Here is a 60,948-nt window from a genome sequence, read left to right as displayed (position 1 = left end):
AAAATTGATGACGTCATCCAGATGAGCCTCCGTTGATTTTCAATACGATCTCATCTGGCTGACGTCACGATTTTACATAGCAACGCGAAACCCGTAATATTTTGATAAAAAACCACGCGATCGAGGCAACCTTATAGTTCCCTTTTTTACGAACCTTGGGGATATCTTCTTATACGTATTTTTAAAAATCAGTACAAAAGCTTGCGTAGATACATATTTAAAGAGATGGTTATTTATGTTGTAAAAGGTACATTATACATTTTAGTTTAGTGTCTTGCAGGAGTCCATACCTCTACTTGGAATGCTTATTCTGGCGTATAACTCTGACGGCTTTAGCCCCGCCTACGAGAGAAAATACGCTCTCTGCGCGCGCTCCCCTCTCACGTTGTTGTTTGCTAATTTAACATAGTGACGTCAAAAACACCGTCAGCCACATCGAGACGAAAATCTGCCGCGATAAGCATTCCAAGTAGAGGTATGGATTCCTGGTTATGATTGTATAGTAGAAAAATGGAAAAATATCTTCGATCAGAGATGGTTAATCTTCCCCATTTGCCATAGGCGTAAAGTATTTTCTCAACAAATCGAAGGCGCGAATGAGATGAAATTAGAAAGTAGGTTGATAACTCAGATTTAACCGGAACTGGAAACCACGAAGGGAAGTTGAGAACTGTCATGCGAGGCTCTTTTTATGACATAAACCATAATCACTTTACCAGCTATACGTTAACATACGCATTTTGTTCAGTTTCCTTTAGAACTAAATATTTTCCCGATTTCAACGAAATCAAAACGGATGAAGGCACTGAGTCATAGTTAAGATTTTTATTATCAAAGACAAACTCTGTTTAGCGTCTTCAAAAAGTACTAAACGTCTTGAAAATTTGACGTTTTTAACGCTCTCTTGAATAATTTGAAATCCGGTCGTAAATATTAAGTTTGGAAGAATTTTTCCTAACTTTAAAGAATTGTAAGTAGCTGGGAATTTGTTTAACTTCATTTTGGGAAATTTTCAATTGCTTTCTTGTAATACTAAGTCTTCTTTCTTGAAAAAAACTCCTTTGACTTAAAATCTTCGTGAAATTATCCTTAAAATGCAGTTGAATTTCTCCATCACGCCATCAAATCGTCCAAATTATGCGCCAGAACCTTTTATGTCATAAATAGGGCCATGTGCTTTGCGTTTAAGATGTATTTTTTCTCTCTGCCGTATCATATTTGAAGACTGAACCAAAAAAAATAGGTCTGGCAAGCGGAAGCGAGTTAATCCACCGTGGTTTCAAGCTCCTCCGGACCTCGAACTAGCTCCCAAATGGGTTTTATTTACGATACCGGGCGTCAAATTGAGAAGGAAGTGTGAAACCCAAGTGGATAGAATCACCCCCGAAAAAAAAAACAAATGTTGTAATCTTAAACCACCGAAGCCCAGGGTTTTATTATTTGGCAATGGCTATATTTTTTAACGATTTTTCCAGCCGCGATGGGCCCAAGATCAACCCCCTTGAACCCCCTCTCGCAACCCAAAAGTTCAATTAGGCAGAACAACAAGAAGATTTTTTTTGTGTGGGATGTAGAATGCAGTTATACCATAAGTTTATAATATACTAGCTCCCTATAAGTTAGAATCGTACATAGGCCGTGCGTTAACGGCGATTTCTGCCAAGACGTCGAAGTAACCGCGTGTCGCCATCTGATGGCGAAAAATTCAAATATGAGCGTGCCTGTGAAATCCGGTTTCGCTGTTCTACGTTTCAGAAACGCATTATTTCGATATAAATTTATTTTGGTAATTCTTATGAAAAATAACAATACTTCAGTATTTAGGTAACTGAAAATTAATTTTTAGGGGTTTCTTTTAGTCCGTTTTCTAAATATGACAACGACTGTCGCCAAAATTTAGTAAATCTCAGAATAATTTGACATAATGCGTTTTATACGTTTATATTTGGCTAAACCTCGTGGCAGAAACGCATTATGTGGTATAATAATACCAAGAATGTATTTATTTATACTCAGGGAGAATGAATATGTCGAGATTATTTTTAGCGTTTCTCCAATTCCACCCGTTGGGGCCCCCGGTATGCTCCTCCGCTTTAATAAAATCAAATAATACTGCAAATCTCATTGGTTCTTAAAAATTACGTTTTTCGACGCGATTAACGCTGCAGCGAGGACGCAAAAAATAAGACCGCCTCCTTTCCCCCCCCCCCCCCCTTAGCGTGTCCGTCGATAGTCTCGACATATTCATTCTCCCTGAGTATAAATAAATACATTCTTGATAATACTGAATGAATTAGAGCAGACGAAATTATACGAAATGAAGACTCTAATTATCGGTTAATAACGACATAATAGGTGTTTTTTCGCCTGTCCGGGGACAAAAAGTGTAAACTTTTTAGCCTAAGACTTTTTATTCGCCTGTTCTCGGGGTAAAATTTACCCTGCCCCGAATTTTGTTCGCTTGTTCCAGAGCTCGAAGGTTACACTTTTTACTCCTCCTCGAAAGGAGGTGTAGAGGAAGTAATCTAGCTTTGTCGTCTGCTTAAATTTCGTTTCAGGAAAACATGACGGGCAAGCTTTTTATAAATAACCTTTAACCTTTAACTACTTTCTTCTTACTCCAACTCGTTTTTTTCGTCAAGACAGAATTGAAGTAAAATGACGTCATATGGCTACACTTTTTAACCTGCTCAAAAAACCCAGAACAGGCGGGGAAAAACACCTAATGCGTTTCTGCAAATTTCCGACGGTACTTAATGCGTTTCTGCGGAGTATTTTCGAAACTTTTCGATTTCAATGCGTTATTGTATCTCGGAAAAAAAAACGGACTTCAAATTTAAAATCAGCGCCCTAAAATTAGTACGTGGAGCATTCAAACTCAAAAAGTCAAAAATGGTCGATAATGCGTTTCTGAAACGTAGGGCAGTTCGTTCGTTTCAACATGGCCCAAGAATCTAAGGGGACTTACAATTACGATAAATTTCAGGCTTTTCGCTTTTGCTTTTTTGACGCGATTTTATTTCAAAATAAGCGTATATCAAATCCATTTAGATATCTGCTTCTCGTGACAAAAAAGCCGATAGCGAAGCTTCTCGTGGTTAGTTTTGAGGCGAAAGCATAATTTTTTAAAGAAAAATTCGTGATTGAAAACGGGGCTTTACTGTTCAGGCTTTAAAAAGAACGGGTTATTAAAAATACTGGAAATAGGAAAATCACGGTTAATTTTAGTTTAATGTGGACAAACTAAGCGTTGCTAAAGTCGATTTCCGGCGTACTTTCGTAGAGAAGCTGGAGCATTCACGTTCAATTTTGGCAAAATGGCGCCGTTGTTGTCTGCTAAATGATTAGGCTTAGTAAGTTTTCGACCTTTTATTTTTGAAATTGGTTCTTTAACAGTTTAAGTAGTGGTAATTAACCATTGGGTTAAGTCAAAATAACCAGTAAGCCGCGTATGGCTGAGGTTTTTTTTTATCAAATTCACTGTAAACCATTTCATTTCTTAACTTAAAAAATTTCATGAACTAATTAGCCTAAGAATGGCTTAATAATTTATTCTTGATCCATGTACACAGATATATTGCTATCTATGAATTCATAGAAATATAGTATTCAATATTTAGAGCGGAACATGTACTTGCTTAACAATATCGTACCATAAATGTGACACTTCCTATTCTTCACATGCAAAAGTTTTACTGAAAGCTAATCACAAGACAGACTGCATTACGGGCTTCGTCGCAGATTTGCGTCCGCTTGCTAACGCGGCACACGTAACCTTTGAAAGCCCCTCGCTAGGGGGATATTTTCTTCTTGTGATGACGTAACTCTCAGTAAAATATTAGTGACAAATCTATAGAATAATATTATAGACTTATAGTTTTCTGTATATAAATATTTGAATTAAAAATAATGGCCTATGCCCCACAGGAATTTTTTCCGATCACCGCCGCTGAATACTTATGGTTATTAAGTTACTTAAGGATACACCAATTTCTCAGTAACACTACACCAATTTCTCAGTAACACTACGCTACTAACACTTTTCAACTAAACAATGCATTTATATTGAAATATTCTGCGTCGCAATAACACGACAATTGTTTACACGAGGGCAAACAATTTGACTTCCTACAATGGAATTATTCGCATTTTATTATCCTTTGCTGCAACTTAGGTTTAGCCCTTCAAAATTATTAATCTGCTATTCCAATAATAGCAAAAGTGACATTGTAATTATGTAACTTTGGATAATTGCAATATTTGATATTAAGCAGACGACGGGTCAAATGTTTCTAAGTGACGTTACGGAATAGCGTAATTTAATTGGTTGAACTTCAAATAGTTTTTTATCTCTAACAAATTAAAATACGAAATACTGAATATGTATTTAAAATAAAATACGAAATACTGAATATGTATTTAAAATAAAATACGAAATACTGAATATGTATTTAAAATAAAATACGAAATACTGAATATGTATTTAAAATAAAATACGAAATACTGAATATGTATTTAAAATAAAATACGAAATACTGAATATGTATTTAAAATAAAATACGAAATACTGAATATGTATTTAAAATAAAATACGAAATACTGAATATGTATTTAAAATAAAATACGAAATACTGAATATGTATTTAATATTCAAGTATTTAAAATAAAATACGAAATAGTGAATATGTATTTAATATTCAAGTATTTAAAATAAAATACGAAATACTGAATATGTATTTAAAATAAAATACGAAATACTGAATATGTATTTAAAATAAAATACGAAATACTGAATATGTATTTAAAATAAAATACGAAATACTGAATATGTATTTAAAATAAAATACGAAATACTGAATATGTATTTAAAATAAAATACGAAATACTGAATATGTATTTAATATTCAAGTATTTAAAATAAAATACGAAATACTGAATATGTATTTAATATTCAAGTATTTAAAATAAAATACGAAATACTGAATATGTATTTAAAATAAAATACGAAATACTGAATATGTATTTAAAATAAAATACGAAATACTGAATATGTATTTAAAATAAAATACGAAATACTGAATATGTATTTAAAATAAAATACGAAATACTGAATATGTATTTAAAATAAAATACGAAATACTGAATATGTATTTAATATTCAAGTATTTAAAATAAAATACGAAATACTGAATATGTATTTAAAATAAAATACGAAATACTGAATATGTATTTAAAATAAAATACGAAATACTGAATATGTATTTAATATTCAAGTATTTAAAATAAAATACGAAATACTGAATATGTATTTAATATTCAAGTATTTAAAATAAAATACGAAATACTGAATATGTATTTAATATTCAAGTATTTAAAATAAAATACGAAATACTGAATATGTATTTAATATTCAAGTATTTAAAATAAAATACGAAATACTGAATATGTATTTAATATTCAAGTATTTAAAATAAAATACGAAATACTGAATATGTATTTAATATTCAAGTATTTAAAATAAAATACGAAATACTGAATATGTATTTAATCTTCAAGTATTTAAAATAAAATACGAAATACTGAATATGTATTTAATATTCAAGTATTTAAAATAAAATACGAAATACTGAATATGTATTTAATATTCAAGTATTTAAAATAAAATACGAAATACTGAATATGTATTTAATCTTCAAGTATTTAAAATAAAATACGAAATACTGAATATGTATTTAATCTTCAAGTATTTAAAATAAAATACGAAATACTGAATATGTATTTAATATTCAAGTATTTAAAATAAAATACGAAATACTGAATATGTATTTAAAATAAAATACGAAATACTGAATATGTATTTAAAATAAAATACGAAATACTGAATATGTATTTAAAATAAAATACGAAATACTGAATATGTATTTAAAATAAAATACGAAATACTGAATATGTATTTAAAATAAAATACGAAATACTGAATATGTATTTAAAATAAAATACGAAATACTGAATATGTATTTAAAATAAAATACGAAATACTGAATATGTATTTAAAATAAAATACGAAATACTGAATATGTATTTAATATTCAAGTATTTAAAATAAAATACGAAATACTGAATATGTATTTAATATTCAAGTATTTAAAATAAAATACGAAATACTGAATATGTATTTAATATTCAAGTATTTAAAATAAAATACGAAATACTGAATATGTATTTAATATTCAAGTATTTAAAATAAAATACGAAATACTGAATATGTATTTAATATTCAAGTATTTAAAATAAAATACGAAATACTGAATATGTATTTAATATTCAAGTATTTAAAATAAAATACGAAATACTGAATATGTATTTAAAATACAAGTATTTTAAATACTTTATTTCATTGAAGCGTCTATTCCACCTAGTTATAAATAAATATATTGTTGGCTAGAATATTATAGCTACCACGGGACAAGAAATAAAATGCCTCCAAAATGTCCGCCATGACCAAAAAACTACAAAGTACTGTAAGCATTTGAGGACAACGGTTCACTGTCTCATCGTTTGAGGTTAAAACTAAAATGCAGCTTTTGAATAAACATCTATCTTGAATCACTGATTTAGTGACTTTCTATGACTATAGCCATTCTTTAAATCTATCGTACCCTGGTTTTTCTAAAATGTCCCCGCGTTCCTTATTCTGGCCCTTGTCAAATTCAATCTGTCCCCGTGGCCCCTCCCCCTGTGTGCCATTGAAAACGTCAATAACAAACTCCCAGTACTCGTTATCAATTACAATTAATCCATTGTTGTCGCGTTTAGACTTCGTAGACTCCTATTCAATACGTCTATTTTTTCCCTCCATTTACATCGCGTACACAAAACATTCCGCTAAGTAAGTTCCTCTTAAAGACGAGGGTTGCGGGCGTGGGAGACGTCGGCATCCAAAGACGCTCTGAATGAATGTCAGTTTTCCGACTCTGTTCTGTTTCAAAAGACCGCGGCCAAAGACGAGTGTGCGGGGCCAAAAAACAGATAGTAGGGGAAGTCTGATTTCAATTACCCCTCTGTGAGACCTAATAGTCGTGTCTCAACACCGCGAAACTTTCTTTAAAAGAGGCTTCGAACTTAAAAGATAAACGCGTCCAAATGTTCCCCATCCTAAGCCTTAGTCTTTCACAGTTCAATTGAACCGAGGCTTAGGGTGCCTCAGTCTCGAATTTCATTAGAAAACAGTTGGAAGGGGTTTTTTTCCCGAGCCTGCCTTAGCTAGGGGCACCGAACAATTTTGGGGCCTCAGCTTGTTAGTTTCGGTTTCATTTTGCGTGGGAACGGTCGTACAAAGGCTTAATTTACAGCGTTACATCTGTTAGTTTTTGCGCGTGTAATTTTTTTTCTACAGGGTCTTCTTTATTTTGATCCGGTAGCATCTCTTAATGAAGATTGATATCATTTAAATCTCAGTAGTTTGGTGACTCCGTCTTATTCAATTCACAGGGGTCGCCGCTATTAATTAGGGTCAGTTATTACCCCATGTTTTCCACGTAATTACAGGGTAGGACCAAATATCCTCCCTCTTTTGCTCGTATAAACATTTCTATTAATGAATGTTTTGACATGGATTTTCTGGGAGTTCCTTAAGCCTTTGTCGGTTCTTAAGCTTGTTCTAACTGATGTGGTGGTCAGTTAAATCTTGGATAAATAATAGTAGTTCCTACCTGGATATATCACTAGCGTTCCGCGTGCATTTCCTAAGTTTTTGTTACGGGTTTTGCCTTGTAGAAGGCTAGGTGTTACGGGAGTTTCGGAAATACTCCGTTAACTTCGCCGAAGCGGCGCTGCTACCGCAAAAGCCATTTGCTTGTCAGGTTTTTTCCAAGTGATACATCCAGGTAGGAACTACTATTATTAATCCAAGGTTAAATCTATGTCAGGCGAATAAAGCGTTTTATGGTAAAAAGAGTACACTTTTAGTCCGAGAACAGGCGAAAATAAACCACCTTTTTATATTCCCACAGCCAGCAATCTGATTCATAGTCCTAAGAAACCGATCTTAACCAATCTGCTATAGTTCATCCATGGATTAAATAAGGTTATTTAATCCATGGTTCATCACACCAGATTCAGAATCCGACTTATACGTTTAGAATATATTTTAACTTTGTGGAAAACAAATTAAAATAAACAGAATTCAAAATTTTAAAATTAATTTAATAGTCGGTTAAGATAACTGACAGGTATCTGAAATCCTCTCACCTGTCTGTCGGTTTAAAATGAATTCAGATTTGATTCGGGCTTAAACTATCTGATCTTAATTTTGACCACTATCATCAACTGATCTGATTTGCATTTTGTCCACTATCAACTGATCTGATTTGCATTTTGTCCACTATCAACTGATCTGATTTGCATTTTGTCCACTATCAACTGATCTGATTTGCATTTTGACACCTATCAACTGATCTGATTTGCATTTTGACCACTATCAACTGATCTGATTTGCATTTTGACCACTATCAACTGATCTGATTTGCATTTTGACCACTATCAACTGATCTGATTTGCATTTTGACAACTATCAACTGATCTGATTTGCATTTTGACCACTATCAACTGATCTGATTTGCATTTTGTCCACTATCAACTGATCTGATTTGCATTTTGACCACTATCAACTGATCTGATTTGCATTTTGACCACTATCAACTGATCTGATTTGCATTTTGACCACTATCAACTGATCTGATTTGCATTTTGACCACTATCAACTGATCTGATTTGCATTTTGACAACTATCAACTGATCTGATAATATCTGAGCGTAAATACGAATAAACTGATATCTGAACTTTAATCTAATCTTAAACCTCGGTTCACATAACGCAACTGTTATCTGAGAATCAGTTTGAAATGAAATCACTTAAGCCAATCAGGAGACAGGCGTTTGTCGTTGACTCGATCCACGAAACGTTTCGGAGATTGAGCATTTTAACTGGCCAAGAAAACTACTTGTAATTCTTAGAAAAATACCGGTACAAAAAAAATTTCATAAAATAATGTATTTGTTGTTAATATTTTTCCCACTTTCGTTCAATCGAAAAGATGAATTTTAAAATTTAACTATATAAATTTAGCTCTAAGCCAAGTTTAAAAACGTTTAAACCATTTTTGAGTGGTGTCGCGTGATCAACGTCATAATATGTAAGCCCCTCCCATCCTCGCAAAATGCCTAATGCAGTTTGATATTCATGGTTGAAATGAATACATTCAAGCTAACATGAACAAGAAAACGAATCTAAGGGAAAATGACCTTGAATTATGTTTGTCTACCCACCAATAAGATTACAATATTGACAGCTCTCTCTCATGACATTTTGTGGTTTTTTTTTGCGTTGAAGGTAAAATCTCTTTAATTAGTCGGCATATAAATTTGCGATTCTAAATATCAAGGCTTATATTATGCCTATAGTTAAATCGCGCCTGTATAAATGTTCCAACCTCAGTGCTTCGGTGTTTCAGGAGAAGTTGATTTACGTGGGTTTAATCTAAGCATAAGTAACATAATAACAATAAGTATGATACTCTCTTCAAGCTGTGACTTACCGTTTTGGATGACTACATTTTGATAAAAATTGTTGGATCTTAAAATTCATTTTGCGCGTGAAACTACACCGCCATGTTAGGGTATAAAAGCAGGTAAATAAGCCTGCTATACCTCATGATGTAAAGGTATAGTGCCGCGCGCAAAAACCTAATTTTGACATCGGTCAATTTAAGCCTAATATCGGAGAGCACGTTCTGGCGTCGCGAGGGGCTTTGGCTTTGTTTAGAAGCCCGCGTGCGAATCACGCGTGATAAAAAAACATGAGCTCGTGGCGCCGAGAAAAACTTTTTTAATTTTTATCATTTTAGCCTAATATTCCGCCTATCTATCGGCAACCAGATATTTCGGCTTACCGGAAGTCTCGCGTATTTTAGACACTAGAGGGATCTGTGCTGAGAAAACATCTTGATTACGCAATAACTATGAAAATCAGTTTGGTTGTAAATCTCATTAATTGTCATACTTATTGTTATTACGTTACTTATGCTAGAAGCGATATTGGTTTTCTAATAAAGCGCCTGCCCCATTGTTGAAATAGAAATGTATATATAATTATTCGCAATCGACCTTTATTGACAGTGTTTTTCTTATCTAAAAAGAGCCAAGCCCAACTTTCCAAAGATAAGAAGATATCATATCGGAACTTCCTCGTTTTAAAGGGGAACGGCCAAGCTTTTAAAAATATGGCCTTATTTCCGTAACAAAAGATTAACCAGACGTTTAATTTACTAACACGTACCTTTTTTGTCTTGAAAAAATAGCTTTTGGCCCAAAAAGTTGAAACGAAAAATAACGTCAGGTTTGAATTTTCGTCGCCATCTTAGGGGCTGCCGCCAGCGCCCCTAACCCCGTATGAGCGATTTGCGAACTATCTTAACTTTTAAAATCGCGCAATTTAGGCTTAGGTCTCTTATAACTGGAACGCGCCGCGAGTGCAAAACAAATTTTTTGCGTCTTCAGCAGCGCGCGCTTTTACGTTGTTTTTCTGTCTCACCGACTCCTCAGCAATTGTCGCGGCGGAAATTTCTTTATTTTATTCAAAATCAACCACTTAATATTTTTTGATGCGGTTTTTGCCATAAATTTTAGTTTTTAATGGGCTATAGGGCTATCTAACTGGTTCCTTCTTTAATTTCAGTAACGCGCAAGATGTCTGACGATGTGGAAGAGGAATTGGTGAGCGGCCGGAACATTTGGTACCCTCGTGGCGCTACCGTTTTCGCCGCCGTTTGCAGTCTGGTGTTCATAGTAGTGGGTCTTACCGGCAACTTGATCACCATGTTGGCTTTGGCCCGTTGCGCCAAGCTGCGTAACGCCACCACCGCCTTCGTCATCTCCCTGTGCACGGCGGACTTGCTGTTTTGCGCCATCAACTTACCATTGACAGCGTCCAGGTACATTCACGAGGAATGGTTGCTCGGGGACACCCTCTGCGAACTGTTTCCTTTCTTCTTCTACGGGAATGTGGCCGCTTCCTTGATGTCCATGACCGCCATTACCATTAACAGGTTAGGCTAGCTGCTTTTTCAGTCTCTACCGTGGGTACGTCAAGTTGATAAGGTTTCTTGCAAGAAATGTAAGATTTCTTGTGATCTCGTGAAGTTAGAGCGATTGACGTCAGAGATCTTGCAAGATTAGTAAGAACACTTTCTAGGTAGTTTTAAATAAGAATTAAAGATGGCGTCGAATGGCGGTGAATTATTTAACATAGACCTTAAAGACGATGATACGGGAATAATTTATAAATTTAAAGTTCCAGCCGAAGAATTTGAGCGAATTTTGAATTTTAAACATTTCGGCGTACTATTTATGAAATAGCATTTGATGACAAGGCTTAATGATATATATATTATTACTCTAGTGTCATTAAAATTCTTAAGCCTTGGCCTTATTTTGAGCTGCAACATGCATTATCAATAGCACTCTTGTTTGACCTAAATGTTTTACGAATAAATTCGTTAATAATTTCGATACTATTGAAATAAAAAGTATTTCAACGAAAGAATTAAACAACTCTTTACGTTTTCGTTGATTTTCATTCGTCAGCCGCCATTTTGTTTGGGACTTCGCGATCTTTTCAACTTGACGCAAAAATAGCGAAATCTTATAATAAGAATTTTTCTTGCTGGACTGTTTCTTATAATAAGGAAAATATCTTATCCACTTGATGTACCCCTACACGTTTTTTACTAATCTTAGGATCCATTTTTAGATACATCCTAATTAACCATTACCACTTGTACGACCGAATCTACCGGCGTCGTTACATCGCTCTGATGATCGCCTTGTACTGGGCTTTCAGTTTCTGTATTATGATTCCGCCCTTGTTGGGTGTCTGGGGAAAACTGGGATATCATCCTGGTACTTTCTCCTGCACCATTTTGGATCTGAACGGAAAATCACCCAAGAAGTTTCTCTTCGTTCTGGGATTCTTGTTGCCTTGCATCGTCATCATCGCCTCCTATTCGTGCATTTTCTACAAAGTGCATCGTTCCAGACGGGCCTTGGTGGCTCATTCCCCGCCAACTTCCCCAAATCCGGGCAATCTGAGCACCGGATCGGGGCTCAGAGGAGATGAATTGCGTTTAACTCGACTCATGCTGATCATCTTCTGCTCCTTCTTAATTTGTTTTCTACCATTGATGGTGGTTAACGTTTTTGATAGCAAGATCAGGTAAGCCTTGGCTTTTCTTTGGGAAAGTAGACTGGCTAAGCCTTAGTTATTTTTATTTTTACAGCTATCCAGTGATTCACGTGATCGCTTCGGTTTTTGCCTGGATGTCGTCCTGCATTAACCCTATCATCTACGCCGTCATAAACCGACAATACAGACAGGCTTACGTCAAACTGTTGTGTCCTGGTAGACGCAACACGTGCGTCACGACGACTAATAACAAGTCAAACGGTTCCTCTAAATCTGGTTCTGGTTCCTGTTGTACCGGCTCCGGAGCGTCCAAAACGATCGTTTTGGATATATTCTCGTTCGGCAAAGACAAAAATCCCGAAACTAAGACTCAGATTAACAACAAAGAGCTTCATCTTTTGGATGAAGTTGCCCTTTAAGGACCAAAGCGGAAATCATCTCTCATTCATTTCCGTGATCATCGAAATAATCATTTTAATCAATTTTTATCGTACCGTCGTACATCTCCGTTTTAAGTCATGTAAATATTTGATTCATTAATGTAATGTAATTCATCATGTCTAATTATTTGTTTTCACTAAGTACTAAGCCTTCGTAACAGAGCTTTTGAATCAATATATAACTTGAGTGATACGAAAGCGAAAGTGTATTGGTTTTTTTGGTGTTTTTATCAATTTTATTGTACTTTTTTAAATGAAAATAAATTTTTCACTACAATTCTTAATTTCCGTTGGGAATTCGTATTTATTCCGTTTGGAAATGCATTTTCAGGACAAAATAGAAGTGACTCTTCTAAATGGTAGTTCAAATTTCGCGGTAAAAAGAAAATGTTGAATAAAAATCCGTAAACGCTGCCATCTATCGGCAAAATATTTTAATGCTTTGGCAAGCTGCATAACAAAAGTTCATAGTGAGGAGTTTAACGCTTCCAAACGTAAAATTGAAACATATTAATTTACTCTGTTTTAAACAGGGTTTTCTCGTTGCATTAGCAAAAGTTAGGTAAATTAATTTTAATGAATTGATTATGGCGGTTGATTCTACTCAGGAATGGGATTCTGACCGTTTGGACGAAGGAGCTGTCAGTGAGTGCTTAAGCCTTGATTTCAAAGAAGTGGGCGGGTCTTTTCCTTTAAGCCCTTTGGCCCTTACTGAAAGCATGTTTGGCACCCTTTTTTTTTAAGAAATCGTCGGTGAAGTACAACTTAGAAAATATGGAAAATTTATGGAAGAATATGGTACCCAATTGCAAGGAATTGAGCAAGCTCTCGATGATGCTATCAGCGGTAACTGGGATATTACGTTGAATCCTATCGCTCTCCAAGTACTTCTTTGCAAATGGTTTTTAATATGTTGTGGAGACTAAGATAGATCAAAATTACAGTTTCTACCATACGAGAGAAGCGCAGTCGTTGAATTGGTATCAACAGATAATAAAGTATTGAACAAAGTCATCGCTGTTTTGGCAGTACTATGTTGTGAAATGAATGAACTGTGCTATGAAGCTAAGACTAAATATTACAATGCTTTATTGTTCTATGGAGAAGGAGGTAATTTGACTGTGGTATTGGTCTTAGTATGTGTAATATATTCCTTGTGCTTATTGATTTTAAAGAGCCTCTAGAAGGATTTCAAGAAGGAGATGCTCAGATGTACATAGGTCGCATAATTCCACTTATGCAAGAACTTTCTTGTTTCGTGACAAGGTGTAATTTGGTAGCCAAGAATGTAATTCATCAAATGTCAGCGTTACACAGTCCTGAAATGTCACTTATTGATGTCACTGATGTTCTCTTTCAGGTTAAAATAGCCTAAGCAATTATAAAAGAATCTTAAAAAATTTCTAAATATTTTTTTTTTGTTAACAGCCTGTCTTTGAACAACTTGGAAACATGATGGCTACGTTAGTAACTTTGGATGAAATTATAGAAACCCAGGCAACGTTAAGAGAGCACTGGACTCTGTATAAAAGAATGGTTAAATCCGTACATCACAATACTGGACGCTTCAATGTAACGTCAGAGAAGCTGCGTCACTTTGAAAACATGATTACCAAATTAGAACTGCAGCTTTTGGATGGAAGAATATTTTCAGTAAGATTGAAGATGGACCTCTCGCTTAAATGATTTATAACTAAATATAATTTACACAATTGGCTTAGAGTTGTGTGGAGCAAGGGTTCGATGAAGGTGTTGCTCTGGTTTCTAAAAATAGCATGTTTGCTGACGTATTGAACAATGTTATTAAAAGATGGATAGAAATAGTGGATTTGAAATTAGCTGAACCTCCTGAAGTAGAATCTCGTCGCAGTTTGATAGGAATTTGTTGCCTCTACATTTTACATTTTCACCTCTTTCGTACTATGGACAAGAAAATGTTTAAATATGTTTGGGATACGTGTAAAAAGGTCAGTTGCTTTGCATTATCATAGATTCCCTTTAACATTAAAATATTTTAAAGGTTCCTGCAATCCAATTAATCGGCAATGTATTATGGTTTGCTGATAATTTCCTCCTTCTGATGCTGCCGTTAATGGAGAAAGCTCTGGAAAAAAAGGCTGTAGAGTCTGTTAAAACTCAGAGGAGTAATTATTTACAACAGAAGATTCAAAATATTGCCAAGTAAGATGTGATTTGATTAATTTTATTTTTCTTTTTGGTGTTAATATGGGCTGCGTTCAGTAACTCTCAATGAAGTATCTGAAAAATTATTTTCGTTGAGACCGTTGCTAACGTGACATAGGATCTTGTTGAATGCTATGCTTGTTGTAAATTTGGTAAAATATCGTCTGTAACATCACTTGACTGTTGAGCAACGGAAAAACCTGCTCTTAAAGCCGATCACTTCGTTGCTCAACAGACGGGCAACATGACGTCAAAACTGGAAGTCAAAAAAACTTGTTCAGTAAAAAACCGCTGACCGTTGAGCTCAGCGCTAAGCTTTTTTAGAGTTACTGAACGCAGCCATGATTTATCATCTCTGTAGGGATGTTCAGAGTATGTACATTCAAGTTTCATCTTGGATGATTAAAATGGAATCACAGTTGAGCGATGGTGGAAAATTGATTGACGATCTTAACAGGAAATCTGCCCTTTTAATACAAGTAACGAATTCAGTCTTAGCTTTGAATGTTTAACTTGTGGTTTTATTTACTTTATTCATTTGTTTATTTTATAGGGCTTATCACTTGCTATGGCCTTAAGTGATCAATTGAAGCTAATTACTAATTTACACGTTACATTATCAAAGTCAATGATGAAGTCTACCGTACTGTCTCTCTGCCGTTTTATTGAAATACTTAAAGTAATAAATTTTATAACATGATATTTTATTTCGTTTTGTTCAATATCTTCATTATTCAGGCCATAGAAGGAACTTTCTTCCGTCATTCGGTGCAAATTCACGAATCTATCAATCATATTATTCAACATTTATGTTACATTGCTCTAACTAACGTTACTGTAGCCAAAGTATGAATGCTCAAGTTTGAATTTAATTGAACCATGCTGTTTCTAACAATGTTTAATTTTGTAGAAGCGTTTGATATCAGACAAGAAATACAGTGAAAGAAGATTAGATGTACTGTCAGCCTTAGTTTTGACAGAAAAATCGTTGAATGGACCTGGTATGAATTAGTTCTAGAATTTCTTATCTTTAGCTTAGGTCTGATTGCGAAGTCTATTCTTTTAGGCACTAAAGAAAGACGGCTTATTGCCCATCTTGCCCTGGCATTGGGTGTTCAAATGAAATCTCTAAAAGACGACGAACTTTTAACGTTGAACAAAGTTTTGAGGAAATTAGACCTGATTTGTGATTTACGTGAAAAGTAATTCATATTATACTCTAATTATATTACTACAATACTAAAGATGCCAATGTTTAGACTACAAGATGCCTGCGATTGCAGCTTCGTTTATTGGCATCGCGTAATATTTCCCACATACGTCAGTGATCTTTATGATAACTACTTGGATTGCCATAGAATTCATGTACGACTTTCGAAACAATAATAATTAAGTGAATTACTTTGAATAGAAAAATTATTATCTTTTCAGTACATGTTTGGTGCTTTACGTGACTGCGTTAATCCTATGAAAAGCACTAAGCATGAATTGTCGTCTCAAGTTCTTTTGGATAATTTTGATAAGGAAATATATGGAAAGTTGAAAGAGGTATTGTTAAAACATTATTTCTAACAATACTTACATTATTTGTTAATAATTTTAAATTGAAAATCTTAACATTTAATTACAGTTGATGCTTGACCGCCTCTGTCAAGACATTGAAACAGATTTGAGGCTACAAACACATACTCATTTACAACTGGAAGAACGTAATCCTTTCAAAGTCAACTCAAAGGATCTATCTCATTTTCTGATGATTAGGCCTATTAGATTCTTCGATAGACATATCAATATTAAAAGTAAAACAAAAATCAATTATTTTGGGCATTATTAAAGTTCAAATTAATCTTGGATTTTCTTTTTGTAGGCTACGTTGAACATTATCTGGAGAAGATATTCTACAATCTTACGACTGTAGCATTGCATGATTGGAAAACCTACGGAGAAATGAGAAGTTTGGCTAGACAAAAATACGGGCTCTTCACTGTTGAAGCTCATTTGCCCAGTCAAACTTTGGAACAGGTAAAAAATGGAAAAGTGTTCGTTAAATTTGTTCTTATTGTTAATTTTAAATGATTCTTCCAGGGTTTGGATGTTTTAGAGATTATGCGGAATATTCATGTCTTTGTCTCCAAGTATCTTTACAACTTGAATAACCAGATTTTCATCGAACATTCTAGTAACAATAAACATTTGAATACGATAAATATCCGGCATATTGCGAATTCCATCAGAACGCATGGAATTGGAATTATGAATACCACTGTCAACTTTACCTATCAGTTTTTGAGAAAGAAATTCTACATTTTTTCACAGTTTCTTTATGATGAACACATTAAGTCCAAGCTTATCAAAGTAAATGTTTCGCTTTTTAAGCTGTTATTTTAATTCTAATACCCTCTAAATTTTTTATTATAGGACTTAAGGTTTTTTAGAGAAAATAAGTCTTATCACGCAGAGAAAGTAAGTATTTGATTGCAATCCAAATAAAACCGACTAAACTTAAAAATTATTTTAGTTTCCATATGAACGAGCTGAAAAATTTAACAAAGGAATACGTAAATTAGGCTTAACGCCTGATGGATTGAGTTTTTTGGATCAATTTAGAATGTTAATCAGTCAAGTCGGTAAGAATAATTGAAATTTTTCATAATCTATTCGACCCTGATTTTTTTCTTTTCTAAAATTAGGTAATGCTCTGGGTTTTGTACGTATGATTCGTTCTGGAGGCTTGCACTGTTGCAGCAATGCTATTCGTTTTATTCCTGATTTGGATGATATCATCAACTTTGAAGAACTTTGTAAAGAAGAGAATCTGTCCACTGAATGTGTAGATGCTGCCAAAAAATTAGATTTGGTCATTGGAAACCTGACTAAGAATTTCTCAGAGGGAACGGAGTACTTCAAACTATTGCTAGATGTATTTTCTCCTGCATTCCGTGATCCCAAGAACATTCATTTAAGAAATTTCTTTGTAATTGTTCCACCTTTGACTGTTAATTTCATTGAACATTCCATAACTTGCAAAGAACTGTTGACTCGAAAGAACAAGCAAGGTGCTGCTTTTACAGACGATGGTTTTGCTATGGGTAAGGGAATATTATTAATATTTCCATCATATTAAACAAATTATATTTCATTTAGGAGTAGCTTATATATTGAAGTTGCTCGATCAGTATCAAGATTTTGATTCTCTACATTGGTTCCAATCCGTTAAGGAAAAATACCGAAAACAAAAAGTATGTCCGCGTGGGTTTTTGGGCCTGTATAGTATTTCATGTAAATTTAACAACTCTACTTTTAGGAAGAAGCGTTGAAACATCAAGAACAAGCTATTGGCAAAGAAGATGAAAAATTACAACAAACTATAACGTTAACTGTAAATCGATTGGAGCAATATCAACAGGTTAATATTTTGCAAAGGCTTCTCTCTATTAAGGATCAAGGCTCATTTAATTATTTCTAAAGGAATTTGACCTGCTGAATTACTCATTGAGTAGTGCTAGAATCTTTTTCCGGGCTGATTTAAGTGCTGCTGAGGAACGTGAACAGAAAGTAGATGGTAAAAACAAGTGTGCTTCACATTTTGTTAGAAATCCAAGTGTTAAAATGTTTATTTTCAGAAGGTGAAACCAAACCAATGGAAATTGCCTCATAATAAAATGTGACTGAAAATCATGTATACCGGTAATCATGAGATAATTTAATTTATAATACATGTAAATTACAAAATAGCGTGTAATATATTTTGTAAAAAAAACTTTATTACAAATTTATTTACAATTCAAGTTTAAAAACATTTCCTTAAAAATTAGAGAGTCACGATTAGAAAAAGTTTTATATTGGAAGACCTATGCTTTAATTTCTTGCAATGTGGGGTCTCTGGTTGGCTTGTACTTTAAAAGTTTTGCGTAACGCCTGAGGAGTCTCAACCAATAGCAAGAAACATTCTCCATTGTCAGATGATCCCAAATGAACTTGAACCCCCGTTCAGAGATTTCTTTGACTACTGAATCGTTCTCTTTTGCAAATAGTAGAAGCTCTTTCGCATTACTTAAATTATTTTCCACAGGAATGTAGTGTACCCAAGGTTTCATCGCTGGGTAAAAAAACTCCTCCCATTCACTCTGCACATTAAAAACTAGGGAATGGCAGAGAAAGAGGTGTTTGTAACGAAAACTCGCAGCAACACCGCGGAAGTTAAATAAGTATTTATAATGGCAGTGATCTTCTAGCAGGACTTCCTTAGCTGGTTCAGCTCCCAGAGTATCCTTTTCTGACTTCCAAGCTTGATTTTTGGTGTATTTAGCATCAACTAGGTCAGGTTCTTGCCTTGATAACAGAATTAAGGGATCTCGTTCAGAGCTGGTGCGAGAACCGCGGAAGAAAGCTACTCCATTCTTCTTTTCCCATGGCCATTTCTCAGCTTCCCTAATAGGTAAATACTAAATAGCTTAATATGAAGTTTTTTTTTTAACTTTTGCGTTTCTACTTGGTAATTTTGGTTCTTTGTAAGTCCCAGCGACCTAAACCAGTTGGGTATAGGCTTATAGCTGGGCCACCTTGCCAAAATGTCCAGGCTGGATATGTTATATCATAATAATCTGGAGTCTGTAAAAATTACATAATTTTTGGGCATTCTTTATAATTTCCTAGCAATAAAAGGCATTTTTACTTTGCTAAATGATAAAACTGGAAGGGGAGTATTATATTTGCTCATTTGAGGCCAATCTCTCGTGTTGATGATCATTTCCATATCAGGAAGTTTTTTAATTACTTCCAATAAGAAATGGTCAATTCCTGCACACCTATAAAATATTCGTAGATTAAGTAATGTTTTGGCTCTACGTCAAAAATTTAAAATACCGAAAAGGAAATAAACACTCCTTTTCCCTGTATAATTTGTGATTTATAATTTGATAATGAGTCCCACGATCTTTGGATGATTTTATATCGTTGATGGTAATGCCATCTTTTTGAAAAGGTACCAAATCGTCTTTGATCACTCTAAAATATTAGTAATGCCATTAAACTTGATTTCCTCATTTATATTTAACAATTTTCATACTGGACAAAACAAGCACATCCATCCTTACAGTGAGTGTAAGAGTCGACCGCATCATTGATTTTATTTATATAATATTGCCAGTTATTAGATTCTGTAATAAATTGGGTTTTTAAAACTCTGGGATAAGTGTTATGATGTAAAGTATAGGGATTAGGGTCTACCTTTTTCTAGGTATTTCGATTTTTCTTTGTGAGCATGGCTTTGGCATTGATCATTTAAGACATTGCAAGTGTCTTCGGTTTCAAAAGATTTTATAATTAAAAAAAGAACAGCAAATTTATAAATTAAAGACATTTTAAATTAAAATACTTCCTAAAATGTTAAACTCGTCTCGAATTTTTAAAATGGGGGTTAAAGGTTAATTAGTGGGGAGTTTAGACATTTGCTATTGGTGTAAATATTTTCTTTTTCTCCAGTTCTCTATTGTCATTGGTCGAAGTAATTTTATCTGTGACGTTTTCTACTTCTCGTCGTCTGCTAGCGGTATATTTTACCGCTCTAAAACTTTCATTTTTATTGTCCTTTCGGGCTAAATTTATATTTACCACTATTTGTGTATTAAATTTAAAAGATTTGAACATGTCGGTAAGTTGAGTTTTATTTTCTTAGTATGAACAAAATATTAAATACAAATAAAATTTGCTTTACCAAATTACAATGGCTTGTGCAAAACGTGGAAAGATAGGCTTAAAAATTAGCCTTGTCTGTGTTTTTTACTATGTTATTTTTCAGACTCTTCCCTTGAATCCCAAGCCTTTTTTAAACAGTTTAACTGGAAAACCAGTTATTGTAAAATTGAAGTGGGGCATGGAATATAAAGGATATTTAGTTTCTGTTGATGGATACATGAATTTACAGGTAATACATGTTGATGCAATTTCTTTGCTCTTGACAATGAAATTCATGAATTGATTGATATTATTTATTAAGTTGGCAAACACTGAAGAGTATATTGATAATAATTGCACTGGAAATTTGGGCGAAATGGTCATAAGATGTAACAACATTCTTTATGTAAGAGGCGTTGAAGAAGAGGAAGAAGATGGTGAAATGAAAGACTAAGTTTAGTATATAAAAATGTACATTCTTTATTTTTAATATTCCATCATGTATTGTTCATCTTCATCATTTTTGTGTTTTGTGAAATATCACTTAAGTAAAAAAAGTAAAAAAAATTGGTTTAAGTAAAGATCAATTTCTTCGAACATATAAGGACCAATATTGGGGTTATACTTAGTAAATTTGTAATGAGATCCATGTTACAATGGGACTGGTGATCCACCTGATAAATCTATATCCGCTATTTGATTTGCTAGGTAAACACCACAGGCGAAAAAGCCCCAACTCTTGATAATTTGCCTATGAATGATAAAACGTTTAAAAAATTAACTCTAAAATTGAGGGAAAATATCTCACCATTTAATAGGGTCTTGATATAAATCTTTAATTACGGCAATCATATTTTACTTTAAAGTATTTAAATTGCTTAGTGTAAAGATATATACGAGGCGAGGTTCAATCGTTCAAACTTTCTTGAGGGAAAGGTGTGTTTTAAGGCTTAAGAAAAGTTAGTGAATACGTCGCTCGATGGCGTGAAAAACAATAAAATGAAAAATGCGTTATCATCGTCTGCTTGGCTTTCAGAAAAAGGAAAGTGTATAAGCGCGATTGAGTTTATTGAAAACATATGTAAATAAATGTCTCAAGCGGCGGAACAAGAACCTTTTGAAGGAGATATCATTTTTTTGAAGGAGCTAGGGTCATTTGTATCTGGGAAATACTTAAGTTTAGTTTTGTTAAGTGTGGCATGTGATAGCTTTAAGGGTAGTGCTACCAAAAAACTCAAGTTGCATATGCAAAATGCATATTCTCCGAATTTCAAACTCGCTTTCAGAGCTATAATAAACCGTCACAATGGTTTATTCCCTTTATATGAATGTAGATCTCAGGTTTTTATACCAGTCAGATCTGAAATAGATATCGAAAACTACATGGGTGCCCTTTCAAAAGGCAATTTAGAACCAATTTTAAATTGTGATTCATTAATGGATAGTATGTGTAGTTTTTTATATGAAACTGAAAAAACCCTAATACTGTCATTTTATGAGTTTCTTGATTTCACTTTATCAAGATCAGATAAAGATATTGTTATGTTGAAAGAAGTAAATGACTCTGTTGATGTTGAATTAATTAATCAGGTGTTTGGACATAGTGGTAATTCCAAGTTTGTTAGTAATCACTCCGAGGTATTCATTTTTAAAAAAATTAAAAAGGAAGGTTACATTTCCCTGAAACCCAATGTAGATATCAATAATTATATTAGGACAATAAAGGTTCCCAAAGTAAAATTATATGGAAAAGAAAGAAACTACACAGTAGATAATATAAAATCCAAGCCTTTGAGCAAATATGAAAAAGAAGCAATTTTGTTTGTAGCTAAACAAATTAATAATTTTTCTGGGACTGATAGAATTTTAACAGTTAAAGACTATATTAATAAAATTGTCCCAAATATGCCCACGCATGTAAGTTCTGAACTTAAATTCTTGTATGGTTGTCAGCCTCACAGAAAGTTTGCTACAAAACACAAAACTATTTTTCAACCTTTAAACAAACAATCTGGCTATAAGATAGAATCATTTCGTTTAGCCAATGATGTAATTATCGAAGAATATATTAGAAATGCTCCTGAAAATGTTTCTGAAGAAAATTTGGAAGTTCTCATAAAAAGAAGGATGAAAGATATTGAAAAAGCCATTAAGGTTGAATGTGAAAGTCTTAATTTTGTTCGTAGCCTGATAGTGGCAGAAGCTGATATTACAGTGTCTAAACTACGCAAAGAAATTGTTGAAGGCAGTGAAACTAAAAATTCTGTGAAAAATCTGTTAAGCAAGGCCAAAATTGACAACTTTTTCTTCAAGCATGCCCGTGTTTTTCCTATGGTTGTTGGTAAGGAAGATAAAATGGTTTTTGCAACTGTGTCGAATGAAGTTTTTGAAGAGTATTTGAATCATGTGAAAAAAACCATAATTGACAAAATGGTAGCGGAAATTGAACAACAAGCTGTAAGGGATAAGTGTGCTGGAGTGTTGCTTGAGGAACCAGGGACATCTTATAATTATCGAATTGATTATCAAACTGATTCTGATGATGATGACTGCCTTGATTTGACTGCTAAATTTCATTTTTAGTTAATATCATTTAGTGTGGAATGCCATATGGGGACAATTGCAAGTCTTTACTTTTATCAAAAGTAAATAGGGGGAGAAAGTCTATCACTGCCTTCAGATTTTACCTTCCACCATGCTGGACACCCTTTTTAAAGAGCTAGTGATCACGTGATATTGCTAACCAATAAGGATAGCACATTACGCGCGAAGTAGTGCATTTGTGGTATTCCGGTCCGCACTCAAGATGAAAATTTTGAATTTTATTCCCTGGCAACCATGTCACCGCCTCGCGATTTCAAATAGTCTCTCTGTCAAATGCTGACCATTATTTCCTTCGATAACGGTTGATTTTAATTAATAATTACTATATCAATTGTAAAATAATCAAAAAAAGCTCGTAGCTATATCTGTTATTTCAGTTAAACTTGCAAATTGATAGGCCTTAACATCGTAGATATACCAATTAGTCCCAATCTCTGCTCTTAGATGGCGCCACGCTCTCCACGATTTAAGTAAGCGTTTTCTAGTTACGGTTTATTTATTTTCAAAAGTCGTGTTATTATTTTTAAAATGTCGCATTTTAGTTTCTATCATATATCTACTTTATTTAGGAACTAAATTAACCAAATTATCGAAAGCAAAAGTTTAATATTCACGTATTTTATAGAGAACTATTTTTCATCGTGGCGGAGTACAACCGATACCTTTGTGTCCCTGTAAAGAGGCGAGGGGGAAGTCATTTCCGAAGCTCAAAAAATTTACCCCTCAAATAAGACGTCGTGCGGTTGGACCCAAGTGCCACACTTTCTCCCCCTATTTACTTTTGCTTTTATCATATGTAACTCATGCTACTAGCCACAGGGCCGTTCCTGGTCTAGGTGTTAAACAAATTCGCTGCTCTTATTAAAGAGGATTGCATGAACTTCTATACGTATTTCACATTTACGCAACTAGGTTTAACCACGGCCAACTTCGAACGTGCTTTAGCAGCTGTGTAAATCGCCTGGCAACTATGTACGACCTAAAACCTACTATCGCGGAAAAATGTTTTTACTTCGGTTTTCCACTTTCCTTAATAGAAAGAACAAGATTTAATAAGTTAAACTATCATTTCTCAATATATTTATGCGCCATATTCGAACAGTGAAACGCATAGAGTGCTTTTAATTCGAAACTCTCGACGTCACTAAGGTAATTTGCATATTGATAAAAAACGGTAACTGTCATGGCGGCCACTATTAACACTACAGCTGTGACGTTACAAGTTTTCAAAATCGTATCAGACGAAAGCGTTCTATAGTTTTGAAGGCTCTAGAGGTGTTTAGAGCGTTTTGATGTGTAAATAATGTAACTCTTGAACTTTATAAATCTTAATAATATATAAGAAATCAAATTCACGAGTTTATTTTCTTAGGTAGTATTTTCCGTATATCTAATTAGTTTTAAGATTTTTAATCTTAAAACTAATTAGATATCGTATTGAAGATAAAAGATATCTTTAGAACTAAATAGGTAAAAGATAGAGATATTCATCACAATGCCTTCGTGTTGCGTACCATATTGTACATCAAACCATGTTTAGGAAAGACCTATCTTTTCACGAGTTTCCTATCGAAGAAAGCCTTAGAAGTTTATGCTTAAAAAATATTAGTCGGGATGATCTTGTACCAAAAGATAGACAGAAGATCTGCAGCCTGCATTTCAAGGAGGATGATTTCTGTACAGGTTTGTACCTATACAGGGTGTCCACTAAAAAATGAACCATTGTGAATATCTCAAAATCTGTTTTAAGTCAGATTTTGAAATTTTCAAGTCGTATACAAGATGTAGCTAGGGGAAACCTAATGCGAAAATGTCGATGACCTTGAACCATGTCTTCAAGGTCATCCAAAAACTAACTCAAGAACCGTAAGTGTTAGAAAGTTGGTTCCAATTAGAAAAGTGTTCCACATGACTTTTTAAGTACAAGTAGGTTTGACCTGATCGGATTTGACCAATAAGAAGCCGAGAAATGCTAGATGAAAAACAAGAAGGTCGTTAAGTTGATAACGTGTCGAAAGCGCGGTTCGGGAGCTGATAACTCTAAAGATACTCGTGTTAGAGTACTGAAATTTGCTACACATCCTCATCAGGATTGAGGGTCTTTAGTTTAAAAATTTCAATGACCTTGAATCATGTCTTGAAGGTCATCCAATTTCCAAAGACTAACGCGAGAACCGTAAGTGTTAGAAAATTAGTTCCAATTAGAAAAGTGTGATTCGATCGAATTTGACCAATAGGAAGTCGAGGAACTGTTTTTCAAAATCACAAAGGTCATTAAAATTAAAATTGAAAGAAAACGCACATAACTCGAAACCAATTCGTGTTACATCGAAATATGCTAGACAAACTCAGTATGGTGGGAGTTCTTTAAATTTGTAAAGTTCATTTTTTAGTGGACACCCTGTATTATAGAAAACATTTTCAGTCAGATAAAATTACAAACGCTTATACTAAATAGACAATATTATTCTAGCCTTTCTAGGTTTAAAAAGACGAAAACGAAAAATCAAGGTCATAAGGTAGAGACGATAGAAAGCAGATTGGTCTACTTTTATTACAAGGGGTGGTAACATACGCAACGGAAAGAAACGTGCTTCCGTCGTTAGCTGACTTAGCGATTTTCAAAGTAATTTTGAGGGTGATTTCGGGATTTTGGAAGCGATTTCGAGATTTTGCTATTAACATTATGATTTCGATATTTTCAACGTGTTTTATGTTGATTTTCCCAATCAAAATCATTTTGAAAGATTTTGAGATTTTGAAGATGATTTTGTGAGTTTGAAGTTGATTTCAAGATTTCTAAAATCAACTTTTTGAACCTTAACAATTACTTTTTTGATCGTGTGTTATAATAGTTTTGTAACGATGTTTAAAATGATGTTTTTTAAAGTTTTTCGATATGACAGGCTTTTTAAATGTTCTAGTTCTAACGTCGAAAAGAGGACATTAGTTAATTCCCAATTTGATTGATTATTTGATAATCTCTAGAAAAAAATCAGTTTTTTTTTCAAATACCCACACCCACCGGGTCTTTTGTTTTATAAATATATATATATATATATATACAAAAATATGTAAACTCGTCTAATTGATTAGACGAGTTTACATATTTTTGCTAATGAATAATTCTTTGCGTTTTTAACAAATATCACACATATTTCAAATAGAGATGAATTATGAATTGTAGAAATATTGTACAAAAAAACTATTTTTAAAGTTTAAACATTTGCTAAATAAAACCAAAAGTGGATATCCACTTTTGATAAAACCAAAAGTAAATAGGGGGAGAAAGTCTATCACTGCCTTCAGATTTTACCTTCCACCCTTTTTAAAGAGCTAGTGATCACGTGATATTGCTAACCAATAAGGATAGCACATTACGCGCGAAGTAGTGCATTTGTGGTATTCCTGTCCGCGCTCAAGATGAAAACCATGTCACCGCCTCGCGATTTCAAATAGTCTCTCTGTCAAATGCTGACCATTATTTCCTTCGATAACGGTTGATTTTATTTAATAATTACTATATCAATTGTAAAATAATCAAAAAAAGCTCGTAGCTATCTCTGTTATTTCAGTTAAACTTGCAAATTGTTAGGCCTTAACATCGTAGATATACCAATTAGTCCCGATCTCTGCTCTTAGATGGCGCCACGCTCTCCACGATTTAAGTAAGCGTTTTCTAGTTACGGTTTATTTATTTTCAAAAGTCGTGTTATTATTTTTAAAATGTCGCATTTTAGTTTCTATCATATATCTACTTTATTTAGGAACTAAATTAACCAAATTATCGAAAGCAAAAGTTTAATATTCACGTATTTTATAGAGAACTATTTTTCATCGTGGCGGAGTACAACCGATACCTTTGTGTCCCTGTAAAGAGGCGAGGGGGAAGTCATTTCCGAAGCTCAAAAATTTTACCCCTCAAATAAGACGTCGTGCGGTTGGACCCAAGTCCCACACTTTCTTCCCCTATTTACTTTTGATAAAACGAGATAATTTACGGTTCAGATACTGATATTAATAAATTAAACAAGAAAACATTATATAATTTCATCGCACTTACAAGGAGACGACCCGAGGTGTTACACACCGATTTTGTTCAAACTCGGGGGATTGGTAGACCTTCATGTAACTTGAAAAATCCTAAAGGGAATTTATTCAATGGGCAACGGTTTTGCCATGGCAACGAAAAATGTTTTTGACAACATAAAATAAAATTTTCCCCATGAAAATAACATGGGATTTGGACTCATTCCTGTGAAAAAAATTTAAAATACCAAAATTATAAAAAAAAAAGATAAAAATTGACGAAAAAAAATTGGTCACATTTTTATCAATTTTTTAATATTTTTCACAGGGAAATCGGTCAAAATCCCATGTTATTTTATGTTGTCAAAAACATTTTTCGTTGCCATGGCAAAACCGTTGCCCATTGAATAAATTCCCTTTAGGATTTTTCAAGTTACATGAAGGTCTACCAATCCCCCGAGTTTGAACAAAATCGCTGTGTAACACCCCGGGTCGTCTCCTTGTTAGTATTCAAAGAGACAGGTACGTAACAATTGGGACTGGTTTCATTAAAAAAAAATGTTTTTAATTTGGCGACAGTTATGCCCCAGGTGGCCTCAAATTTTAGAATGGAATTATGGTTTTCTGCCCAAAGATATTCCGTACGGATGTTATTTAGGGAACGGGCTCGAACCTGACAGAATAACGAAAGTCAGAGGCGCCGTCACGTAGAGTATCGCCCGCGAGACCGCGACGGTAGATGGCATCTTTAAAAATTACAAATCCGTAATTACAAACGGCGTGTTTCTTCGGTGGTAAAAGAAACGAGTAATCGTTGGGTGAATGATTGTGTCCAGTAAAGGATTTTAAAAATACTAGATATAGTTTGAGCGCCTCAATAACGAGTGGGCAAGATATATACATATGTGAAATGTCACCTATAGCAGGGCAATAAGGACAATATGGTGATGGATAGTCAGGATCTAGATGGATTAGACGACGCGGACTTGTCAATGCGGCGTGCAACAAACGCCAGTGCGTGGCGTTAGCCAATCGAGTGGAGAGGCGACTGGCACCTAGGCGCAACAAACACAACACCCCACACAAGGAGAACGCAACCCGTCAAAAATCGTGTATTTTCTTGTGTACGTTTTTCATTGGCTAGACGCTTTAGCGCCTGCTGCCCCGTAAAAATATCACTATTTCCAAGTCTGCCGTTAGCCCTTTTCGCAAACTGAGGGGTCGTAATGGGGGATAAACGCTCACACATGCGCAAATAGCTGTTGGGGGCCAAGTTACTAGACGATTGTTTGTTATTGTGCGGGAATTTAATGCGGTGACCATTTAAGTTAAATCGTTTATATTTATGTTATATCAACATAGGTTTTACTTAAATAAATGTAAATATATCGTTATCGTGATATTTTGAACTGTTTTCTAAAAGGAAACTAACAGAGTTCCCAGAAGAAGTGATCATAACTAAGCCTTGGAGATATGCCATCTCGTTGTGGCAAAAGTCACTCTACCTTTGGTGATATAAATATTAAATTTCATCGAGTTCCAGTAAAACGGCGTAAATTGTGGCAAAGACTACTTAATCGTATAGAATGGAAAGCTGCACGGGATGATAAAGTTTGCAGCAGGCATTTTGTTAGTGGGAACCATCGGATGTTGACTCGTTACCAACACTTTTTATGAAACCTATTATAAATAAAGTTACCCATAAAAATGCTGTATCTGAAAACAATGTAGAGAACGATTCTTTTGAAATAATTAACCCATCTGATGACAACTTGAGCAGCAATGTCTTAGAGCTCTCACGAGAAAGTAGATATGAAAATCGGATTAAAAAGAAGGTATGCTTTTATATTTCTAAATTATTGACTAACTAATTATTAAAGCCTTGCCTGCCTTCTGGCCTGTATCTCCATACCGAAAATGGCCGACGATTACGCCACCGAAAATATTTTACAAAACTGATCGGCGGCTTTTTTTACCGTTATTTTGAATTATCGACTAGGACTATAGAAAAAATAGATAAGATAGGTAGATTTTAAAATAGAGGTCTCTAGCTTAGGCATTGTAATTGTTTAAATAAGTTGTTTTATAAATTCACAAGTTATTTCCGAACGTTGTAACTCCACACTCTTTAGCTGAGACTTAGAGAGTCTGAAACAACGGCAATTATGAAACTAAAACTTAAAAAAGTGACTCAAGTCGGAGTCAAGCGTCAGGCGAGAGCTACGTCAGCGGCATCAGCCGAAGGTCATTCGGATCATTCTATTGTCGCCCACGAAAAAAAAGAGAGAAGGAACCTATCTATTTTATATTTTTAGGATTTTAGCGGGGTGCGTCGGCGCGAAAATTTAAAATTACACTACGAAAACATAACCCCGAAAAATGGAAAACCCCGACTTGATTTGCGACAGTCGGGGTCGGGGTCGGGGTCCCCGTACGAACACTAACGAAATGCCAAGCTCGAGCTCGAAAAAATGCCAAGAAATGCCAAGCGCGAAATTTGAAATCAGAAACGAAAATTAAAGGGAATATAACCTCTCGTATTTCTGTCGCCCTCCAAGAGTTCCAATATTGTCCGCTGCCTCCCATGGCTTTTCACACCAGTGGCGCTGATAATTGCTGATTGCGAAGGGAATAAAGAAAATTGATGGGGTCTTCCATAAAGAACGTGTTTGAGGTTCTATTCCCTTTAAGCGTGAAAATTTTGTTTTATACAGGTCACCATGTTTTATAAAAAAAAAAAGTAGTGGGCTCAAAATGACTAAAAATCATTAAGAAAATATATTAATAATCGCGACCGAAACGGTTCTAGGTGGTGTTGCGGTGCCGAATTTTTTTTAGCCACTTCTGCTAATACTGGAGAAGCCGGTATTTAGCATATGATTTGATAAGAATTTAGGGCCCCCTGAAGACCTGGGGCAGTTCCGAATTGCGGGGGTGCAATCTACGTGACTGTCTGCTAATGCGCTTCGTCTTACTGATTTCGTCTACGTTCGAAATAGGCCTTAGCCATAGTTTTCGGTGGGATTTGGGGGAAACACCCGACCATGAAAAAAATTAAAACTTACACAAACTAGAGACTAGTAAATAGCACAACATGAAATCCGCCCCGGGTGTCACCCATGCTAGCTACGCGACTGGACAGCGGTCAATGCCACATATTAACGTTCCTTATAAAGACATCACGCTGCCTTATTCATAGATCATATATCTATGGCCTTACAAAACCACGTAACTTTGTACACAAATCTTAAGAAGATACGTAGTTTTGGAAATAAGGTATCTCCCCTTATTTGTTTTTCATTTTGTATCAAAATTAAAAAAAAACGTTTTCGCCAAGAAAATCCTAGGGAGAATAACAGATCTTAGAACTGAAAAAAAAAAACCCTAGGAGTTGAAAAAAAACCCTAGGAGTTGAAAAAAAACCCTAGGAGTTGAAAAAAAAACCCTAGGAGTTGAAAAAAAAACCCTAGGAGTTGAAAAAAAAATACCCAGATGCCAAGATCGATCTCAAAATGCCAAGATCTTGGGAGAAATGCCAAGGAGTGGCAACATTGTCTATAATACTAGGCCTAGAAGTAAGAAAAAAAAGGGGGTGGTGGTAACGATTTCGAAATATCCGATAGAGGTCGCTTTTTTTGGGTAGGGAAAGTGCGGGAAATTCAAACGTACGCGAAAAATATGAATATTAATAGCGGAAATACACTTTAACAATGTCAGCATTCAATTTATAGGACAAATAATGAAATCAATTTAGAAAAAAAATTATTTAAAAATAAGCTTGGATCTTCTACAGGTTTTTTAATCCGTGTAAAAAAATTATTTAAAAATAAGCTCTGATGTTAATTTACTGAACTTTAATCCAAGCCCGCATGGTCTTGACATTCTAATTATTAATCACCCCGATTCCCCTTCTTTTGTTACTGTAGTTGTAATTATCTATAGATCAAATAACCCATCCTTTATCAACCATGACCTACTAGTAACTTTTATCACTGCAATTAATGATTATTGTATTCACCTCAAATTTAAACTACTGGTTCTAGGTGATTTCAATGACCCTAAAATACATTGGAATTCTGCTGTACCAGCTCCCCTAGCCTGTCGTCATACTAAGACCTTTCTTGAATGTATTCTTGATAACAACTTATTTCAAATTATTGATTTCCCTACCCGAAACGGTGGTCTTTACTGCTCTGATAATGTGCTGGACCTAGTTTTTACATCTGACCAGTGTCTGGTTTCTGACCCTAAACTTCTTGCTGCTCTTTTTACTAGTGACCATGGCGTTGTTGTCTTTAATGTTCAGTTGAGGAACTTGAGGGGCTCATCCCCTCACTTTGTTCCTAGACCCAACTTTTTCAAAGGCGACTACGCCTCCTTTGATGTCTTTTTGTCTCAAATTGATTGGTCACTGGTCTTTTGTTCAGACTTGTCTAATTCCTGGTCCAGTTTTCTTACAATTTTAAATGCCGGTATCTCTTCCTTTGTCCCTTTTCGTAAGCCCCCTTCCTCCCCTATGGTTAATTCTCGTACCGCCCGCGGTAGGGCCTTTAAATCTTCTGCCTGGGCCAAACTCCTACAAGCTAAAAAACGTTGCGTTCCCACTCCAATTTTAGGGCGGTTCCACGAGCAGTACCGTAGGGCTCGCAATGCCCATACCTCCCATTGTCGAAATATGAGGGGGGCCTCTCAGATTTAATTAGTGATAACCCAAAGTCCTTTTGGTCTCATATAAACCGGTTTCGTTCCGCTAGGGTAGGTATATCTGACCTTATTAAGCCAGACGGCACCTACACTTCTTCCCCCGCTGAAGCTGCCTCAGTTCTGAATAACTTCTTCGCCTCCACGGTTCGTACTCAGGGTCCCCTCACTACTCTTCCATCTGTCACCGGCCCTTCCCCTAGTTCAGTTAGCGTTCCCGTTAGTTCCTCTGGCGCTCCCACCAGCGTCTCCCCCTCCCATATTCTTTCTCGCTTTCTTTGTGAACCTGCAGATAGTTTTCGTCTGCTAAATACTCTCAAGGTATCTAAGTCCCCTGGTCCAGACGGTATCCACCCCTTTCTCCTCAAATCTCTTGCCAATGCGCTTACGTTCCCACTCTATCTTTTAATTTCGCGCTCTTTTGACCAATCTGAACTCCCCCCCCCCTCCTGGAAAATTGCTAATATCACCCCCATTCACAAATCTGGTTCCCGTTCTGACCCCACTACTTACCGGCCCATTAGTAACTTGAACCAAGTTCCCAAACTCTGCGAAAATCTAGTTAATGAACAAACTACTGCCTTTTTATATTCTACTAACTTTTTCTCCCGTTCCCAGCATGCTTTTCTTAAGAATCGTTCATGTTTATCTAACCTGTTGGAGGCCACAAATTTATGGTCCCAATGGCTCGACGAGGGGTTTAGTGTCGACGTCATTTACCTTGATTTCACAAAAGCCTTTGACTCTATAGACGGTAAAATAAATGGGGGTGGAATTTTAAACCGTCATTGCCACTTAAAAACTGGGCACTAGCCAGGGAGGGAACACCGGATTGGTTGGTATTGGAGCATGCGCAGAGGCCAATTTTTAACTTTCGCCGAGTAACAAATATCTAAATCGTGATTCTTCGTAGAGCACGTGGCGCCATCTAAGTAAACTGACCGTTATATTTCGGGAATAAAAACTAGACAAAATGGTTGTTTAACTATAAATTTACCTATAACTTGAATTCTTTAAATTAAAATACAAATTATTAACTGAGATCAATCGTAATGACGTGAAAAACGGTTGAAATGATTTCAGTGACAATTAAAGTCGCGAGGCGGAGAGGCTGGCAGCCATGCTGTCACGAAACGTTTCCCCTTTTTTCGTACCCCCAAATTCAAAAACCCTTCAGAGGCTGGGAAGCCGTTGGAATTTATTTTACCGTCTATTCCCCACTCATGCCTTCTAAACGCTCTCCGCTCGGCTGGTATTTCCGGCGATGCTCTGGCGTGGCTCGAGAGCTACTTATGTGGGCGTAAGCAGCGGGTGGTCGTCGGCGGGCAGCAGTCTGGCTGGGCTGATGTGGACAGGGGTGTGCCTCAGGGCTCTGTCCTGGGGCCGCTCCTTTTCAATGTTCTCATCAACTCTATGCCGGAGTCTGTTCTTGTCGCGGTTGTTCTGTTGTTTGCGGATGATTCTAAGCTCTTTCATAAGATTGGTTCTCAAGCTAATTGCCGGGAGCTTCAGGCGGATTTGGACGCTGTTGTGGTTTGGGCTGGTGATCATGGCCTTTCTTTTAACGACGCTAAGTGTGCGGTTCTTCACTTAGGTCCCAAGAACCCTATTTTTATCTACTCCATCACTGGCAACCCCCTTAAAGGGATAATTAAATCGGAAAATACAGTACCTTCAAACTATTCAGCTTTCAAAACTACATATTTTTCCAATTTACAGTCATTAGAAAAAATGTAAACTCAAATTTTAAGAAAATAAAAACTACACCGAAAAAAGCAGACGCCGCCAACGCGAAATCGCCGTGTGTTTTGAAAATCCCGGAATCTGTACGGACGCCCAATGAGAGGCGACTTTTGAAGTTAAAACGTCGCTTCTCATTGGTCGTCTAAATAACAATTACTAAAATCAATAAATTGGCATACTCTAGAAGATGTAAATATGCTTTGTTCTGGAATAGATATTTTTGGGAGCTCTTTCAAATTCTTGTTTTAATAAAGAAATTATTCATATTTCAGTTAGTTTTTACCTCTCCGAGGGGACTTTGTACCCTGGAGGGGTATTACAATCACCGTGTCTGTCTGTCCGTGCGTACGCACTTTCTCGAAATCTCTGCGTTCGCAGTTTCTCGAAGGGTTGGCAAAACCACCGTGCGACGGTGAGCGTTAACGGATTCATTTGCCATTTGGTTGGTGATTTTTCGCTCACCGTCGTGACGGTTTGGTGTATTACGTTTTTGTAATGTTTATGCGTATGTTGTGAATGTTGAGTTCGTGTTATGACGGTTGTGAATCTTGAGTTCGTGTTATGACGGTTGTGAATCTTGAGTTCGTGTTATGACGGTTGTGAGTATTGAGTTTGTTGAGTTTGTGTTTTGATGGTTGAGCATGTTGAGTTCGTGTTATGTCGGTTGTGGGTGTAGAGATTGTGGTGTTTCTGTGTTATGATGGTTGTAGATATAGAGTATGTTGTGTTTGTACGGGCGTTTTCTCTCCAGCTTCTACTTAATGACGGATCGAATGCTGAGTGTTATGCAACCTCTCAACGTCCAATGGCAGGGTTTCCACCAATTGTTCACGGTATTCGTCTTAGTATCAATTTGCGTTTTATTGGCGCCGGCCGGGAATCGAACTCAGGTCTGCCTCGTGCAAGAGATTTACTCTAACCACTCAGCCACCAACGCTTGTTAAGTTTCGGTGTTTTTCTAAAAAACAGCTTTGGCGAATGTCATTTACAAAGTTATAACGTTCGGTACTATAATTTATTCTACATCATTTTAAATATTTATAAATTATATTAATCTTATATTTAATGAAATATTTATAAATTATATTAATCTTATATTTACTTAAATATTTATAATTATATTAATCTTATATTTAATTAAATATTAATAAATTATATTAATCTTATATTTAATTAAATGTGTATAAATTATATTAATATTATATTTAATTAAATATCTGAGTATTTATTTAATCGTGTTCAGGAATTGAACTCGGGTCGCATCGTTACAATGCAGATAGTTTACCGCCGAGCCATTGACTTCCTAAAGTAAAGAAACCATTATGATAAGGCGGGTTTTTTACCTTTTAATAACGCTTAGAAAAAGGATAATTATTCGAAACTCCCGCGGAAACTATATAAAAGTAATAATATAGCGCCACCGTGTGGAGAACTATCAATCAAACCGGGTAAAAAATATAATCTCTTCAATTTTTCGAACTTTAGTCAAATCTCGAGGGGTAAAAAAAAACACGAAATAAAGGTATATAAGGCCGTTGCCGTCAATTTAGAAGATTTAGTCTTTCTTAGTTTTCGGCTGTCAGACGAAATACTACAGGACGGGGTCCTGGTGTCGGTCAAAAGTTATGAGGTAACTTTGCGGTTTTAATTAGTATGTTCGGTCTTCGGTCAAGAAAAGAGTTAAATTGTGTTTCGCGTTTGGAACGTGAGTGAATGGACTTAAGTGTATGAACAGTGCGTGCTTAAGACTGAAAGTGTTAAAGTAATTGTGAACTAACTCAAGTCAGCTGTAAGATAAAATTGATTGTTATTTTTTTGAATTGGAATAACCTAATTATACCCTTGAAATTGTCAACTCAACCTGTGAGGCTAATTAAGTAGATTGGAAGTAATTAGTAGCGAACATCTCTCAGCTGTTAATTAAGACGGAGTTTATAGTTAGGTAGTTTGAATTTAGTTAAAATTACTCAGTATAATTTATAATATTTACTTAAGTGTCAGTGTGTTTTGGTTTATGTTTCAATCACGATGAACTAAGACAAATCTAGTCTTAGACACTTAAGTACCAGTTCTGTACAATTACGTAGAAGGGATATACAGGGTCTTTTTTTTTGCTCGGAAAAGTGTTATTTTTCAAAAACTATTTATAGTACCGATTTCAAATTTGGAAGGTCAATTCTCTATACCGGGGGACATCAGTTTGAGAAATTTGAGCGTTTTCGGTAATGTTTTTCACCAATTTTGAAAAATTATTTTTCGACCACTAGGTGCGAGATAAAAAATTTCTATTATAAAGTTGTAGGCCGTCATCGAAAACCCTTAAAAATTGTTCACTCGACGAAAAACAACTTATTTGTCAGTGAAAATTCGAGCTTGAAAAATTTACAAGTTGGTGAAGCCAAATTACGATTGTTTGAAACGATAATTGAAAAGGGAACAAGTCTAATACAAACGTAGTAGAGTTTTCACACTTGAAAAAATGTACACGTTTGGTTTTTAAATGCAGATATTTTATTCACATAAATTTTTACAAAACATTTTCAATAATATCACCATTGGCTGCAACACAGGTTTGTGCGCGGACAATTAAGTTCTCAAACGCTTTCTCTACCATTTCTGGTGTGACGTCTCGGCAAGCACTGATTATTCGTCTAATGAGTTCCTCCCTAGTTTCAATGGGCGTGGCGTATACCTTTGCTTTAACGAATCCCCAGAGAAAATAATCCAGCGGTGTTAGGTCAGGTGACCTTGCTGGCCAATGCACTGGACCATTTCTCCCTATCCACCTTTCAGGAAACTCGTTGTTGAGGTGCTCAGTTACTTGCCGGGAAAAATGCGGAGGGGCGCCATCTTGCTGAAACCACAACTGACGTCTTTCAGCCAATGGAAGGTCGTCGATTGCGTCACTCAGTTCGTTCTGTAGAAAATGTAAATACCTTTGGCCGTTGAGGTTCGTCGGCAGGAAAAAGGGACCAATCAAACGGTTTCCAACAAGTCCAACCCAAACATTGACCCGTTCAAATTGAACCTGGTGATGATATTCAAAACCCCAATGTGGGTTGATGTCAGACCAAAGATGGCTGTTTTGATGATTAAAGGGCCCATCTCTAGAAAATGACGCTTCGTCGGAGAACAAAACATGGCGCAAAAATTGTCTATCTTCTTGGACAGCATTTAGTAACCAGTTGCTAAATTCATAACGTCTTTGATGGTCTCCGTCAATTAGTCCTTGGTGGAGCGTAGCTCTGTATGGGTGATAGCGATTCTTACGAAGAATTTTCCACACACGATTTGCAGAACAACCCAAATCAGCAGCGGCGTTAGCGCAACTGTGACGAGGATATGCCACAAAGTACGCGAGTACATTGTTCTCGAAGTCTAAATCCGGTTGACCCAATCCGCGAAACCTAGGTTGCAAGTGACCAAATTGATTGAAATCGTGAATTGCTCGTCTTACTGTATTTACAGATGGTGCTCCATTTGAATGTCTTTCTGCGAAGATTTCAGTCACTCTTCTAAGGTTTTGCGCTGCTTCTCCATAGTAAATGGCAACTATTTCGGTACGCTCAGCTACTGAATAACGAGGCATTGTTCGAAATATTATCAAACACTGATAATAATCTCCCAAAGTTTTCCTTTAAATACCCAATGCATGTTTAGGATTGACCTATAGCCTCGTGTTTTTTAAATCCGGTCGTTTTTTTAACCAAAGTTTCAACTGGATTAGGTAATTCGGTTTCAATTATCGTTTCAAACAATCGTAATTTGGCTTCACCAACTTGTAAATTTTTCAAGCTCGAATTTTCACTGATAAATAAATTGTTTTTCGTCGAGTGAACAATTTTTAAGGGTTTTCGATGACGGCCTACAACTTTATAATAGAATTTTTTTATCTCGCACCTAGTGGTCGAAAAATAATTTTTCAAAATTCGTGAAAAACATTACCGAAAACGCTCAAATTTCTCAAACTGATGTCCCCCGGTATAGAGAATTGACCTTCCAAATTTGAAATCGGTACTATAAATAGTTTTTGAAAAAAAACACTTTTCCGAGCAAAAAAAAAGACCCTGTATATTGTTGGGCTATTGATGAAAGTTAAATCAAGAACGTTCGATAGACTGTTCTGAATAAAAATAAACATTTATAATTTTGTATAATTCTGGTTGCCATTTTATTTTCTAATCACTCGCCCACAACATTACAGTTCTGGCAATCCCGAGTCAAATAAATTTTCGATATAACGGCGACGGGAAATTATTCTCGTAAATTTATCGCGCGGCCTTAGGGAATATTCTTTTAACAAAATTTCGATAATCTATCGTTTAATTAAAATCGGCCCGATTCCGTTAAAATTATAAACCAAAAAGCGAACGGTCGTTATAATACCCTCTGTAGATATTTCTTTCATTAAAATTGGCTTCGTATTATATTTAACTGATAAACTTGTACCGTAAATAGGGTTAAATTCAATTGTGCAGTGTTATAGTACGTCTAACTCACTGTTGTAACAACTAACTTATGATATTCTGAATAAATTCAAATTGGTCGTTTCGTCTCAATTATTTTAATTATAATTAAAATTTTATACCGGGCGGGATAGAACTGGGATAACATTTTTAACAAATAACTCTAAATTGCGGAGAAATATCTTAAAGAGTTATCTCAAGAAATTAATACCACTAGGGACAATTCTTCCGAGGAGAGGTATATTTTGGCTGGCCAACTTGTTTATTTAAAAATTTATAGGATAATTTTTAATAATAATAATAATAATAATAATAATCAGCTAGGCTAATACCCAAGGCACCACCTTTGGCCTAAGTCATCAAGCGACTTTTGAAGCCTTTTAATTCAGGTGGCCGGGTTACAATGCGTAGGAGGGTGGTGGCAAGCCCTGCATGCCACGCGACCGAGCCAACAGCTTCCTACACTAACTATTACCGTTAACCTTAACAAGTTTTTATGGAAGGGGAAACCGAAGAGCTCGCGGGAAAACCCCTTAAACCAGTGGGGAGAGAACTTGCAAACTCAACGCAGAAGGAGTTGTTCCGAGCTATACTTGTGTATAGGTACAGCATTTGCTTTCAAATGGTGCCTTCCATTTTGAAAATAGTGGGGTGGCGGAGTAGTTAGCACTTTCGCCTCGCAGCAAGAGGAGCCGGGTTCGATCCCAGCTTGTGGCACTAGGTGAAAAATCGGATCAACTCCTTCTGCGTTGAGTTTGCAAGTTCTCTCCCCACTGATTCAAGGGGTTTTCCCCCGAGTTCTTCGGTTTCCCCTTCCATAAAAACTTGTCGAGGTTAACGGTAATAGTTAGAGTAGGGAGCTGTTGGCTCGATCTCATGGCATGCAGGGTTTGTCACCACCCTCCTACGCATTGTAACCCGGCCACCTGAATTAATGGCTTCAAAAGTCGCTTGATGACTTAGGCCTAAGGTGGTGCCTTGGGTATTAGCCTAGCTGATTATTATTATTATTATTATTTCATCCGGCAGAAAATGTTTCCTACACACAAAGTCATATGAAGTAATTGAAGATGGAGTCCAATTTTCGCGATTTACCGTTAAAACCCATTTTCCTAGTAATTCAGCATTTCTCAGAGGTAATATTAGTGTAAAACAAATCTCTTATTCCGAGATTATTATAAAATATTTACTACAATATTACATACTTATGAAATGATCATTTTATTTCTTTCCCAGATCTCTCTTTACAATGTGAACAAGTTGGCAAGCCAAAATATACCTCTCCTCGGAAGAACTGTCCCTAGCGGTATTAATTTTTCGAGATGACACTTAAAGATATATCTCCGCAATTCCGAGTTATTTACTAAAAACATAATCCCGGTTCAATCCCGCCCGGTATAAAATTTTAATTATAACTAAAATAATTGAGACGAAACAACCGAGTATAATTTATTCAGAATATTATAAATTAAGTAGTTACAACAGCGAGTTAGACGTACTAAAACAATGCACAATTGAATTTAACCCTATTTACGGTACAAGTTTATCAGTTAAATATAATAAGAAGCCAATTTTAATGAAAGAAATATCTACAGAGGGTATTTGTATTTTTCTCGCTTACGAAATACTTGCCGCATCTTTAACGCTCATTTTATTTCAAATTAAACATCTTAATCAGTCGAGAAAACGTTTAAAATAAATTACGAAGTAATGACGACCCAGTTAAAAACCAGACCAACATAAGTGTTATCGCACGATGTATACAACTTGATAAAAATATACGACTGAAAAAAACGAAATAAAATATAAATAAAACGAAAGATATTTAAAATTAAACAAGTTGGCAAGCCAAAATATACCTCTCCTCGGAAGCATTGTCCCTAGTGGTATTTATTTCTCGAGATGACCCTCTAAGTTATATCTCCCCAATTCAGAGTTATTTACTAATAACGTGATCCTGGTTCAATCCCGCCTGGTATAAAATTTTAATTATAATAATTGAAACGAAACAACCGAGATTAATTTGTTCAGAATATTATAAATTAAGTAGTTACAACAGTGAGTTAGACGAACTAGAACAACGCACAATTGAATTTAACCCTATTTACCGAAATTTTTTATCAGTTAAATGTAATACGAAGCAAACTTTAATAAAAGAAATATCTACAGAGGGTATTTGTATTTTTATCGCTTACGATATAACACAGAAAACCTTCTTTAAACCACTTCACACGAAAAAATGATAATTAAAGCCAACAATACCGCCCAAAAGCTCAACACAATCAAAATTAAAATACAACTAGCGGTATTAATTTCTCGAGATGACCCTCAAAGTTATATCTCCCCAATTCAGAGTTATTTACTAATAACGTAATCCCGGTTCAATCCCGCCCGGTATAAAATTTTAATTTGAATTAAAATAATTGAGACGAAACAACCGAGATTAATTTATTCAGAATATTATAAATTAAGTAGTTACAACAGTGAGTTAGACGTACTAAAACAATGCACAATTGACTTTAACCCTATTTACGGTACAAGTTCAGCAGTTAAATATAATACGAAGCCAATTTTAATGAAAGAAATATCTACAGAGGGTATTTGTATTTTTGTCGCTTACGAAATACTTGCCGCATAGTTAACGCTCGTAGACTGTCGGAACCATCCTGTTGACGTTGTGACACATACCGCATGAAAAAGACCAAAACCGTCCAATTTCCAATATCATATAATGACTCGCACACCCAGGATATCAATGACTGCATTAGGAATCGTAGATATCCAAATATCCACACCACCAAAAAACTTATTAACAAGAAGCGAAAAACTTACCATTCACAAAGCACAGAAAGCCACTTGACTAAACGTATATCAATAAATGACCGTAGAGGGAATAGTTAGGGTTCTTTATAAATAAACACAAACGAACCCAATTGATGAACTGCATTAAACATCTTAATCAGCCGAGAAAACGTTTAAAATAAATTACGACCGAGCTGAAAACCAGACCAACTCGATATGTTGTTAATAAATGAATTATTAAGCTTGAAAACCAATACGCTAAACCTAATAGATAAGAATATACGACTGAAAAAACTAAATAAATTACAAAAAACTAACGGGTTCTACCCTTTATCTTATCTGCTGACTGCGCTAAAACAAGATTTGACCATTAAATATTTTGAAAATGCGACGTATACACTTTGAAGGTTCCGTCAAAAATTATCCTTTCCCAAACGTAAAGGTTCTCAAAACATTAATACACAAAAAATAAGTAAAAAGGTTCCTCCAAAAAATGAACCATTTTGCGGAAGAAGTAAATAATTTTAAAAGAATAAAAGATAAAACAAATATACAACCGCAAAAATAAAACGTCAAATAATAGAAGAAACAATCTTAAACTCCATTCATTAAAAAAACACTAAACAAAAGTATCAAATTGAAATAAAGCAACTTATTATATTAAACAAGATTAAGTCTTTATAATTTTTTCGTAAAAAAACCACATTAGGCCTTCACAATTTCATTCGTAAAAAAATTCAAGACTTTGTTAACTATTATGCTTACAATGAGTGTCTTATTTGCAGTATAGCTTGAAGTTATCGTTGGTTCTGTGGTAGAGCGCTCGACTGCCTAACTGAACGGCCCGGGTTCGAAACCTGGGTGACGCATTTGTTTTTAATCAATAGAGAAATCGCTAAATTAGAATTTCTTCGATGCAATAATTTAAATCTTCCACGAAATCTTGCTCTATTTCAATTAAACCAAAATTTCGTACTCTATTAAATACGCTTTCGATAAAGCTGAAACGTAATAAGTGTCGGCGGTTCTGTGGTAGAACGTCCGCCTGTCAAACAGGCGGTCTCGGGTTCGAAACCCGCCCGATGCGATCGCAAATTGATACTAAGACGAATACCGTGAACAATTGGTGGAAACCCTGCCATTGGATGTTGAGAGGTAGCATTACACTCAGCACTCGGTCCGTCCCAAAAGTCAATAAGAAAGAGTTGGAGAGCTACCACCCGTACATACACACCACAAACTCAACACCCACAAACGTCATAACAATAACACAACATTACCACCCTACACATAAACATTACAATAGCGAAATATCCAAACCACTGAATTAAACCTGTCGTGACAGCGAGCGTTGACGAAAAAAAACCACCAAACCAACCCCGACTGCAAATTAATCCGTTAACGCTCACCGTCCCACGGTGGTTTTGCAAACACGGTTTTTCGACTTTGTTCCCTAATTACTAGCAACTGTGAACGCAGAGATCTCGAGAAACTGCGTACGCAGTGATTACACTTTGCACCGAAAATGCGAACGCGTTCGCAGGCCTGACAGACACACAGACCCACCCACAGACAGACACGGTCGTTGTATAACCCCTCCTAGGGGACTTTGTCCCCTCGGAGAGGTAAAAAACTGATCCTAATAAAACGTGAAAATACCCTCCACGTCACGCACATTCGAAATACGCAGAAGTAACGTTATACTATATCCAGTTTAAAATATTAGAGTATCAAAACATAAAAATAACGAATAGAAAAATACACAATAACAACCCAATCAATCAGATTTCAGAAACAAAACTCATATAAAAATATTATAACGCAGTCAAGCAATCAGACTTCAGAATCAAAATAGTTCATAGAAAAATATTATAACGCAGTCAAGCAATAAATTAGTTCAAGCAATAGAAAATATAATATCAAGCGCAACACCTTACCATTCACAAATACGATTTTTCACGTTATTGGGTCATTCCATACGATTTTGACCACTCATGTCACCATGGGTCAATCGATTTTTTTTAAATTTTAAACACAGATAGATCTGTGTAAAAAACGGTGATATCCAAGGTTTTAGCTGAAAATATTGAGAAGTTTTAGAATAAACACAGTTTAACCGAAACCCCACATTTTTTGGTATATCGTACCTCGATTTCAGTACCCCTTCGCTTTAAGTTTAATACCTTTTTATAAATATATTTTATTTTAGTAAAATAACACAATCTTACACATTTTGACAAGGCCAATTCAATGGTGGAGTTTATATAGTCCTAACTAGAATTGATACCAGGTTATTGGATGTCAAAATGTACATTTTTATTTTTGGGGGGTCTCATTCGAGGGGTTAAAGGGTCATGTGGGCGATTGAAAACACGAAATATAAATATACTATTAGATAGCTCTATAAAAGAGCTTTAAAATAAGCTCTTAAAAAAAGGGGTATTTTCCTTGTTTTTATTTGATAAATCAATAACCATTTTCTTGAAATTCAACACTTTTGAAATTTTATATTTTTGATATCATACAAAAAATGGTTTAAATCTTTTAGAAATTATTACTACGTATTTAACGATGTGTGATAAATAATGCTCTAATATTTTCTAAATCATAATCTTTAAGAATAAAGGATCTAGCCCTGGAAGAAGTCGCTGTAGGCGTTGATAAGAGTCGCAAAATCAAGTTAAGAGGTACATGGCATTTGTCGTCCCGCTTAGGCCATGACAGACTGTTAACTTATGTATATATTTTTCAACCCTTAATTTTGAGTAGTAAATTGATAAAATATTTAATTGAAAATAATTGCGTGTTAAATAGGGGCATTGAACTTTTTAGTATCGCTTGTAATATTTGTTGTAACTGAAAACTAAACCTAATCTATAAATAACTAGAAAAAACCTAATACCCTTCAGTATTGATGTTTTATAATCCACCATTTTGGTTAGCTTGGACAATACATTAAGAAACACATAGTACAATAAATGGTACCGAATTTTATTTTTACCTTTTGTAATACCAAGTTCCCATAAGTATCAACACTTGCAAAAGATTCATTTTATATTATCTATAATGTGTGATAGGTTCAATTTAACCTTCTTAGGGGGCAGCCTCGGCTGTGACCAGTTCATTTTTCACTGAATCTTAGGCGGAATTCACAACTTAAAGAAAAAATAATAATTTATATGTATAGTCAGGAGTGGTTCTTTGAAATATTTTCAATTACTAACCCTAAAACAATATTACTTTTAACTACGTATACAATCACCAAACTAAATTTGTGTTAAAATAATACTCAACGGCTCATGTTTCTCACTTCGTAAAACTCACCTTTTTATATCTGCTTATGGAAGAAATGATTTTATATAATGGTTTTTGAGGCACCAGTTTAAAATGATTAACAATAAGGTCAACGTTAAAATAATTAATAAAAGACGAAATCAGTAGTAAATGAACCGAAGTTATTGAAATAGCGCTCAGAATCGGAGGGCATTTTCCTTATGAAAATGATGAGAAAATCGAGTCAAATAAAAGCTAATTTCCATCCCCGTCTTTTGACGTGATAAATTGCTCTTAGAAATAGCTATACCAACAGTTCCCATGTATAAAAAAATGGTTTCATAAACACAAACACTTTTTTTTCGGCCTAGGAGCGCGCAAAATTTCAAATTCGAGATCAAAATGTAACTTCATAAGGAAAACGCCTCCAACATGGGGAGTATAGCAGTCTGATAACTTCGGTTCATTTACTTCTGACGAAATTTATTGAAGCTAACATTACTCAATTTCTTAAGTACTAGCAATTTTTAAAACTAAAGATGTTTTTAAAAGATTGGGTACCTTCCTAGAATTTGCACAACATAATAAGGTAATAACAAGCAGTTAGGCTTACATAAAAACGTTTATTACAATTAAATTAATTAAAATAATTACAATTTTTTCAAAAATAATTCATTATGAATTTGCTTTTTGGTATGTAAACTGCGCATGTGCCAGTCACGGAAAATAAACATTTATAAGAGGAATTGGTATTTATTGCATAAATTAACAAAGGGTGGTTGTAATTAGATAAAAAAATCTAGTGTGAAGAAATATATAGTTATATTATTATAGGAAGGTACACAATCATTTAAAAACATCCTTAGTTTTAAAAATTGCTAGTACTTCAGAAATTACGTAATGGGTAATTATTTCTGAAATCATCAGACTTTGCTGCATGATAGTAACAGATTTTTTCTCCAACAACTCAGAAATATAACTTACGGTCCAAAATTGTGGCAACGTATTGGCCAGGCAAGAAGTCGGACCGTGGATGCAACGTTTCATCGCATATTTTAACTTTCATAAATGATTCTTCAACCGAGAGTCTGGCAATTTTCAATTCCGTTTGCCTAATTGTGATAAAAGATTGGTGACTGCGTGTTCCTTGAACGGTTTTAGTCTTTTCAAGTCTGTTTTTTAATATTATCACGATGTAAATCTACATAGATTTACATCGTGATAATATTAAACAGACTCTCGGGTGAAGAATCATTTATGAAAGTTAAAATATGCGATGAAACGTTGCATCCATGGTCCGACTTCTTGCCTGGCCAATACGTTGCCACAATTTTGGACCGTAAGTTATATTTCTGAGTTGTTAGAGAAAAAAATTAAGAATGCAGATTATCACTTATTAGTTTACTCACCCGCACGGAATATTGAGCTCTTACAACTGGCCAAATAGAAAAGATGAACACTGGATTTCGGAATTTGAAATTCTTTTGTGTAGTTAAAAGTCCCACATCACCAAGGTGAAGACATTACTACTTTGCGAACGAATGTTTGAAAAAGACCAAAGCACGGTTCTTAAAAATGGAATAAATTGCATAGAAATTGTTTAGTATAACCATTAGTGGTTTTTTTATATTACTTCAAAAAAATTGAAATAAATAATTGGTCAAAAATTAGAAAATTTTTATATAGAAATAATGCTTAGACCAAAACGATATTTTACAAGAACGTTTCTGTGTATAAGATGATGCACTGAAAAAAGTCTTCTTGATATTGGAGGTGTGCCGCCTAGTGAGTAAAATATTAAGTGTCACCCCACGTTTTGGCTCGAATATCAAAATTTATAGCAGATACAATAAAATAGATTTCAAATTCTGTTTCAGCGTACAGTTTTATCTTAGGTTACCCTTTTTTATGTTTTCCCAACCTTTAGCGAACGCGATATTAAAATTAATGTCAATAACATACACCAAAATTAAACCAAAAAACTCAAATTTCAAAAAATCATAACTTTTAAAATTTTTGAAATATTTCCGGTAAACTTCGGAAATCTTCATTGTAGAGGTAGATGAACGCACAAAAAAAGTTTGGTTAAAATCTTTTACTATCATGCAGCAAAGTCTGATGATTTCAGAAATAATTACCCTAATGTTAGTTTCATTAAATTTCGTCTATTACTAATTATTTTAACGTTGACCTTATTGTTAATCTTTTAAACTGGTGCCTCAAAAACCATTATATAAAATCATCTCTTCCATAAGCAGATATAAAAAGGTGAGTTTTACGAAGTGAGAAACATGAGCCGTTGAGTATTATTTTAACACAAATTTAGTTTGGTGATTGTATACGTTGTTAAAAGTAATAATATTTTAGGGTTAGTAATTGAAAATATTTCAAAGAACCACTCCTGACTATACATATAAATTATTATTACTTCTTTAAATTGTGAATTCCGCCTAAGATTCAGTGAAAATGAACTGGTCACAGCCGAAGCTGCCCCCTAAGAAGGTTAAATTGAACCCATCACACATTATAGCAAAAGTAAATAGGGGGAAAAGTCTATCACTGCCTTCAGATTTTACCTTCCACCATGCTGGACACCCTTTTTAAAGAGCTAGTGATCACGTGATATTGCTAACCAATAAGGATAGCACATTACGCGCGAAGTAGTGCATTTGTGGTATTCCTGTCCGCGCTCAAGATGAAAATTTTGAATTTTATTCCCTCGCAACCATGTCACCGCCTCGCGATTTCAAATAGTCTCTCTGTCAAATGCTGACCATTATTTCCTTCGATAACGGTTGATTTTATTTAATAATTACTAAATCAATTGTAAAATAATTAAAAAAAGCTCGTAGCTATATCTGTTATTTCAGTTAAACTTGCAAATTGTTAGGCCTTAACATCGTAGATATACCAATTAGTCCCTATCTCTGCTCTTAGATGGCGCCACGCTCTCCACGATTTAAGTAAGCGTTTTCTAGTTACGGTTTATTTATTTTCAAAAGTCGTGTTATTATTTTTAAAATGTCGCATTTTAGTTTCTATCATATATCTACTTTATTTAGGAACTAAATTAACCAAATTATCGAAAGCAAAAGTTTAATATTCACGTATTTTATAGAGAACTATTTTTCATCGTGGCGGAGTACAACCGATACCTTTGTGTCCCTGTAAAGAGGCGAGGGGGAAGTCATTTCCGAAGCTCAAAAAATTTACCCCTCAAATAAAGACGTCGTGCGGTTGGACCCAAGTGCCACACTTTCTCCCCCTATTTACTTTTGATTATAGAGGATATAAAATGAATCTTTTGCAAGTGTTGATACTTACGGGAGCTTGGTATTACAAAAGGTAAAAATTCGGAAGCATTTATTGTACTATGTGTTTCTTAATGTATTGTCCAAACTAACCAAAATGGTGGATTATAAAACATCAATACTGAAGGGTATTAGGTTTTTTCTAGTTATTTATAGATTAGGTTTAGTTTTCAGTTACAACAAACATTACAGGCGATACTAAAAAGTTCAATGCCTCTATTTAACACGCAATTATTTTCAATTAAATATTTTATCAATTTACTACTCAAAATTAAGGGTTGAAAAATATATACATAAGTTAACAGTCTGTCATGGCCTAAGCGGGACGACAAATGCCATGTACCTCTTAACTTGATTTTGCGACTAATATCAACGCCTACAGCGACTTCTTCCAGGGCTAGATCCTTTATTCTTAAAGATTATGATTTAGAAAATATTCGAGCATTATTTATCACACATTGTTAAATACGTAGTAATAATTTCTAAAAGATTTAAACCATTTTTTGTATGATATCAAAAATATAAAATTTCAAAAGTGTTGAATTTCAAGAAAATGGTTATTTATTTATTTATCAAAAAAAAACAAGGAAAATACCCCTTTTTCTTAAGAGCTTATTTTAAAGCTCTTTTATAGAGCTATCTAATAGTGTATTTATATTTCGTGTTTTCAATCGCCCACATGACCCTTTAACCCCTCGAATGAGACCCCCCAAAAATAAAAATGTACATTTTTACATCCAATAACCTGGTATCAATTCTAGTTAGGACTATATAAACTCCGCCATTGAATTGGCCTTGCCAAAATGTGTAAGATTGTGTTATTTTGTTAAAATAAAATATATTTATAAAAAGGTATTAAACTTAAAGCGAAGGGGTACTGAAATCGAGGTACGATATACCAAAAAATGTGGGGTTTCGGTTAAACTGTGTTTATTCTAAAACTTCTCAATATTTTCACCTAAAACCTTGGATATCTATCTGTGTTTAAAATTTAAAAAAAATCGATTGACCCATGGTGACATGAGTGGTCGAAATCGTATGGAATGACCCTATTATAATGAAACCGGATAAGCTTTTGGGCATGACTTACGCTCTTAAAGGGGAATGGTCAAGCTTTAACCAGTTAGATAGCCCTATAGCCCATTAAAAACTAAAATTTATGGCGAAAACCGCATCAAAAAATATTGAGTGGTTAATTTTTAATAAAATAAAGAAATTTCGGGAAATCGAAAAGCGCGAGTCCGCCGCGACACCTGGTGAGAAGTCGGTGAGACAGAAAAACAACGTAAAAGCGCGCGCAGCTGAAGACGCGAAAAATTCGTTTTGCACGCGCGGCGCGTTCCAGTTATAAGAGACCTAAGCCTAAATTGCGGGATTTTAAAAGTTAGGATAGTTCGCAAATCGCTCATACGGGGTTAGGGGCGCTGGCGGCAGCCCCTAAGATGGCGGCGAAAATTCAAACCCAAACACCTGGCGTAATTTTTACCTCTCCGAGGGGACAAAGTCCCCTAGGAGGGGTTATACAATGACCGTGTCTGTCTGTGGGTGGGTCTGTGGGTGTGTCTGTCTGTCAGGACTGCGAACGCGTTCGCATTTTCGGTGCAAAGTGTAATCACTGCGTACGCAGTTTCTCAAAGGGTTGGCAAAACCACCGTGTGACGGTGAGCGTTAACGGATGCATTTGCGGTTTGGTTTGGATGGTGTTTTTTCGCTCACCGTCGTGACGGTTTGGTGTATTACGGTTTTTGTAATGTTTATGCGTAGGTTGTGAGTGTTGAATTTGTTGTGTTTGTGTTCTGATGGATGTGCATGTTGAGTCTGTTGTGTTTATATGGGCGTTTTCTCTCCAACTTCTTCTTAATGACTTTGGGACGGACCGAGTGCTGAGTGTAATGCTACCTCTCAACGTCCATTGGCAGGGTTTCCACCAGTTGTACACGGTATTCGTCTTAGTATCAATTTGCGATCGCATCGGGCGGGATTTGAACCCGAGACCTCCTGATTGACAGGCGGACGTTCTACCACAGAACCACCGACACTTGTTACGCCTTATTGAAAATTAGACCTTCAGCTTTATCGGAAGCGTATTTAATAGAGTACGAAATTTTGGTTTAATTGAAATAGAATTGAAATTGAAATTATTGCATCGAAGAAATTCTAATTTAGCGTTTCTCTATTGATTAAAAACAAATGCGCCACCTAGGTTTCGAACCCAGACCATTCGGCTTGGCAGTCGAGCGCTCTACCACAGAACCACCGATAGCTGCTTAGATTCACTGAAATTAAGACAGGCATCGTAAGCATAATAGGTAATAAAGTCTTTTTTTATTAATGAATTTATGAAGGCCTAATCTGGTATTTTTTAAAGGTTAAATCTTGTTTTAGCGCAGTCAGCCGAGATTAGAGGGTTAAAGGGTAGACCCTGTGGGTGGTCCACTTTCTTAACGACCTATATATAGTTCTGTTAATTCAAAGGAGATAATTTAACGTTAATTGCTTTAAAAGCTGGCGGTTAGTCAAGTGGCTCTCTGTGCTTTGTTGATAGTAAGGTTTTTGCTTCTTGTAAATACATTTGGTGTGGATATTTGGATATCTACGATTTCTAACGCAGTCAATGATTTCTTGGGTGTGCGAGTCATTATATGATATTGGAAATTGGACGGCATTGGTCTTTTTCATGTGGTATGCGTCACAACGTCAACAGGAAGTGAACGAGTCGTCCACTACCAGATATCTACGGTATCTTCATCAAGGGCGAGTGTTGAAATAAAATGAGCGTTAAAGATGCGGCAAGTATTTCGTAAGCGAGTAATTCCAAAAAGCCTCTGTAGATATTTCATTAAAATTTGCTTCGTATTATATTTAACTGATAAACTTGTTCTGTAAAAGGGTTTAATTCAATTGTGCATTGTTATAGTACGTCTAACTTACTGTTGTAACTACTTAACTTATGATATTCTGAATAAATTAAAATTGGTCGTTTCGTCTCAATTATTTTAATTATAATTAAAATTTTATACCGGGCGGGATAGAAATGGGTTAATATTTTTAACAAATAACTCTAAATTGCGGAGATAGATCTTTAAGGGTTATCTCGAGAAATTAATACCACTAGGGACAATTCTTCCGAGGAGAGGTATATTTTGGCTTGCCAACTTGTTACCTCTCCGAGGGGACAAAGTCCCCTAGGAGGGGTTATACAACGACCGTGTCTGTCTGTGGGTCTGTGGGTGGGTCTGTGGGTGTGTCTGTCTGTCAGGACTGCGAACGCGTTCGCATTTTCGGTGCAAAGTGTAATCACTGCGTACGCAGTTTCTCAAAGGGTTGGCAAAACCACCGTGTGACGGTGAGCGTTAACGGATGCATTTGCGGTTTGGTTTGAATGGTGTTTTTTCGCTCACCGTCGTGACGGTTTGGTGTATTACGTTTTTGTAATGTTTATGCGTAGGTTGTGAGTGTTGAATTTGTTATGTTTGTGTTCTGATGGATGTGCATGTTGAGTCTGTTGTGTTTATATGGGCGTTTTCTCTCCAACTTCTTCTTAATGACTTTGGGACGGATCGAGTGCTGAGTGTAATGCTACCTCTCAACGTCCAATGGCAGGGTTTCCACCAGTTGTACACGGTATTCGTCTTAGTATCAATTTGCGATCGCATCGGGCGGGATTTGAACCCGAGACCTCCTGATTGACAGGCGGACGTTCTACCACAGAACCACCGACACTTGTTACGCCTTATTGAAAATTAGACCTTCAGCTTTATCGGAAGCGTATTTAATAGAGTACGAAATTTTGGTTTAATTGAAATAGAATTGAAATTGAAATTATTGCATCGAAGAAATTCTAATTTAGCGTTTCTCTATTGATTAAAAACAAATGCGCCACCCAGGTTTCGAACCCAGACCATTCGGCTTGGCAGTCGAGCGCTCTACCACAGAACCACCGATAGCTGCTTAGATTCACTGAAATTAAGACAGGCATCGTAAGCATAATAGGTAATAAAGTCTTTTTTTATTAATGAATTTATGAAGGCCTAATCTGGTATTTTTTAAAGGTTAAATCTTGTTTTAGCGCAGTCAGCCGAGATTAGAGGGTTAAAGGGTAGACCCTGTGGGTGGTCCACTTTCTTAACGACCTATATATAGTTCTGTTAATTCAAAGGAGATAATTTAACGTTAATTGCTTTAAGAGCTGGCGGTTAGTCAAGTGGCTCTCTGTGCTTTGTTGATGGTAAGGTTTTTGCTTCTTGTAAATACATTTGGTGTGGATATTTGGATATCTACGATTTCTAACGCAGTCAATGATTTCTTGGGTGTGCGAGTCATTATATGATATTGGAAATTGGACGGCATTGGTCTTTTTCATGTGGTATGCGTCACAACGTCAACAGGAAGTGAACGAGTCGTCCACTACCAGATATCTACGGTATCTTCATCAAGGGCGAGTGTTGAAATAAAATGAGCGTTAAAGATGCGGCAAGTATTTCGTAAGCGAGTAATTCCAAAAAGCCTCTGTAGATATTTCATTAAAATTTGCTTCGTATTATATTTAACTGATAAACTTGTTCTGTAAAAGGGTTTAATTCAATTGTGCATTGTTATAGTACGTCTAACTTACTGTTGTAACTACTTAACTTATGATATTCTGAATAAATTAAAATTGGTCGTTTCGTCTCAATTATTTTAATTATAATTAAAATTTTATACCGGGCGGGATAGAAATGGGTTAATATTTTTAACAAATAACTCTAAATTGCGGAGATATATCTTTAAGGGTTATCTCGAGAAATTATTACCACTAGGGACAATTCTTCCGAGGAGAGGTATATTTTGGCTTGCCAACTTGTTCGTTTCAGCTTTTTGGGCCAAAAGCTATATTTTCAAGACAAAAAAGGAACGTGTTAGTATATTGAACGCCTTGTTAATCTTTTGATACGGAAATAAGGCTCTAACATGTATCGGTGGTTCTGTGGTAGAACACTCGCCTGTCATGCAGGAGGGCTCGGGTTCGAATTCCGCTCGATGCGATCGCTAAATTGATACTAAGACGAATACCGTAAACAATTGGTGGAAACCCTGCCATTTGGACGTTGAGACGGTTATCGTAACCCTCAGCACTCGGTCCGTCCCTAAAGTCAGTATAAAGAAGTTGGAGAACAAACACCAATACATACAAAACGCATACACAACAAAATAATCACCCACAACCGCCATAACTTAACATTCCCACACTACACATAAACATTACAATAATAACATTTCCAATGAAACTAAGTTGAAACCGTCACGACGGTGAGCGTTAACGAAAAAAAAACAACCGCACCAACGGTTAACGCTTACCGTCAGATTGTGGTTTTGCCAACCTTTAAAGTTCTGCAAAAACGGTTTTTCGCCTTTGCTCCTCTTCGAAATTCGCGTCGTAGCCATGGCGACAATGTTTAATGCGTTTGTCAGATGGCGTGTACGTCGCGATTCCACCCTAATGTCAGCCTTCTAGCTCGCCTGTTTCCCTTGGGATTGGCGGAAAATGCAGTGCTTCTATTTTATTTTCTATTTCTATGGTGCAGGCGCGCATAAAATTACGAAAAGGGCTAACTTCGACACTCGCGCAATAGCAGCCAACCCATTCGGTAAAGTTTCTATGTTAACCTACGAACAAAAATATATCTCGGCTTTGAGTGCCCCTTGGGCCCCTAGTGGAAAATTATTTTTAGAATAGTTTTTGAATTGAAGCAAATATAAAACTGAGCGTGGCGCTGTTCGCCGATAGTTTATAGTATGGTTTATAGCGGGAAATTCCTAGTTCATGGAATTCAGCGAATGGGTTGGCCCATGGACAAATAGGCGCTTAAATAAAACCTCTTCCCAGAATTTGCCAAGAAGTAATATTTCCGACAGCCAGGACTCATAAGTTATTATTAATAAAGTGCTTGTTGAAATATTAGAAAGCTGGAAACTTTCTCGAACGTAACAGCGGTTTTTTGCTAAGCCTTAACATGCCAAAAAAGTTACCTAGTTAAAAGGAAACACTTGTTGCATACCGTACTGCAAAAGTAATATGTATAGTTCTAAAGGAATGAGTTTTCATCTTTTTCCAAAAGATAATTTTATGAGAAGCTTTACAATTGACCGGTATTATAAAAATATGACATATAATTTTAATTATTTATACCATAAGAGGATTATAATTATAATAATATTATCTTCTTATAATTAGTTTTAGTAACATTTCATATTTTACCTTAAAATATATTATCGAAAATTAACATTAGTATGTTCCTTATACACGTGAGCCGACGCGTTAGTAGGGTCTTCGAGCGGGTCCCAAAACATACAGTGGAAGGCCACCACCCAATCCTCCCATTCCTCCTATTCCTCCAATTCCTCCTGCTCCCCCCATTCCTCCAATTCCTCCCGCACCGCCGTCCCGCCCGCACCGCCCGCGAGTACCGTGGTGGTGAACAGCCAAAGGTAGGGTGAACTAGCAAAGTTATGTTTAACGAAAGAGTGACGCAATACTTAGGTGGTGAACGTACAAAGGCAGAGCGGTGTCGGCAGTGAACAGCCAAAGCTACAGTTGAGTGGTGAACGTGTAAAGGCAGCAGCCTTTTGTGTATTAATGGTTGACGCTCATCCCTTTACCCCCTCGTCGAAAAGAAGGGTTATAATCCTGACTGACAGACCCCGCTTCCGTTGGGTGGTGAACTTGTAACGCTATAGAGAGTGGTGCATAAGAAAACGTACAGGCTGTACCCCGCTAAAATGAAAGGTTTATAGAAGGTAGCAGCCTTTCTCTGTATTATTAATTTCCTACCGAAAAGAAGGGTTTTATTCCTGATTGAAAGTCCCCGCTTTTCGTTGGGTGGAGAACGAGTAAAGATAAGACATCAGAGGTGGCGAACGTGTAAAGCTATAGAGAGTGCCAAAGTGTCCCGAAGAAACCCATTATCCTAACTGGACACCTTAATTTGGAATACGTCACTTTCAGCCAATAGGGAAAAAGAGAGATGCTCCTCAAAAATTGCTCAATATTGTGTTTGGGGTAAACATAGAATTCACCGCCCTCTCGGACACCGTTTAGGTATACGTCATTTTTAACCAATGAGAATCTTGGTGGCGAACTGGTGGTGAACGCGCAAAGGCGGGGTGAGGGTGAAGTTTTCAAATCTAAAAAGGGTATAAAAAGTCCTGGTACGAGGTGAAAAAGGTATATTCAAGATGTATTCGTGTAGTATCTGTTCAAACGTTTTCTCCCAAAAGGGAAATTTCAACCGTCATATGATATCAGTTCATGGTAATACCAGGTTAAAATGTCCCGTGTGTGATAAGTCATTTTCGAGACGCGACCTTTTAAATCGTCACCAACGTAATTTTAATCACGGGGCGGTCCCCGTTACGGTACTGAATTCTCCGCATCCACCGCCGCCGATGACGTTTCTCCAACCCGGACCGTCTTCGAGGACCCAGCCGTCCCCGAGATCCGAAACGTTTTCCCGGCCAGAGCTGTCCCCGATCTCTGAGAGGATTTCACAGCCCGATCTGACACCTCGTATCGTTGCCAACCCATCATTCACTCGTTCAGGCGCACCACATGAATTACCACCACCAAACTCGCCTGTAAAAAGGGTCTCATCACCCGAATCTTTTTCTCGTAAAAGAGTTAAAAATGGTAAGTTTCTTCAAGAAAATTTTATTATTTGTTACATAAAGTTTTTTTTTATAAAGATGGTCAAGAAGACAAAGTGATTCATCAATCGGATCCCTTAAACCATCTATTAGACTCTCAAGCCGAAGACGAATGGCTTGGTGAGCATTGGGATAATATTCAAGCCCAACACCAACAACCAACCGCAGTTGGTTCAGCCGTTGTTGACCAGCAAGCCGTCGACGCTCCTAACCCATTCACTAACCCATCCACTAACCTATCTACTAACCAACCCACTAACTCACCCGCTAACCCACCCGTTAACTTACCCATTGCCCTTCCAGTTGGTCAACAACCACCAGTGCTACCAGCTAATCCACCAGCAGTGCTACCAGCTGACCCACCGGCAGTACTACCAGCCATCCATCCACTTCAAATAGAGGAGGTTAATGCGCTTGGTGACGCAATTTTTTCGGTTCGTATAACGGCACGAGATGGCGTAACCGACCCTGTGTTATTTATAAATGAACACCGTGCTAAGGTAGAAACGTATCTTCGAAACAAACTGAGTACCAATAAAGGTATCAAGTGGTATATGGTGGTGCGGGCACGTTATACCCGTGAACTTGGCAATACTGGTACGGACGTTGAGGCAATGCCGTATTTCAGGGGTTTTACACACGCGACGCTTTCACCCGAGGTAATCCCCGAACAAATAAACTCTAGTCGAGACAAAATTGCAGACTCTATGAACAATTATGAAGGGTTAGGAAGTGGTTGGGTTTTGGATAGAATTTTGTATTTACAAATAAACATTATACAATACTTACCACTCGTAGGTGGTACATATTTTCAATTACCGCCCGTGATTGAAAATAAACGAGCTACGGTAAATGTGAACCCTGAAGACCCAAGTGACAATAAATGTTTCTTGTGGTCAATTTTAGCACATCTACACCCAACCACTAATAATCCCAGTCGTATTTATAATTATAAGCGTTACGAGAACGAACTCGATTTGTGCGGTATTTCGTTCCCCTTCGTACTTGACGCTTATAAACTTAAAAAGTTCGAAGAGGCGAATAACATATCAATTAACATTTTCGCGTACGAAAAGAGTTATTTTCCCCGATACGTGAGTGAAAGGAAAGTACACGAATCAAGAGAAATTGATTTACTTTTGGTGACAAACGGTAAAAATAAACATTACGTCTTGATCCGCCACCTAAGTCGTTTGTTCAGTGGATTCTCCAAACATAATGGCAAGACGTTTTATTGTCGACGGTGTCTAAAAAGGAGTAATTCTGAAGACATTATCAAAGACCATATGCGCGACTGTAATGTTCACCAACCACAGCGTGTGGAGATGCCAACCAAAGAACCAATTTTAAAATTCAAAACTTTTGGTTGGAGTCAAATGGTAAATAATTTAATACTTCTTTTAAATTCGAAATATTTATTTATTTGTTTCATATAGGTTCCTTACACCATTTTCGCCGATTTCGAGTCGATAATGTCAAAAATAGCGACATGTTTGCCAGACGCAACATTGTCGTCGACCACGACCCTAGCCGTACATGTCACGTGTGGATTTTCATACGCAATTGTCGGTCCCACTGGTACGTTTGATCACCTGAAATTCTTTAAATTCTTTATCTAATATTTATTTACTATGTAGGAAATCTCGTAAAGCACGAGACCTACAGGGGCCAAGACGGTGCGTTGAAGTTTTTAAATATGCTTTTGGACGAGTCTACGGCTATATCGGAAGCGTTGAAGGAAAACATCCCTATGGAACTTTCTGAAGCTGAAGAAACATCCTACCAAACCGCCACTCATTGTTACGTTTGCCAAGAAGCATTCACGAAAACTTCAATTAAAACACGTGACCATGACCATTATACAGGAGCCTATAGGGGTTGTGCGTGTCAAAACTGCAATTTGAAAATGAAGGCGCCAAAATTCATCCCGGTTTTCCTTCATAATCTGAGCAGGTAAACTAATTGACTATATTTTTTGAAGGTATTTTTTACTTATGATATAAAGCATTTGTAGATATGACGCCCACCTCATTATGCAACAAATTGCAAAAATAAAAAATAAAAATATAGACTGTATCGCTACCAACAGCGAAACATACATTTCTTTCACCTTGGGTAAACTACGGTTTGTTGACAGCATCCGATTCTTGCCAGCTTCTCTCGAGACCCTCGTCGGAAATTTATCGAAAGGTGGGACTGACAAGTTTCCGCTCTTAAACTCGGTTTTCACGTCGGAAGAGGTTAATTTACTCCTGCGAAAAGGAGTTTATCCGTATTCATATATGGATTCGGAAGATCGTTTTAAAGAAACACAACTACCACCTATCGAGTGTTTCTTCAACGATTTAACCGATGAGCCTCTGAGTGAAGCCGACTACGTGCATGCGCGAAACGTCTGGAAAACTTTCAACATCGGAAATTTGGGTATGAACACTATTAAAATAATAAATACGAATAATCTTTAATTGGAACTTTTATTTTTAAAGGACGTTATCACGATATTTATGTCTTGTCTGACACATTACTTCTGGCAGACGTCTTTCAAAGTTTCCGTCGTATGTGCATGACGTATTACCGACTAGACCCCGCACATTCGTACACAGGCCCGGGTTTCGCGTGGCAGGCGGCCCTATGTATGACTAAGGTGCGTCTAGACATTTTTCTGGATGAGGACATGCATCTTTTCATAGAAAAAGGGATACGAGGTGGGGTTTCAATGATCAGCCATCGTCTCGCACAGGGTAATAACAAGTACCTGGAAACACACGACCGTTCCAAACCAGATAGTTACATCTGTTATCTCGGTAAGAATAATCAAAATTTTATTAATAAATTTAATTATACAAAAAAATTATTATAATAAATTTAAAAAAATATATATATATATATATATTTTAAAAATTGTATAATTTTTTTTAAATTTTATAAAAAAAAATATATATATATATTAAAAATTTTATTAAAAAAAATATTTAAAAAATATTAAAAAAAAATTTAAAAATTTTATTAAAAAAAATAATTTAAAAATTAATTTTAATGATGTTATTTTAAACAGATTGTAACAATTTGTACGGTACTGTCATGTGCGACGCGTTACCAATGAAAGGTTTTGAGTGGATTGAACCCACCCCTGACTGTCAACGCGAAATTCTAAGGACGCCTCTGAGGGATTTATTTTGGAAGTGGATTTGGAATATCCGGATGCATTACACGACGAGCATAACTGCTACCCGTTAGCTCCAGAGTCCATGTCCATTAAACCGGAAATGCTTTCCGAGTATTCCAAAACCCAGATGACTGAACTGAAAATCCCTGTTAAAGAGAGTCTACCGAAACTGGTGCCCAACCTAAACAACAAAGAACGATACGTTGTACACTATCGCAATCTCAAGTATTACCTGGAAAAAGGGCTAAAAATCACGAAAATCCACCGAATTATGAAATTCGAACAAGGTGCCTGGTTAAAGTCATATATTGACTTTAATACGGATAAAAGGAAGACGGCCGCCAGCGATTTTGAAAAGGACTTTTAAAAATTTAAATTTAAATTATTTTTTTTCAGGTAAAACCATGGAAAACTTACGTTTACGTAAGGATTTTAAATTGGTTACGACGCCAGAAAAGGCTGTTAAAAAAGCTAGCTCGCCCGCGTTCGAAAAGTTCACCATCTTCCAAAACGACCTTGTTGGAATTCATTCCGCCAAGAAAAAGCTTATTCTAAACCGGCCCATCTATACAGGTTTCGCCATTTTGGATCTATCGAAACTTTTAATGTATAGATTTCACTATGACGTCATAAAGCCGCAGTACGGAGAAAAGGTCAAACTTCTTTTCACCGATACTGGTACGTATACCCTCTTGTATATAGTATAGCTCATTTCTAATGATTGTTTGTAATTTACAGACAGTCTCACGTATCAAATCCAAACACCGGATTTATACGAGGATTTAGCCCAACAGAAGGAAATGTATGATTTTTCTGGATACCCCAAAAATCATCCACTGTTTGACGAAACCAATAAAAAGAGACTCGGAAAGTTTAAAGATGAAATGGACGGTACACCTATCGAAGAATTTTGCGGACTGAGACCCAAAATGTACTCTATATTGTCCGCCAAAGGTGAGAAAAAGACTTGCAAGGGTGTGTGTAAACGTGTTGTGCAAAAGCGCGTCCGTCACGCAGAATATCGCGAGTGTCTTCTGAACCGTAAGTTAACTATCGCGGAGATGAAGCGCATAGTGAGTAATAAGCATATTGTGACGACTGTGCGACAAAACAAATTGTGTTTAAACCCGTGCGATGATAAACGTTATATTTTAGACGATGGTATATCAACACTCGCGCACGGACATTATAAAACGAAACAATAAAATATTTTTATGACAAATTTATTGAGTATTTCTTATACATAAATTCTACAATCATACGATCATTAACATTTTTGTTTTTCGGCAATCTTCGCAATACGTTAAACATTTTTATTCCCTGACACAAATTAATTGCAAAATATATACAGTAACCACCGCAAGCTTTACTAGAATTTCCTTGCAATTGAACAGAATTATACGTGACAGTTAAGCTGTTTTTCTCTATAAAATAGTTAAATTTAAACAAATCAGGGCTGTTCCCGAAACTCTCGAAGAATGTACAATTGAGTGACCTTGAGAGATATATCAAACACCAATGTTCTCCTACCCCATTGGACGTATCAGTGTTCACGATGTAAAGTGAAGGATACGTTTTCACATTCTTGGGAAGGTTGTCGGCAGGGAAGACTCCTCTGAACAAATATTTGGTATACGGGTCATTCTTAAGTATGATTTCAAGTTGTTGCGAGTCCATTATGAACTGTGATCATATTAAACTGCTCTGTTCTTGTCGATCTCGACCAAAGATTGATATTCGGAATAGTAAATCACGCTTACTGTTGACGGCAACGATTCTCCGAATATTAATTCGAGACGAACGCTCCCGTTCTTTACCAGGTTGAAACAGTCAGTTGAACTTCCGTTGAGATCGGGAGTTAAATCGAATACGAATAGTGCATTTCCATTGGCGAATTCATCACGGTCGATAAAATTTCCTTCGTCAATATTCCATTGACCAGTTTGAAGAAACAGATTAACGTATGATCGCATAAACAACTTATCTTTGAAATTTGGGTTTAACGGTTTTGCCGGGACGCTACTACCATCAAGGTATAGGGCGATTTGAGTTAACGAAAAATTTTTAAAGTTAAAAGGTGACATTTTGTAGTCTCCCAAATACGCATTCTGGTCCACAAATCCGATCACCACCTTACTCGGTATTTGACCATTATATAAGTTGTCTTTGACGCATATTTTGTTGCCTTGGGAATTTGAAAATGAATTACATTCCGTACGGGTGATTGGATATTTCATTGTTGCCAGTTCCAAAGTTTTAGCGTGGGATAACATAATCTCTGGCGTCAATCTAACTTTTCTGACAAACATTGATGCGTGTGTGGAAATGACTTTGCATTTTTCACCGTCTGTGTGTAAACAAAACTCGTTTGAGCTTTTGATAAACTTGAAATTTAAGTCTATCAGGTTAGGAATAAATCGATTTTGTTGACAAATATCGGCTCGTACAACTCCTATCATGTCAATCACACCTTCTTGGGCAAATTTTGCGCATTTCGTAAATCCGTCGTTATTGAAAAACTCGTCAAATTTCCCAGCTTTGTCTTTATAGAATAGAGACGCGGTTAAGAAACTTTCCTTGGCTGGCCCACCATATGTCAAGAGCGTTTGAATCATACTCTTGTAAGGAT

At 35.9% G+C, this 60,948-nt stretch overlaps 4 protein-coding genes and 1 long non-coding RNA gene across 6 annotated transcripts; 3 read left to right on the top strand and 2 right to left on the bottom strand.

Annotated features, from left to right (window-relative positions):
• Positions 1-943: 943 nt before the first annotated feature.
• On the top strand, positions 944-12,924 carry LOC149966339 (protein trapped in endoderm-1-like). Its single transcript, XM_090171587.1, has 4 exons — positions 944-970; positions 10,736-11,105; positions 11,810-12,271; positions 12,336-12,924. The coding sequence occupies exons 2-4, from the start codon at positions 10,747-10,749 to the stop codon at positions 12,658-12,660; spliced, it is 1,146 nt and encodes a 381-aa protein (XP_090027713.1). The 5' UTR covers positions 944-970; positions 10,736-10,746; the 3' UTR covers positions 12,661-12,924.
• Positions 12,925-13,145: 221 nt separating this feature from the next.
• Positions 13,146-18,609, top strand: LOC149966338 (WASH complex subunit 4-like). Of its 2 annotated transcripts, none has more exons than XM_090152936.1 (24): positions 13,146-13,326; positions 13,426-13,565; positions 13,626-13,791; positions 13,857-14,041; positions 14,110-14,334; positions 14,403-14,648; positions 14,702-14,862; positions 15,227-15,344; positions 15,419-15,544; positions 15,604-15,711; positions 15,776-15,866; positions 15,932-16,067; positions 16,125-16,230; positions 16,297-16,413; positions 16,496-16,664; positions 16,733-16,887; positions 16,951-17,220; positions 17,284-17,328; positions 17,384-17,492; positions 17,556-17,954; positions 18,010-18,104; positions 18,170-18,271; positions 18,334-18,427; positions 18,492-18,609. In XM_090152936.1, exons 1-24 carry the CDS (start codon positions 13,269-13,271, stop codon positions 18,521-18,523), a joined length of 3,453 nt encoding a protein of 1,150 aa, XP_090009062.1. In that variant the 5' UTR covers positions 13,146-13,268; the 3' UTR covers positions 18,524-18,609. The 2 variants fall into 2 exon arrangements, with proteins under 2 accessions (XP_090009062.1, XP_090009053.1); XM_090152927.1 differs by having other exon boundaries at positions 18,489-18,609.
• LOC149966337 (O-glucosyltransferase rumi homolog) lies at positions 18,590-20,280 on the bottom strand. The gene is made up of 6 exons (XM_090152947.1): positions 20,095-20,280; positions 19,934-20,024; positions 19,732-19,872; positions 19,541-19,673; positions 19,358-19,476; positions 18,590-19,296 (listed from the first exon to the last, which is right to left on the bottom strand). The coding sequence occupies exons 1-6, from the start codon at positions 20,225-20,227 to the stop codon at positions 18,717-18,719; spliced, it is 1,197 nt and encodes a 398-aa protein (XP_090009073.1). The 5' UTR covers positions 20,228-20,280; the 3' UTR covers positions 18,590-18,716.
• A 67-nt stretch (positions 20,281-20,347) lies between these two features.
• LOC149966336 (small nuclear ribonucleoprotein F) lies at positions 20,348-21,044 on the top strand. Its single transcript, XM_090152959.1, has 3 exons — positions 20,348-20,518; positions 20,666-20,791; positions 20,864-21,044. The coding sequence occupies exons 1-3, from the start codon at positions 20,513-20,515 to the stop codon at positions 20,993-20,995; spliced, it is 264 nt and encodes an 87-aa protein (XP_090009085.1). The 5' UTR covers positions 20,348-20,512; the 3' UTR covers positions 20,996-21,044.
• On the bottom strand, positions 20,997-21,540 carry LOC149966335 (uncharacterized). The gene is made up of 3 exons (XR_016472174.1): positions 21,350-21,540; positions 21,167-21,292; positions 20,997-21,084 (listed from the first exon to the last, which is right to left on the bottom strand). It is a non-coding gene; the product is annotated as an uncharacterized LOC149966335 (long non-coding RNA).
• Positions 21,541-60,948: the final 39,408 nt, after the last annotated feature.

The sequence above is a fragment of the Leiobunum rupestre genome, chromosome 1 (assembly GCF_980474605.1).
Source record: "Leiobunum rupestre chromosome 1, qqLeiRupe1.1.hap1, whole genome shotgun sequence".
Taxonomy (NCBI): Eukaryota; Metazoa; Arthropoda; class Arachnida; order Opiliones; family Sclerosomatidae; genus Leiobunum; species Leiobunum rupestre.
The sequence above is the reverse complement of the archived record's forward strand: the minus strand, read 5'-3'. Positions and strand labels throughout refer to the sequence as shown.

Coding starts and splice junctions, on each gene's coding strand:
- LOC149966339 (XM_090171587.1), top strand. CDS start 10,747: ATGTCTGACGATGTGGAAGAGGAATTGGTGAGCGGCCGGAACATTTGG. Junction 11,106..11,809: donor ACCGCCATTACCATTAACAG/GTTAGGCTAGCT, acceptor ATCCATTTTTAG/ATACATCCTAATTAACCATT. Junction 12,272..12,335: donor GTTTTTGATAGCAAGATCAG/GTAAGCCTTGGC, acceptor TTATTTTTACAG/CTATCCAGTGATTCACGTGA.
- LOC149966338 (XM_090152927.1), top strand. CDS start 13,269: ATGGCGGTTGATTCTACTCAGGAATGGGATTCTGACCGTTTGGACGAA. Junction 16,231..16,296: donor TGGATTGCCATAGAATTCAT/GTACGACTTTCG, acceptor TTATCTTTTCAG/TACATGTTTGGTGCTTTACG. Junction 17,493..17,555: donor AATGTTAATCAGTCAAGTCG/GTAAGAATAATT, acceptor TTCTAAAATTAG/GTAATGCTCTGGGTTTTGTA.
- LOC149966337 (XM_090152947.1), bottom strand. CDS start 20,227: ATGTCTTTAATTTATAAATTTGCTGTTCTTTTTTTAATTATAAAATCT. Junction 20,025..20,094: donor ATCGAAATACCTAGAAAAAG/GTAGACCCTAAT, acceptor AATTTATTACAG/AATCTAATAACTGGCAATAT. Junction 19,674..19,731: donor GAGTGTTTATTTCCTTTTCG/GTATTTTAAATT, acceptor AATATTTTATAG/GTGTGCAGGAATTGACCATT.
- LOC149966336 (XM_090152959.1), top strand. Junction 20,792..20,863: donor ATGGATACATGAATTTACAG/GTAATACATGTT, acceptor TTATTTATTAAG/TTGGCAAACACTGAAGAGTA.